The sequence below is a fragment of the Argentina anserina genome, chromosome 2 (genome assembly GCF_933775445.1).
Source record: "Argentina anserina chromosome 2, drPotAnse1.1, whole genome shotgun sequence".
NCBI classification, from domain to species: domain Eukaryota; kingdom Viridiplantae; phylum Streptophyta; class Magnoliopsida; order Rosales; family Rosaceae; genus Argentina; species Argentina anserina.
The window spans coordinates 1,466,322-1,527,269 of NC_065873.1; the positions used below are offsets into that span (position 1 = coordinate 1,466,322).

The following is a 60,948-nucleotide window of genomic DNA, read 5'->3' on the forward strand; positions in this document are numbered from 1 at the left end:
ACATACTAGCGTCGAATTAATCTTGAGCCTGAAAACATAATGGTTTAAGTTAATGTGGGAATCATATATTTAACTAAGCCATAATAATGGTAGCAACAAAATGAACTTTCAGAAGACAGAAACTATATCATCCTCGTGTCATACTCATTATTAGAAACTTTCAGAATTAAAATAGCACCACCTTAGCAGAGGTTAGGGTTATGGAATGTAAGAATTCCTCATTATTCTGCCCATACTCAAATACTTAATAAGCAGCCTCCAGTAGATCAAACAGAAAATAGTTGGTTCATACATGAATCTTCTAGCTTAACTGATACTAAATACTAAAGTACAGCAGCTAGTTGAGGATATCCCCCACTCATTGTTGGTTCATACTTACCAATTACTGCGATATAAACCACTAATAAACTCAACACAGTAGCTGAGTAGGCACCGATAAACTTTGTGTTGACAACTAATCCTCTTAACAACCTTTTTAGTAAGTAAAATTGTTGACTTCATCAGATCTGAGGATTTTCTACACTCTAGAGAAATTTAATATGTTTTCGTCAGTGCATAATATAACTAGTTGCTGAAGAATTTCAAAGACCAAAGTATTTGACAGAAGTCAGAAAAAGGAGAAGGCATTTTAGATACCTGAATTGTCCAGGGTGGTAATCTTCCTGTTTTTCAAATTTTCGGCGGCTGCTGTCATGCCTAATGCATTGCAGGCTTGGATCATGGTAGCAAAGGTTATATGATCAGGAGCACATTTTTTCTCTTCCATGGTCAAAAATAATTCACCCATCTTATTTATATCACCAGCCCGACCATAAGCACTAATAATACAGTTGAAAAACGCAGTATCTAGTATAACATCTGAATTCTCTACTTGCCTCAAAATGGAATCAACTTGATTGATATTCCCAGTTTTGCTGTACGCACTAACAAGGGAACAATAAGTGACAGAGTTCGGCTTCATTCCTTGTTGCTTCATCTTTCTGAAATATTCCTCCATCTTCACAATATTTCCAGCTTTCCCAAATACCTCGATTACAATGTTATAAGTAACAATAGTTGGGGTAAAATACCTTCTCTTCATAAACTCCATAACAGATCCCATCTTTTCAAACATTCTTGCTTTCCCATAAGATTTTATCAGGATGTTAAATGTCTTGAGGTCTGGCTTTATTCCCATTAGCTGAAATTCATCGTACCACTTCTCCATCTTGTCTATCTGCCCACTTCTCCCATAAGCACCAAGAAAAGAATTCAATGTGAAAACATCAGGAATACAGCTGCCACTTTCAACCATATCTGTCAATGACTCCTCCATCAGTTCAAACATTTCATATTTACCATATCCATCGATAAGAGTATTGTATATGACCGTGTTACACCCGATTCCCAGATATGACATCTCAGCCAATACTTGTTCAATCAGATCATAACGACGAAATCTTGTGCAGCAACTTATAAGAATTGAGTATGTATATACATCTGGTATGCAGTCAGAAGTTGACTTCATGTCATCAACAGTAGAAAATGTCTTGTCAAAGAGGCCACTTTTCCCATAAACACTAACAAGAGCTGTGTAGACATCAACAGTTGGTTTGAGCCCATCAGTCAACATGAGCTCGAAAAGTAAGCCAGCCTCCTCAGGTTGCTTGCATGTTCCAAGCATCATGAACAATTTAGCGTAAGTCTGGCATCTTGGCTCATACCAATGTTGCTTACGCAGTAGTCCAAATATCTAAAGAGATAAACATTTCAAATCCTGAACAAAATGCACAAATGAAGACGCAGAATGCAAGATAACAAATCATAATCCAAAACAACGGTATATCAGTAACTTTACATGACAAAATAATCAACATAAATTAGTGGACTGAGTCATTATGTTTGGACTCCAAAGAATATTATGCATGAAACCAACACCCTAGACCTGTCTGGTCAGTCAAAAAACTACAATTGCAGCCAATCACTTTAATAATCACAAATGCTTGTCTTTAAAAGTTTCTTTAGCAAACTTAAATATTCATAGATCATCAACCCTTTTCCCTAATGTCTTTGAGATGTCATTGGGATTCACATTTAAAACAACCTAGCCAACTAGCACTTTAGATTTCTTTTTTTCTTCAGGAAGCACAGAGGCACCCATACTTATTTTGTTTTTCTTGATACCTTTTGGTTTTTCAGCCTTACCCAATAATTATCTAAGATCTCTGGAGTTGGGTTCTTCGAGAACTGAAGTCATGGAGGAGGGAAAGCTTGATGATTTGATCAGCAGCTTACCGAATGAAATACAGAAAAAAGAGTTGATAAAGTTGGCTTTCATCAAACTACAAACCCACAAGCCTCAATTCACAAACAATATACTTCCCAAGCCGAAAGATCATTACTTCCCCCTCCCAAACCACCTGAACTTACTTCCCTGAATCAAAGTTAACAACTTTCCATTTCCAAACTGTTATCCTCCTCGAGAACATTGAACATTATAACAGACCCACAAGCCTTATTAATTATTTATACTCCACAAGGCTAAAAATCATTGCTTTTCACCACAGAGCCTACTCCCCTGAATTGAAGTAAACAACTTTCTATATTGCTAATATAACAATTCACCAACCAACAAATGAAGAAGAACATATACAAGAGAAAACAATGCAAGCAACGCAGAAAACCCAAAGAAAAAATGAGGATGAAACAAAAGAGAAGAGACCTTAAGAGCAGTCTGCCAGTGATTGTTTGCAATGGCGTGATCAAGGGCCTCCAAGACAGGCTTAGGCCAGAGGTTGTTGTACTTTTTCTGGGAGTTTGATTTCCTCTCAATGTTTTTAACAGCAGCCTCCGTTCTCAGAATCCGAGAAAGCTCCTTCTGGGTAGTTGGGCCGGAGCTCCGTTTGGATGAACGAACACACTGAATTGGTGGGTTTGGCTTTGGGTATAGACTTGGGGTCGAAACAGGGGACCGGAGCAAGTGTAGCTCCATCTCCATTGGGCAGTGATAATATGATGATGGCGCTGTTGTCTCGAGCTGATTCTCGCTGGTGGAAAGACAACTCAGTATCTTTGCGCAGATAAAGAAGAAGAATAAGCGACTCTGAGTTGAGACTTGAGAGAAAGGGGAAGAGGGCCAAGAGGGTGAGGTGGCAGGTGATATCTATATATTTTTGGAAAGAAAACAATTTTTTAAAACAAAAAAAAACAAAAAAAAATCATTAAATCGTAAAAATAAAACCGATGATCTTAAAAAAAATATACTGTAAATATATCCTGGAGATGTGGCGACCGGGTGACGAATAGTTTAACAATAAAATATTTAATTATTGACCGGAAAATTCTAACGTAGAGCATGTAGAATCAACAAATACATAAGAAATTAAATTAAACACTTAATATATTTATCAGGGTTATTTGATGGTATATTAAACGTTTTGTTGTTATCAAGGCTATACTATACGTCGCCAGTCAGTAATTATACTATGTGTAGCATTCATATAGTTATCGGGGTTATTTGATGGGTGTTGTTTCAAGAGGCTTTGCTAATATTGGACTCTCTTGAGTGATTGGAATAAGGAATATAAGCTTGTTGTAAATTGCCTCTTGCAGTGTAATTATTTTGTGTACCCGCCACATCACGTGGCACTGTCATATGATGTGTAGTCAATCATATTGCGTCATGGTATAATTAACATGCACTCGGTGAAAATGACAAAAATTTATTTACATATAAGAACCAATTAGAAACAATCACAGTAAAAAATGAACCAATAACATTAAAAATATACGTCACGTGAAATCTGTGACGGGTATATATCCCATTTTGCTTGAGGTATATGTTTGCACCACTTTTGCATAAAGAGTTTCCAAATTTATCTTTTATATTCAATGAAAGGAGTGGCGAATTTGTAGAAACTCAAATGGTCAAGCTAATTGAACTAGATTGTGAAAGAATAATGAAGAATCAAGATTCAAAGAAGAGCATCAGTACCAACTTTCTTAGACGATAGACAAATAATATTGCAATCCCATATATCACTTTCGTTTTAAAAACCGAACTCGAACTGTGTAGTCGGATAAAGATCAGGTAACTCGAACTGTTGCCACCAATTAAACGTCTGCCAAATTTAAGCTTCCTCAACAGTCGATGTCCAAGACCATTCTCATATCTCTCACTATTAACCCCGGATAAAATTTGCCATTCACCTTAAAACAGATGAAGTCGGGTGACATACTAGAGTACTAACAGATGCAACATCAGTTCGGTATCGAACCTGATTACCTATATTAGAACCTAGGCGCAAACAAATTCAACGAATATTTGGTGATCATGTGTACTACAAGACACTGGTTCCTATAAACACTGGTGTTATGAGTCCTCATACTGATGATCAGTCTCATCAAATATCTCCTCCTGCAAAATAATGTATAATTGGTGTCCATGTATCAAGAAGAAAAGGGCCTGTATAACAAAGTCTTGACGAAAACTTGAAACGTATATTGAAATATAGCTTGAGCTGATTGTTGGTACCTGTAAAAGCTCCTCGATAACGTCTTCCATTGTTATAATGCCGACAGCTACTTCCTCTTCAGGGAGCTTTGGGAGTGCTTCATCATCTATCTGCAGGATGTCTGAGTACATCTCCTTTGACCATTTCTTGCTTCTGGACCCACTCTTGAATGAATGATCCCCAGTGTTGGAGAAACTCTTCCATTTATTTAGTGATCTTTTGCTCTTCAAACCCTTCTCCTGGATAGGCTTTTCACCATCAATGTGCACTCTCACTTCTTTCACTGATTTGTTGAACAGACAAAGACTGGTTAAAGGGGCAGAAGCAGCAGATGGCGGTACCTTTTGTATGAAACTATTTATTGCAATAGGAAAGAGGGACTTACTATCAGCTGTATTGCTGTTGGGCGGCTCCACGGAATTGCACCGTCTTACAACAATAGCCATGTGACTATGACCTTTCTGAAATTCATTCAGTATGTCATACAAGGGCAATGTATCTTGAACCCTATCAAACAAATAAGGGTGAAAAATCAGATCTCGGTAATGTTATAGATACTAAATTGACAAACAATACAACCTCCAAACTAACATAGCCTCTTTTATAAATAATAGTACCTTGGGATCTTGCGTATAGTGACATTCTTAACAGGTGTTTCTTCTTCTGGATGTACTGTCAACAAATTTTTTACCTACATTTGAACTCAAGAAGTCAAGAAGTAATGACAGCAATTAAAATATATTTACTATTCAAAAAGTGAAAAAACAAATACTACTACCCTTCTATTCAACAATACATAGGTCACAAACAGTATTTTCTCACATCTTTACAATCCAGACTCGATCAAGACATTCTTTTGTAGGCAATTAAAGTTGTTTAGAATTTTTAAAGGCAGTCAAAGTTGTTAAGCAATTACCAGGACAAGTCCAATTATGTTAGTAGGCTCCTCATAGTAAACTGGTACTCTACTATGCCCTTTCTCCATTATCAAATTCATTAGATCCCTGCGTCAATGTGTGATGAGAAGCATTTAGGATTCTAGATCAAAAACATCAGTTATACAAAAAGAGGTGAGTTTTATGTTCATATATTGAAAAGCATTAAACCTGTCAAGCTTGGCATTAATATCGATTGCAAAAGTTTCAGCTATAGGCGTCATGGCATCACTAGCAATTTTCTCACTGAGTTCAAGTGCTCCAGCAATAATTGTTGTCTCATCATGTGTCAATTCTCCACCTTTTCCAGCCTAAAAAAGATAACACATCATCATAGAGCAGATGATAGAATAAAACGTCAACAAGAAAGAAGTTGAAAGTAAAGGAGATAAAAGTTGGATTGATAATGAAATGGTACAAGAGCTTGTAGATATACCTCATTGCCATGCATATCTACAAGTGTTTTCAACTCAGCTCTGCGAAACAGAGCTACATGTCCATGGCCGAGAAGATAATCTAATAACTGGAGAGCACACAGAAACATAAAGTAGTCAGAGAATATATTTCAATATCAGGCAATTGAGTTTCCCTCCTACCACTGGCATTTAATTGCAAAGAAACAACTGTTAATAACCATCGTCACACCTTGCTAATTGGGTATGCAATAGGAAAGCAGACCCACAGAAGAACACGGACAAATGGAGTCACTGTAGCACCTATCGCCAAACCATATCGGGTACAAATAGATTGAGGTATAATCTGCTCAAAGAATTAAACACAATTAAGTCACACACCATAAAATCACAATTTGAAGAATAAAAGTGACGGTACATAATATCAAAATAATCAGACTGTAAGTAATTCTGGGGTCTACAAGTTGTTTTTCCTGGAACATCAAGGGACACCAACTTAAGGCCCTGGATCTATCAATTCAAACATATCCATATCTGAAAGCTGCTTACTTAACGGAGATCAACTAGTTTCTTATAATCATTTACACATAACCCAAACATACAAATTCCAACACTGAATGTGTATCCTGCTCTAAGACAACTTACCTCTCCAAACAGAAGAATCAGCGTCACCGAGATAAGGATTGCTCCCCAAGCTGTCACCAGACCATCCAGAAAAATCGGAAGTGCCTGGCACAAAGCACAAACTTATCAGTATCAACTTTCGATCACAAGTACAGAAATGTTTCTCTTTTTCCCAATAAACATCAACAAAAGTCACCTCCATTGCAGCAGCATTGCAGATTAGTAGGGTGCAAAGCAACAGGTGCTGCTTCCTGACAACAGGCAAAATCTTCTCTGCAATCACCACCGAAAACACACACAAAACCTATGATCAGTTAACCAGAACGGCGCAAATCAACATCACGCAACACTAGCGAAACCATAACCCCCTAATCTCAAAGCTCAAGTCCCTTGCAATTCCAAGCACCATGTAAACTCTACATACTCAGTCTCAAAAACTCCAAAAAAATTAAATAAAACCTCATCATCGAAATTTCGCCACATCACTTATCATCCAAATTAAGAAAGCCTAATTACAATTCAACCAAAACATAACCACCAACCACAACTCTTACCTACACAAAAACACAACAAACCTGGAAATTTCTTTATTAAAAACCCTGAATAAACTCGAATTAAACACAATTACACCTCAATTTTGAATAATCCACACAATTTTAAGGTCCCACACTTTTCCCTCTGATCATCTTCCACTACTAATTAGGTCACATTTTCCATAACAAACCAGAATTCACATATAAATATCACAATTCCGAAACCGAAAACATCGAAGAGAATCGAAACCGTACCGGCGTGCTTCCGATCCTTGGGCTTGCCGGACTTGGCCAAGACCTCAAGATCGACGATGCTGAGCGACATGAGGCCCAAGGTGAGCCCGGACATTAGCCCCGCGAACAAAACCAGCAGAACAATCACCACTATGTGAATGAAGAAGCCGCTACTGCAGCACTCATACTCCACCGCCATTAATAAACCTTCACAAGCTTCAAAAGCTTAAAGCTCTCTCTCTCTCTCTCTCTCTCTCTCTTCCTGCTCGCAGCTCCCGGAATCCAATCGCAAACCGAACGCGCTCTCTTCAACGAAGCCGCGGCTCAGAGCAGCACCTCCATTGATGATCAATCAAGCTTTTTCACTTCACCGACTTAGGAGTTTTAGAGAGAGAAAACGAGGAGAGGGGGGGAGAGAGAATGGTGGGAAGTCTGGGAATTTATATCAGAGTGGCCTCTGGCATCACCTTTTTATTTGTTTCAGATTGAGATATTGACAGGGAGGTAAATCACAGGGGACGGTAAAACATTGACAGCAGTAAAAACTCCAGCTTTCTTTGTTTTTTTAACTTTTTTTTGTCTTTTTTTTTTACTTTCCAGTTTTTACCGTTTTATCTTTCTGTATCTTCTTCTTCTGAGACAAAGAAATTTTTACCCAGCTGATTTTTTGTTGTAACCAGAAAATTACGGTTGGGGTCAAAACGAGGGGGAAAAACTTGGTTGTTGCTTTGGTCTTTTTTTCTTTTTTCTAATTGAGTGAGGAAAGAGTAACTCCGAGAATAGTTATGATCGAGAAGAAGAAAAGACCCGACTAGAAGGAAAATAAATACTTGGAGTTGAGTGAGTGACGCAGTGAAAATCTAACACGAGTACTTGGTTGATGGAGTAACACAATGAATATAATGTTACGTTAAAATGGTAGATTGTGTCAAATTAAGTTAACACAAAAGGCACATGAGCTTATATGGTAATATTTATGGTAAGAAATTAGATTGTGTCAAACTTCACACAAAAATACATGATAAATGTGTGAAATATGATAATTATGGTAAGAAGTTAGATCGAGTCAAGCATAACAAAATAATGTTAATGAACTGACGCGATGAAAGCTCATTAAAATCTACTTATTATATCATTTTATTTTTAAGTAGTCGGGCTGTTGTTACTCAATAATTAGTCATGTAGCAAAGTTTTTTGTAGCCTTCTTACTTTTAAGTGCTTTATTTAATCTTGTTTTATTAATTTTCAAAAACTTTGTACTGAAGTTCTATTTACAAGTGTCACTTTAAAATCCGTAAAAACGTTCGTCTTTTTCTTTGGTTTCATATAAGTGAAAGATTCACATAACGAAAAGTAAAAGGTAAACTTAATTTGTTCTCTAATCCACCAAATAGAATAATGAGAGTGAAAAGGCCTAATCTTACAGAATCCAATAATATAAGAATGTTACGAGAGGGACAAAGATAGTATCAAAAAACAAGGATATGGTAACATAGAATAATAGTGCTACGTACAACAATCAGAAGCAGATCTTTAATTTTATATAGTTAATTTTATGCTAATGTTGTTGTGTGCGGAGGTGACGTGTGTTCAGATTGCCAGTGGGTCAAATTGGAGCAGCCGAAATATGCGGGTTTGGCTAGCTGTGTCGACCTTCAATCATCTTCTTCAAATTGGAGAAGTGTTCGAGCTGGGAAAACGGATCATTTTCAGAGAACAATCAGCATGTCCCGGCGCCGAACTCTGGACAGTTCAACCCCTTCGTTCTCTGTTGTTGCTGGTGTGCCAGTACATTTGAGTTAGGTACAACTATTGTTTTGTTGACAATGATCGCGCTCCACGTACTGTCTTTCTCTCAGACGATTGCTCCGCAGTTGCTGATAAACCGCTGAAGTTCGAATGATTTATACACAACCGGAGTTGCTAGGTACCTTTCACTCCACCTCAAGTAGATGGCCGATCTTACTTTTGACCGCTTGGGGAAAAGCAGAGCTTATACTGTGTCGTTAATAGCAGGACTCTCTCGCGAATGAAATTTGCTGACTAGTGCAGGCTTTGGGTTTGCTAGAAGCTAGGCTAGCGACTCGATGGACTTGACTCGAATTTCCGAAGTTAATCGGACTTGTTGCTACATGCAGCGCGAGGCGTACATCTGGGTAGCTCCGCTCCGATGGGAGACTTGGTTGCCGAAGTTAATCGGACTTTTAATCCGTTGGGATATTTTGACTATGCGGTTGCGCGATAGTTTGTTTGACGTTGTGTGTGTTATTTTGTGCCTTCAACCTCTTTATATAGAGAACACAACTTGTTCTTTCTTGCGAATCAAGTCTTGAGAATCTCTTAGTTGATTTCGATTCACCTTCCTTAATCAACTCCGATTCTATACGGCGATAGTCCCCTAAATCTATTCTAATTCGGCAAATAATCTTGCTTTGTGATATATTTTCCCCAAATATCCGGTCCACGAGCCTAAGTAGTCTAGATAATACCGGAATATCATTTTAGGCCCAAATAAGAAAGATGCTGGTTTTATATGCTGGTCATACTCGTACATCATATGTATGTAATAATGGCTTAGGTTATATAAATGCATAGGATGCTATATGTTAAATGATCGATGGAGGCAAGACGTATGATATAACGTTGAGATTGATCGATCACATCGCACATGGCGTGGCCTGTTTGGGACATCCTTAGGGGTTCGATTCTATATCTAAATGCATATATAATTTTACATATTAGGAAAAGAAACTATATCAGAATATGATCGATATATATTAATCTCACGTCTTCTTAAAAGGGCCGGTGTGGAATACATTGTTGATGACAGGGTTAGGGCTAACGAAAGGAGGTAGGTACGGCGGAGGTGGTGAACACATGTCAAGATACGCCAAACCTTAATCCTAATTGTAACGTCGATCATTACTAACAATGGAATAATGTAACGATGACCCTAATGGTTACAAAGTTCGTTTCTCTATGAATATACATAAAGGTAATACAATCAAAATGAGAAGCTAAAATCAAAACCACTTGTTGTAGATGTTACTTTCCTATAGATTAATAGAAGGCGACAATGCGCTAGTCATGACTAGGATATGCTATTAGGTTTTGTCAATGCAATTACGTGTATCATTAGCTTATAATCATAAGCTACTTGTAATTAACCTAGCTGTCTTCTATTTCATTGATTAATTAAGACAGAGGGTTTAATTCATTATTATATATATATATATATATACGGTATATGTTATAATGCTTTGCGTATCAGATTAATTCATAATCTGTCGATTACATGCAACACATGTACAGTGAGACACAAAAGCCAATTATGTTTTGAATATTAAGATCATGGGTGCTTTCAGTTAGGTAACAAAATCCAGGTTAATTAGGTATTTGTTAACGCTAATTAGGTTGGATAATTGGATATACAAAAACCCAGTTCCATTTATGGTTCAAACAAGTACCTCAATTAATAACAAAAAATAATATATAGAAGTCTCAAGAGGGCGTGATAAGATGCATAAGCTATTTGAGTGAAAAATACTTAAAATCTCTAAATTCTCACTTTTACTCTAAAATATATAATTTATTGGAGATGTTATAATTTTAGCGGACATATATGACTAAACTTAGGTGGTTATATGACGCACTCACGACCGATTTGACATCGATTAGCATTCTCGTTTTTTCATCTGTCATTTCTTATCAACTATCAAGTTTAATAAAACTCTATTAATATATGGAGCGCATTTCTTTTCTCATTTATTATCAACTATCAAGTTTAATAAAACTGTATTAATAAGAGCTTACTCAGAGCACAAATATGCACTTATGCTAATTAAAATGAGTTATTAAATTTCATTAATTATATATTTTTATTATTAACAAATATAATTAAATATTAATTATTGAGATGTAAATGGTCCACTTACTCCTTAGTGCATTGAATAATTTTCCCTCTATTAATATATGAAGCGAACACATGTGAAAACGGTGTGCACAAATGAAAGCCATTATGTTTTGGAACAAACCAAAAAAAATTACTATGATTGTTTGTGGGTTCTTTCAGTTAAGGATCCAATTGATCCATCTGAATTCGACCACCATTAAACTGATTAGAAGTGCTGCCAACTATTTGAATTTACAAAAGAGACAGAGTGGAAATAGTGGAACCTCCGCCATTCATTCAATTCTTTTGCTTAGGTCCCCTACCATACTTGGTCCATCCGCTTGTTGTTTATTTATTTGTTGTGTTTTGTTTCTTTATCTTTGTCACGAGTTACGCCAGCCATAAGTATGAAGTCCGTTAGTACTTAGTAATGTAGTGTAGCACTAGTCAGACTTTGTGTATGTATTTGCACTTAAAAGTCTCTAGGTGGATAGAGAGTTCTTTATTTTGTTAAATGGTCTTTTTCGCATGGTGATAAGGTGAACATAAATGCCATTATATATCTCTTTTGAAGTGAACACCGGTAGGGTAACTATCTTGTCGATGTGAGCCCTTATGGAACACATACATCATTATACATTGAAATATGTAATCGTGCTACTTATCTACTGATCTATCTATTATGTCACTAATAAAACAAATAAAATCGTCATTAAAATAAGATTTTTTGTTAGTTGGTGCTTGTTCGAATACATATATTTTGTCGAAATTCTTTAGTATATTTCAATAACTCTTCTAGATGTTGAATGTAATCATGAGTTCATGCTTAATAGTGTCAATTTGGTTAACACCATATTTGGTGCAACTAGGTACGAAAATAAATGAGCTTATATATGCAACATCTTGTTGCCCCCGCTTAAATAGTGTTACGGTTGATGCAACTTACTTCTAAAAAAGCAAAAGGCTATGTAAAATTTAGGTCCCCTTTATATTCTACAATTCCAACAATAAAGTGTGACTTAGATCTATTCTGATTGCTTCGTACTTTTGCGTGGAATCATTTTTTTATTTTGAAATGTCCCCGGAATCATTTCAATTTGTTTATATATGTAAGTAAATGCATAAAATTTAACTTGTAATCGTTCCACACATTCTTTCTTTACTAGCTCGACCACATATGTGGTAATCTCTATAGGTGAAATATGATTTAAAATTACTAATATGGCTGGAATCCATTAATAAATTATTTAATGAATAGTTGAAGACTTGCAGATGTAGATGTAGGTGTCAAACCTTCCAAGTTACTGAAGTTAGAACACTGTCAAAGCTCCAAAGAGTAAGACCAGCAGTTCATCACAGATCTGAATAGCGCCGTCTCCCTAGATCTCACAGTCCATCAAGGTTACTCTCTGCTTCTTCTTTACACTATTACTTTCTTCTCTGCGTTATTCAGTCCATATTCACGCTTCCAATGCCTGAGAATCCAGCTTTGCTCACCCACTTAGTTTCTTACTGCTTAATGGATCTGAAATTGTTGTCTTCTGTTGGCAACTGGCTTTTCATGCATGTTTTGGTTACTTAATCAAGTTCGGTTATTTCTTTATCGTGTTTGGTCCCTTAATATAGTCTTTGAAAATGGTGAACTGAAATGGGTTATGGCCTTATGGGTATTGCTGATCTATGTGATAAACAGTAATGCATACTCAAATTGAATTAGGGAGTTGGCAGTGTCATGTGCTTGAGTTGATGCTAGGAAAGATTGAATCTTTTGTAAGATGCATAATATTAGAGGGTTTGGGATAAAAATTGGAGCCAAATTGGATGTATTGGGGAGCCTTTAATATAAATACTGAAGCTTGAAGTATGCTGACTTTAATTTTGTTGATGCTTGATCCCAATTTAGTTGGATCTATCTGGAAAACTTGACTTTATTGAGTAGTGAACTGTTTGGAAAATGTTTCAGCTAGGCAATTGGAAATACTGTGAGTTCTGATTTAAGTTATTTAACACATTTTGGTTTTTGCAGGCTCACTACTATTTAATAAGCATGTCCAGGAGGCCAGTAAATCCTTCCAGGCGCATTGGTGATGGTGGAAGCATCCCTTTTGTGGGTGCAGTGCAAGCTAAAGCACGCTCATCACCTGTACTATCTGTAGCGCTTGTGCTTCTGGTACTTTATTTTCCCATCTATTGCTATTACTGTTCATCATCCTTATACCATACACAATTGATAATCCTAGATTCCTTTAAATAGAAAACCGTCCTAACATGGTGCACAAGTTTAGTTATCTAATGTCTTTCCATCTTTCTAAATCACGATTATAATCTTTATTTTTTCAGGGTACAGTTCTTCTTGTCTTCTATGCATTTAGCGGATCAGGTTTGTAATTGTTTTGGCATCTCTAATTCTAGTGCACAGAGAAGGATTATAATAATTTGTATTTCCTTTTTCTTCTATTGAAAAAGCTAGCAGCTCTTTTTTTACAGTAATTACTTCTCTGTATGATAGGTGGAGCGAGCAGTAAAGAGGCTGTGATTAAACTTGAAGGTAATGTTCATGATCCATTCGTTTTCTAGTTTCCATGCCTCAAGTTGTTTTGGTTATTAAGAGCAATTTGGAAGTACATATTTCACAAAAAGGAGGGCCATCAGTGAATTGGACCATGCTTTAAATAAACTTTCCACTAACATTTGTAGAAAAAGGCTTAATAGCCAATTTGCTACTTTAGCTTTCACTTTAGTGTCAATTTGCTACCCTAGCTTGTATTTCTGCTAATTTGCTACTCTAGCTTTCCAAAACTTGCCAAATTGCTACCCTAAGCATTAATCTTGCCAATTTGCCACCTTTTTATCTTCAAAAGTAGTATATTTGATACCCCAATATGACATCAATTTGTCAATTTTCTGTAGCAAACAATTAAGTTTGAAAATTCAATTAACTAAATTACTTAATTTTGAAACCCTAGAGTATTAATTCAACTTAAGGTTAGAAAAATGACCAACATAAATTATCAAGGTAGCAAATTGGCAGGTTTTGGAAAGCTAGGGTAGCAAATTAGCAGAATTTAAAACTAGGATAGCAAATTGACACGAAGGCGAAAGCTAAGGTAGCAAAATTGGCAATTATGCCTTGTAGATATCGTAACCCCGTCTTTACATAATACTGTACATGGTAGTAGTTTTAACATATATGTCAGATTCTTTTTTGTGTATGTTAAGTAACTTTTGAAGTCAACCCCAGACTTTGTGGTGGAAGGTAGTATGTTTTAAATTCTGTTATGGGATTTTTATACTGTATGGTCATGGAGTCACAAGGTTTGTAGAGTTATTCCTGAACAGCTAAGGCTCACTGAGTTCACATGTTCAGTTGATTTAGAATGAATATTGTGCAAATTCCAGGCCTTTAAGACACTACCCATCCAATCCCTTGGCTGTTTGAGATGAACTGTTAGCATGCAGGGTTTACAGTCAGATAATCTAATTACAATTTGCAATGTAAATGCAGGTGGTGTTTCATGTACGTATGAAGTTCATCGAACAATACCTATACTGAAGAAGGCATATGGTGATAGCATGCATAAGGTGTTGCATGTAGGCCCTGAAACGTGTTCAGTGGTATCTAAATTATTAAAAGAAGAGGATACTGAAGCCTGGGGTGTGGAACCATATGACTTGGAAGATGCTGATGCACATTGCAAAAGTCTTGTGAGCAAAGGCATCGTGAGGGCTGCTGATATAAAGTTTCCTCTTCCATACCGGGCAAAATCATTCTCTCTGGTAATAGTATCAGATGCATTAGATTATTTGTCTCCAAAGTACCTCAACGGAACTCTTCCAGAGTTAGCAAGGGTGTCTTCTGATGGAGTTATTATATTCTCTGGTGACATTTCTTATTCAACTTGGCATTTTTTACTTAAATATTAACGTACCCAAAGGTGACATAATTTATTTTACGACAATCAGAAACCAAGGTTGCCTAACCTGTATCTGTGGAAATTGTTCAAATTTGTTATCGAACCCTATCTAAATCTGCTTTTCCATAAGCTCACTAATTGAAGGATCTCAGGTGAACGGCTGAAATATGATTTGAGAAAACCTTATATTGATAGCTGTTTGATTTGCATATAGACTGTGAGGGGAAATAAAAATTCTGATGCCTGTGCTAATAAAGCATTATTAATTATCTTTTCCCCTTTTCATTTGTAGGCTATCCAGGTCAACAAAGAGCTAAAGTTGCAGAGCTATCTAAATTTGGCCGTCCAGTAAGTTACTCACTTTCAATATTAATAACGAATTTCATTGCTAAGGAAATGCTATACTTTGGTTATTGGGTTTTACTGGCTTGCCTTTTCTGTTATGTTTGTGTGAACTTTCTCTTATAAATCTGAAAGATTAAATTTGATATTGACAATGGTTTTCTTAGGCCAAATTGCGAAGCTCATCATGGTGGATAAGATATTTTGTTCAAACAAGCTTCGAAGAGAACGAAGCAGCATCGAAGAAGTTTGAACAGGTGGCATTAAAGAGATCTTATAAGCCTGAATGCCAAGTTTTCCACCTAAAGTCATACCATTGAGAATCTCAACATCGTATCTTTTACTGTATCGGCCTGTAGGTGAAAACAAATACTAGTGTCTTCAATACAAATTAAAAGGGTAACTTCAATTATATTTTGTGAAATACGGAGCCTCATCATCTGCTGCTTCATGAGATGAGATCTTCTGAGTTATGATAGATGTGTATTGAGGAATGATTTTCCATAAACTGGGTACCGTCATCACTTTGTATTCTTTATTAAGATGTATGTTATGCCCATTACCGCTGCTTCTTGTCCGCAATGAGCCAATGATAGATTTTTAGAATGTTCAAGTCAGTTCAGATATACTTCGGTTTGATTATATGTAAACAAACTTATATTGCTTTAGTGATCCATTCAATTATATCATCGATGCTTGTCAATCTTGTGCCTCTCAGTCTCATAATTGGATTGGAGGAGCAGTTCTTGGCTCAAGGGAAGGAGGACAATGACATCTGCTCGGTACTCCCTGCTAGATGCATTTCATAGTCATATAGCAATTACCTCAGTTCAGGTCTTATCGTCTTAAAATCTCATCTATGGCAATTGCTACATAACCTGAAAGGTAAGCTAACATTCAATCAGTATATTCCTCTTAACCCCCAGAGAAAGAAGTATTAGATATGTTCCAAGTTCAGACTAGGAAATTAAACAAAGCTAAAGGGTAAAGCTCAGACCAAGGCTAAGAAAAACTACGGTTCATACACGCTTCGGACATAAACTGTTAAACTATTCTACGTACTCGTTCTCTACTCCTCCACAGCCTTCGTTAGTTTAGCCATCTTTGTTGGATACATTGTTAGATTAGCCCTCTTTTAAGTTCTATTATATCAAAGACTTTGTCCTGCATCTTATACCTGTCGGAGATGCCTAACTTGCACATTCCGCCACGATGATGAATCAATTCCCTTATGTCTTTCTCTAAGAAATCGCCTGATTTGGAAAACGATAACATATCATTCAGACTTTCTTTCATCAACTAGTGTTCGTCTGGTCGCCAAGTAAATAAGATCGTTTGCTAAATACTAGTAGTAGTAAGGGAGTTGTGAAGGCGCCAGTTGTGAACCATTATCTTCTTCAATAAGACCAAACTATGGAATTTTCAGGTAGATGTGTTGCCTATATCTATGGAAAAACGTAGACAAATATCCTTAACAAAGACACTTCACAAACAGCCATGGACTAGAAGTCTATAAGATTTGTAATTTGTAAATATATGAATTATGGTCAGAAGGTTCTTATCGGCCAAAGGCTGCGCCTCCCCGGGGTGGCTACTGGCAGTGATGGCATCAAGATAAAGAGAAGCTAAATGCGTTGGAATATTCTTTAAGCAAGTGCATGCATAATGATGCATTTCCCATGCCCAAAAGATAAGTGACAAACCACAGCATCATTTTCCCTCTCCTCTGCTTGCCTTCTTGTTCTATAAATGGTCTTATTCCTAGGCCTTTCTCCACTGCTTCACCTCAGAAATCTTCTAATCTCTCTTCCAAAGTCCAAACTAGTCTATCATTCAGAAGATGGCTTCCGGCTACGAAGTAGAGGTGGCGATTTCTTCGGCCAAAGGCCTCAAAAATGTGAACTGGCGACATGGTGAGCTGAAGCCCTACGCCGTGGTTTGGGCAGACCCAAACAACAAATGCTCTACCCATGTGGATGAATACGGCGACGACTCACCCACGTGGGACGAGACACTCTCTATCCCACTACGAGGGCCGGTTGAGGACTCAACCCTATTTGTGGACATCATCCACGTCAAGGGGGATGAGGACGTCAAGCCGTTGATCGGATCCGCAAAACTCCCGCTTAGGGAGGCCCTCGAGGACGTGGGGCTCGGGGTGCCGTCTGATCACATATTGAAACTAAAACGCCCCTCAGGTAGGCCTCAAGGAAAGTTAGAAGTTAAAGTTACAATCCGGTTGCCCCGTTACCAAGCACCCGACCTGTACCGCTCCCCTATGCCTTACGGGTATGGGGTCCCACCGCCGCAGACGAGAGAATACGGCGCACCTCAGCAGTACAATTACGCATATGCCCCTCCCACCCAACCCCAATATTACCAAAGCAGTGGTGCAGGGTATGGTTACAATCAGCCGTCTTATGATCAAACTCAGTATGGGAGTGGCGGGTCGTACGGGTACGGGTCGTCGGAGAAGCCAAAGGAGAAGAGCAAGTTTGGGGTTGGGACCGGAGTGGCTGTCGGCGCTGTAGCCGGAGTTTTGGGTGGTCTTGCGATTGTTGAAGGAGTGGATTACTTGGAGGACAAGGTAGCTGATGACGCGGCGGAGAAAGCGGAGGAGGATCTTGGCTATGGCGATTTCGGCGATGATGATTGAAATTGACATCAATGATCGGACAAAAGATTCATAGGCTTCTGTCTCTAGTCTCTACTCAATACCGGTTACTATAATCCTCGTGTTTACTTAAGCTTATTTTCTTTTATTTGCTTGTGATATTGGAATGACGGAAAATGCAACAACAACTTGCAATTACAGTGGTTTTTAGAGAATCTGCTTCTATTTGTTGATTTGGAAAGTGATTAGACTCCATAGAAAATGGTACATTTTGATACTTCCATCCAACCTCGATTGGAGCATAGTCATAAACTACGCATATGTGACATGAATATGTGCAGATTCGTATACTTTCATAGCTGGCATTGTACTCAACACAAAAGCATTGAAGATAAATTTGACAGAAACATAAGGTCTTCTTCCCATTCCATCCCAGCTCTTACTTTCCTTTGTCAGCTACAACTGACAAAGCCCCGCTTCTATCTGAATCGGAGATGGGTCACACACATGCAGGTCGCAATTCCCAAGCTCAAGCCATGATCACACTGAGATGGCAAAGACGAGAATATGATCCATGACATTTACGAATGATCAATGTAACTACTTGTTACAGACTTACAGGTACTTATTAGTGTCACAAGTTACTGCGTCTATATGGTTTGACAGTCACGTACAAAAAGCTTCAAAAGCTGCAAGCAAAGCCTCCATGTCGAGGAGAAAAGATGTTCACCTGGTAATCTTCAAATATGCTCTTACGAGTTACTTTGGGAAGAACTGTTCCATGTAGTAAATTCTGGAGTGGAAATTGCATTACCCTGCGACAAATCAAAGTGCATTTCTGTTGTCTGAAGATTCACAATAGCTGGACTATTATGGTAACAAATATAATCTACTACTTTGTATGTCACTAATTGTTACTCCTTACCAGCCTTGCCTACTAGAGTGACTCCACCAAATTCCTTAGTTCTGTAATTTATTTTTCAACTATGATAAGTATTGATTTCTTAGTTCGAGTTTTTTAGTTCTTTTACTTTTTAATCGTAAGTATTTATTTTTGTAAACGGTACAGATACCGCAACTAATTAGTAGTGAATTGTTTTTATTTCCTACCTTTCATATTAGGTTGTGGACTGTCATTTTTTGACTTCTCAATACTTGTATCATGTATTAGTATCTAAATTGCTTACACATTTTCTCAATGTTATTTCTTCTAAAAAATACTATGGTAATTTTTTTTTAAACTCACTCAAAAAAAAAAATATATATATATATAGTTTGGGCTAAAATAAATCATCACTTGCAGGCAATGGCATCGAGAGACCACTCTCACTCCTCAAACCAAACCAAAAAAGTCCCTCTCTTCCTCCCTCTCCTCTCTCTCCTCCTCTTCATCTCCATCTTCGCCGTCCTCTCCTCCATCCGAACCACCACCTCCTCCGCCCCTTCCCTACCTCACCACTCCCTCCAATTCCGCCGATCCGACCCGCCCCGGTCCTGCGACTACTCCCATGGATCCTGGATCCACGAACCCAGCGCCTCCCCCAACTACGACCACACCTGCAAGGAGATCTTCAGAGGCTGGAATTGCATCTCCAGCAACAAATCCAACGGCCTCCAGCTCACCAAGTGGCGCTGGAAGCCGAAGGGCTGCGATCTCCCGCCGTTCGATCCCGTTAGCTTCCTCCACACTCACAGAGACACCAGCATTGGTAATACTACCACTCTCTTTCCTAATCGAACTTTTTGACATCAAATTGAAATCAATTTATGGATGTTTTAGTGTTCTTAGAGAACCTAATATAAGTAGCAGTAGGTGCCAGCGTTAGTGTTGATTGTTGTCGAAGTTGTTTAGAGTCGGAATCGAATGTGGTGCATTTTGATTGGGAGGACTTGTTATAGTGTTGAATTGAGTGTAAGAGCTTGTGACTATTGTACCGTGCAGGTTTGATTGGTGATTCCTTGAACCGGAATATGTTTGTTTCGCTCTTCTGCTCGCTGAAGAGCGTGTCGAGTGAGGTGAAGAAGTGGCGGCCGGTTGGCGCTGACCGGGGGTTTACATTTCTCGAGTACAATGTTACGCTGGCGTATCACCGGACGAATCTTTTGGCTCGTTACGGTAGGTAAGCTGCGTGGACATTTTGTGGTGGTGGTTTATGTGTTTTGGATGTTCAGTTTTGAGAGTTTCTTGTGGTTGAGGTTGTTATGGTTGTGTTTTGATGCAGGTGGTCGGCTAATGCTAATGGTGGGGTGCTGGAATCTCTTGGATATAAAGAGGGTTATAGAGTTGATGTTGACATTCCGGCAGAGACATGGGCAGAGTCTCTAAGCTTTCATGACATTCTGATTTTCAACACAGGACACTGGTAATTAGCTTTCTTCTAATATTCCATTGCTCTTGATGTTGCAAATGCTTATAGAATCTAGTAGTTATTGTTTTTATACCATCTCCTTATATCTGCATTACAAGTCTCTTTGGCATACCAGCCTTCTTTAGTAGTTTTCTTACAACATTATTTGTATCAAAGTCAGAGATTAGTTATCTGTGTTATGGTCAGGGAACCCATGACTAGCTTTCTATCAACAATCATGAATTACTTTTCTTCAAGTCATTCACGAGCGAGAATGTTATTGATGCAGAATGGCGTGTAATACATAAAACAAAAACATTAAAAAAAATTGCTATCTACTTGGAGCTAGTTGGTCTTTCCATGAAGTGGACCAGGGACATAAATACACTTATAAACCAATGTGTCTTTGGAAGGCTATAAATATGTTATTTAAATAGGAACAAATATGTTTGAAATTGAAAATGAAAAAAATAGGATCTTTTACTTGTGCCTCTCTGATATGACCGAATTGTTCATAAGAACTTGGGTTTTTTGTCCACAGGTGGTGGGCTCCTGCAAAGTTCGACCCCATAATGTCGCCTTTGCTTATGTTTGAAAATGGTCAACCCGTGGATCCTCCTGTACTTCCTGATGTTGGCCTTGATATGGTTTTAAAACACATGGTATGGCAACTTTTTAGATGATAGCTTAGATCATTTATCATTTGGAAGTATTCTAGTGGCCACGTTCTTAATACCAATTATCAAGTGTATAGTACTAGAATCCAACAAATTGAATTTCCTAATACCAATCACCATGTTGCTTGTAGGTAACGTTTGTGGAGAAGAGACTGAAGCCTGGTGCAATCAAATTCTTTCGTACTCAATCACCTAGGCATTTTGAAGGAGGTGACTGGAACCAAGGTGGTTCTTGTAACCGTCAAAACCCTTTATTGCCAGAGCAGGTGAGTCACATGACACTATCATGAACTGATTTAAAGCGTCATTTACTTGATGCTTACGAGTTATAATTGAGCACAAACCCTTTCTATGTTGTCTGTTTAGTTGTTATTTTATGCAGCATAAGTTCAATCTTAGAGCCATGGTTCTATTTTCCAGGTTGAAGAACTCTTCTCATTGAAGAATAATGGAACAAATGTGGAGGCACGACTCGTAAATCAACACCTTTCCAAGATTCTTGAGGGGTCAGGTTTCCATATTTTGGACATAACCCACCTGAGTGAGTTCAGAGCAGATGCCCATCCATCCACAGCTGGTGGGAAGAAGCACGATGATTGTATGCACTGGTGTTTACCAGGAATAACAGATACTTGGAATGACTTGTTCATAGCACAACTAAATAATGTCAAATTGAGAACAAAGTAAGTCTTTTGTTTTGAGATTTTTTCAGCTCCATTTTATTGCACTAATGCATTCCAGGGTAAAATCTCTTGCACAAAACCTCTTAGTTCCACTGGAAGCCTCAAACGCTCAGATTAACACTGATCAGAACCTTTTTTTTTCCCATCTTTTTTATAACAAAGTAAATGTTCAGAAAGTTGCTAAACGGCTGAAGCTGTTTTTGTGTCACCACCTGATAAGTTCCGGCACCAATAGGGTTGAATAAGTTGTCATTCATTATACCCATAGGCAAGGTTCCAATTTTCTCATATAAGGTAGTTATCCAGATGTCGGAGAACTGCCTAATTCTTAAGATGATGCGGTTTCTATTTTTTATGCTCATGTTTTCTTGTCACGTAATCTGTAGGTTGATAAACAAATAAGATGAGAAACACAAATATCTCTCGTGTATTAGCACAATGTGCTGTGTGTTAGCGTCCAGCAAAAATGAAATATCAACATATGACGAACATAACTTACATAATCTAGAAAACCCAGAAAACTTGAGAATTTCGTTGATGACTCATTTGTTCAAGCCAAAAACAAACTCCATGTTCAGTAAATAAATCTTTACTATCAACTATATACGTAACCAAAAGAAAAGAGTTCAGAATTCGGAAGAAAAATTGCGGTTTGTGTTCTTATTTTAATCCATTTGGAGCAAAAGCAAAATGAAGGCACATGAGAAATTCAAACAGGGAGCTATCTAGTACTTCTAATCTTCGTGAAAAGATGACATTTCGGGGGTTTACTTGACCTCTACCGTCCACCCCTTCTTGTCCTCAAGCCGACCTGTTTGGATTCCCGTAAGCATTTCATACAATTGTTATTCAGTTTCGGGTGAAACTGGAGTTCGATAAAACAATCTTATTCCTAGCTAGCTAGTGTTTAAAATACATGACCAATAGAGAAAAGCTCAAAGCAGCTCAATTTGATTATCAAGCAGACGTTATTCAGCCGAAGTTTGAAATTCCAATAGGGAACTAGTAGACTTTCAATTTTAGTGTAAACTTGCATTGACGAGCTTCCGGGGGTTCAATTGACCTCTAGTGTCCATCCCTTCTTATCCTCAAGACGACCTGTTTGGATTCCTGTTAGCATTTCATACACTTTCTGACATAGTGATCCTTCTCCTGTTCTGTATTCCACCCTGCAATATAAATAGGCATGTTACAAACAAAATCATGCATGCATGTCAAGGAAAATGAGGATTGGATAGTAGTCTTGCTATTTGACATATAAGTTACTTCAATTATTAGGAACTGGGTGTTGCACTTACCTCTTATCTTGATAAGTTACTGAACCAACTGGGTTGACAACCACGGCTGTTCCTGTGCAGAAAGCTTCATCAGCTTCAAGTAAATCCTCTATTGGGATCACACGCTCCTCCACCTATTTAGTAATTAGTTAAAGTGCACAATGTGAAACTTAATTCCTTCTAAAAAAAGTTGTATCTGATATATTAAATGTCAGTTCATTCCAAAATCGAAACTTAGTTTACCTGGTAACCAAGATCACATGCAATTTCAATGACGCTTTTTCGGGTTATTCCAGGGAGGACAGTTCCAAGTTTCAATGTCGGAGTTGATAGAACATTGCCCTACAAGTGCATCAAAAATTTATATATTTATAAAGATGTTCAGCAAACATTACATGAATTTTAAAACATTACAACCAATTGGCAATACCTTCAGAACGAAGATGTTAGCTGCTGCAATCTCCTCAATGTTTTTACCAGTTTCCGAATCTAGGAATAGGATATCAGAGAAACCCTTGGCCCTTGCTTGCTTTAGTGGCTGGTAAACCTTTAAAGAAAAATAAGTACAGCAACTGTATCAGTTAGTTCCTAAATGTCATACGGTTAGTTAGTTCTATATATGTGCATGCTTACAGGTGAGTAATTGGTGACAGACTTGACACCTCCAGTTCCACCCGGAGCAGCTCTGTGGAAAATATGTTCAACATACAAATTGAGGGCTGTTCTTCCCTGTACAGAATAAACGCACGATTGTAGCTATCAAAGATTGTAATGAGTTGGGTTGACATTTGACAATATATATATCAAACTATCACCTCGTTTCCTTGCATGTCTCATCTAATGAGATCGATTTATAATGTTTAACAACCGGCTATGTAGCACCGACACCGACACCAATACCGACACAGATACAACGCCACATGTTAAATCTTAAAAACTTAAATCCCGATACGGCGTCGACACGTGGTAATTTATATATAATTTAATATATATATATATATATATATATATATTAATGTGTAAAAATATATATATAGGAGGAGCCGCAACTTTCCTTCATCGCTCCCCTTCCACTGCCTCCTTAGTAACATACTTCCAAAGGGGTGCACTTAGAGTTTCCAGTTGAGCTGACTCAACACTTGATTCTGTCTCAACTGCACTTGAGCTCATCCTAATCAAATAAACACATCCTATTTATCATACACTAGCACGATATCAGTAAACCGACAAACCCAAAGTCCTAAACTAATCCTATGACATTCCAAAGAATCCAAACAAACAATCCATAGTTCCTAAACTAATCTTATGAGCCTATGACCTTCCAAAGAATCCAAACAAACAATAGTACAATACAACCAGAATAAGGTATAAATCTCAAACCTGTAATCGACTAATTGCTGATGGAGGAAGAGATTAGAGACAGAGGAAGAGGGAATCGCTGGCGCGATAGAGGTGCAACGGAGGAATGGGGTGTGATGGAGGAAAGTTGCGGCTTCTTTCTGCTTTGAAATGCTTCAATTTTCGTCATCCTCTACTTTGAAGCAAAACGAAAGGAAAGTTGCGAAGTGGGAATTGAGGGTTGCGGCTTAGGGCTTAGGTTTTGTTTTTTCACTTTTATTTTTTGTTATTAATTCAAAATGATGACGTGACGTGTCGGATACATTAGTTGGCATATCAGTCAATGTGTCGTGCCGTGTAAAAAAAAGTCAACATTTCGGACACGTCACGTGGCGTGTTGGACACCGTATCGGACACTCCAACACTTCAGAGGCTGGAAGTGTCGGGATCACATCAATCAGAGCCTAGATACTTGAATCATTTAGCAGTGTGGGCAATGTATACCATATTAATAACATTTCTTCAGTACACAGTCGCGCTTTACGTACAAAAACGGAGAGACAAAGGTGCGCATGATTTTCAAATGGTTCAGAACAAGATCCTTAATTAAACCACATCTGATAACATTTTAATGAAAATTGAATTCCACAAGCCACAAGCTTGTTACTACTGAGGGATATATAAGCAAGCTAGCTAGCTTACAAGTAAACACCAAACAGGCATGCATGCCATAGCTAATAGTTAACTTCCATTTTGCATATAAATTCCAGCAAGTTGAAATGGGTTACTGTTACCTTGATATAGCTTCCAACTGGAGAAGCATATACTACGAATGTATACTCCTTTCCTGGCCCTAAACCCAGATTAGGTCCAGTCGCCATGAGCAAAGGCCTAACATACATTGATCCTTTTCCTGGAGGTGGTACCTATACAATGACATTTTAACATTTCAATATTAATACAATTGATGCAAAATACAGTGCAGTCTTCCCTTATTTAATCGATATGCAAAAACAGGAGTCCATTTGAATGATATGATGATGTAGCAATTTTCGTTTTGCTTCATAATTTGTAAATAATAATGTAAGTTGGAATATACAGATTACCCAACGATTGTTCGCTTGGACTGTTTGCATCACAGCCTCGACAAACTGTTCAACGGATGGAGATGGCATGCACATTCTGTCTGCACCCATCTTCATTCTAAGAGCATTCTCTTTAGTCCGAAACAGCAGAATACGACCATCTTCTGTTCTAGTTGCCTTAAGACCTTCGTATAGTCCCTGCAGAGAACAAATAAGTAGGATCTCCAATGTTTCTAATTTTGAAACTAAATTCAGTACCGTATTAGACAAATTCTACTGGACATTGCTGACCTACCTGTGCATAATTTAAAATTCCAGCGGATGGACAAAGCTCAATCTTTCCGAAGGGAGAAAGTTGTTCTTGTGAGAAGTTGTCTCCGTCGGAGCATTTCATGGTGTACATGTAATCGATTGGAATAAGTCCAAACCCAAGATCATCCCAGTTGATGCCATCAGCATACTGTTCACCGTTTTTTAGACTGCAGCTCCAGATAGAAATAAATATATATGGTAATTGAAAATCTGATATACAAGAAAGTGTGAGGCCACCATATTGGCTATATATGCTAGCTTGTTTATCAGAATACCTGTGACGATGAGACTCAGTGGTTGTTTGCAAGGGTGAAGAAGGCATAGCTGGAATTCTTCTTGTGTCGAGCTGCAATTCATTAGAAATTTGGAATCAGGTTGATCAGATCGTAAACATTAATTAGTGAAAACAGGTTCGATATTGAAATTCTTTAAATAAAATGTTGTTTGGACCTGTGCCACGAGGTATCTTAACCCTTGAATTTATTCAAGTAAAACGAAAAAACAAAGAACGAACTTGAAAACAAGTTATACACACCATTTTGATATACTAGTCGATTCAACCTATTGAACAAAGATAGATGAGGTCTTAATTATTGTTGAAGTTCACACTCCTCGAAGAAAATAAAGTTTAGTATGACTGCACCAATCATGCACTCACCTGGAACATTTGGCCAAGAGAAAACATCCAATATATAGCCAGGCAATTTAGATCAGTAACTGGTAACAAAGATTGTGGTCAATTCTAGATCCAGAAAACTTGAGTTGTTTTGGTTTCCACTGTTATATCTAGATTTAAGGGGGTAGAAATAATTTCTTTGGTCAATAATTTTTCCTTTTTATGGAAATTTTTGTCTAAGAATTGACCGAGTACACATCACTATGCATTTGGGTAAGTATGGTATAAACCATTACAAGTACAAATCAAATGTCTTTCTGAATCTAAAATAATTGGATGCTGCACGCGGGTGAAACTGAGAGGATTAAAGAGGAACACGATAAACCCTAATTCACATCCACTTCCCATTAAACCCTAATTCAAAATAACATGTTAGAAAGTCGTATTTCATACTCAGGAAAAAGAACACTAACCACGTTTAAAATGGGGAGAGCTCTCTTAAGTGAGTTGTAACAAAGCTTCTGACGATATCGGTACATTGATCAAACTGAAGAGGATGTGATCGAGAGGGTTGAGAGGAGAGTCAGGAGACGTGAGAGGAGGATAAAAATGATTAATTAAATGAACAACGTCTATCTGTTGTAAAGACGTCGAGGCAAACGCAGATCCATTCGAAAATGACAGCAAAATAGGGTTTACAAGATAAAAGCAAGAAGATAAAGAAAATATATATAATCTTGGATTTAAAAAAGAAATAAAAATATAACGAAATTTAAACTTTCACTTTAATGATAGGGGTTTTGACCGAATGCACAAAATTAGCAAAAAAGAAAAAGAAAAGTCCAATTCAGCTTAATCTGCCCATTTCAATGTTTTCCCGGACAATTACATTAATTACTACACTGCTCTTTTCTTTTTAACCGTCTCCTCTCTCTTAACTCCGATCTCTCTCCGCCGCTGACAGGATCTAAAAGGACGATGAAGACCACCAGATCTCTCTCTTTCTCTCGATCTGCGTCGACGCCGCCCCTTACCTCGACGACGTCGCCTTTGCCTCGACGCCACAACCTCTGCTTCGTGCCGTAGTCTCTGCCTCCGTGCCGCCCCACTGCCTCGACGACGCTAGCGCCATCTGCCTCGACGCTGATCTACGTTGACGACAACGCCTCTGCCACACCGTCTATCTCAGCTCGTTGACCACCGTCTGCTTCCAAATCTTCCACAGCCTCGCACTGTCGTTGCTTTGGTAATATCATTCATATTCATATATACGTGTGGTTCAATTTGTGTATGAAGGAATTGGATTTGATAGTATTGGAGGTTGAAATTTGGTTTGGCTTGTGCAAAATAGTTAAGTTCAATTGGTGAGGATACAAGTGAGGGTGCCGGAGTACGGCTGGACCACATAGAAGGTCTTCCACTTTCTCAGTTTCATTTGTAGATTTTCCGACTTTTTCAATTATGAGGCTCTGAAAATGACTCATTGTTTCTGTTGTTTTGTTGTTGTAGTCCAAGCCGCAGTGTTCGTTTTCCGCTAGGAAGTGCAGAACTGCATAAGCTGCATCCATTCTACACACTGCTGATGGGTAGATTGCATCCATTCTACACACTGCTGATGGGTAGATTGTGTTGGTTTTGATTGCTAGATTGTCCAACATGTACTGCTTGATTGGTAGAATGGAGTTAATGGTTTTCGAAGTGTGAATGTGTTTTAAGTAGAATTGATGTGGTTCATTACTGTTCACATCTAGAGCTTAATAATAGCTTAATATTGTTTCTTTCAGAATCAACATGTTTCCTTGTCTAGTTCGAGGGATATATATAAATATTGAGGGGTAGTAATTATTTTTATGAGGATCATTAATATGATTATTGTGGTTAATAACAAGATTACTGGGGTCAATAATTTATTATTAGGGGTTACTGGGTGTCAGTAGCTCTAAACGTTAAACATTGTTATGCGCTGCTTTTTTGGGGGTTAGTAATTTGTTATTAGGATTACATAGTGTCAGTAATTTTATTATTTGATGTATTAGATGTTACTAAGTGTCAGTAATTTATTATTAGAGGTTACTGAGTGTCAGTAATTTGTTATTAGAGTTACTGAGTGTTAGTAATTTGTCATTTAGAAATTACTGAGTATCAATAATTTGTTATTGAAGCTTATAGTGTTAGAAATTTTTTCTGGCAACCAGAATACGGAATCCGATGACCAAAGTCAGGCGACCGGAGTCCGGTGATCTGAGCTTGGAGTCCGGCAAGGTTCCAACAAAGTGATATCTCTTATTAACTCTTTCTCTCTATAGGTGTTTAGATATATAAGGGTAAAATAGTTTTAAAATTATGATTTTGTACTAATCGGGTAAATGTTAATATATCTTATGTTGAAATTGTCACATTTTGAATTTTGTCATTTAAATAGACAATGAAGGGTGAAAATTTGTATGAAATAATCATTTTTCCTTAATGATATAGTTGTGCCACCTCAGCTGCCACAAGATGAACTCAAGTGACTCAACGAAGTAATTAGCTTTATTTGATAGCATTTAGGAATTTGTACTCTGGTGTCTAAATCTGCTGAGAATTGTTCCACTTTGTATGAGCAAAAATTGGTCTCTGATACCTATCTATATACGCATGCATACTAATTCGGTCACCAAGACCCGGACGCTACCGATGTTTAGATGTACATTTATTTATTTATTTTGGCCAAAACTAAAACTACAGTATCTTTGGCTAAAACAGGCTACATAGTAGTGAGTAGTGACTAGTAAGTTTACATTATTTTCTAGAGTAGGTGGTGGGCTAAGTAACATGGGCACAGACACGAGTATCCGTATTTGACACGATTCGATACGTAGACACGACATATAGAAATTTTTTTGGACACGGACACGTAGTGGACACGTTAATTAAATATTATTTTTAATATATATATATATATTCAAAAATTAATTTATAAATTTGAAAGTATTTAGAATTTTAGATGTATATATATATATATATGTTAAAGTGTGCATAAAAATGATGAAAACATAACTTGTTAGAATAGCTAAGGACTTGATAAGTACATTGGATAACCAATGTTCGAATCCCACCACAAACATTCTTATTTTTATCACGAGTTTCTCTCATTATATATATATATATATATATATATATATATCAAAGTGTGCACATATATAACAAAAACTGAACTTGTTGGAATGATTGAGGAGTTGTTGAGTGTCTTGAATGACTAAAGTTCGAATCTCACCACCCTAAACACTTTCACTTTTATTATGAGTTAATACGTGTCCGCGTGTCCGTGACGGACACGGAATACGTTGCCCATAACTAGTGTCCGTGCTTCATAGGCGGTGGGTATTCAACGGTGTGGCTCTGGTCTCAATTGATCTCTTAAATATAAATCGAATGGCTTTGTTTAGCTTTTACCTTATCAACATCTATCATAAGATCTCTTCGCATTAGTCTTCTGTAACATGCAGAGCCATCATGATGGATATAAAAAATTTAAAAGGCTTAAAATTACCGGCCGGTTTTGCGGTCAATCCTCTCCGCGCAAAATTGCCCGCTGTTAACGTACATTGCTTTCCAATTTACATCATGACTGGTATCATCTTTTATTTCAACTCCACATTTGATTATTTAAAAAAGGAAGAGAAATCCAGGTCAACCAATGGCCTAGATTAGATATCACGTCCCAACTTTGTTCTACTTTCAAAGTAAGCTACCGTTTGAAATATACCCGGTATAATGCATCGATTGTTTGAGCATGTACGTTATGAAAGAAGGAAAATAGAAAATTAAAAACGTCAAATTGATGTTTTAATTATTCCATTATAAAAGTTGAGATACAATTCAACTTTTCATTGTAAGAATATACAGTATATATGTTACATATGTAATTGATAATGAACGAGATATCAGTGGATGCATGCAGTAGTGATAACAAGTTGCTATGGCTTAAGTAAATTCTCAAGTTCGAAACATTGTGGATGTGCTGAGAGAGTCAACTCCTCTATGTTAAATACTCATAAGAGATGTCTTGTAAAAAGCTACGACCCGATATGCCAAAACCCTTTAAAAAAAAGATAATGAACGAGATGAAAATTTGTGTTAGGTTCGCTACATCTGAGCTGATTATTTTATAATAAACCATGCGTGCTTTAATAAGATGTATTTGATTTGGGGAGCATTCTGCTATGCGCCGTACCTCCGAGAGCCCAAAAGTCATTTTGATGACGTGGCCACGCGGGATTGGTCCGTGCGGGGTGTCCCGCAGACGTCCGCTAAACGCTCAGACGTTTCAGAATTTTTTTTTTCTGCACGGGTTAAGCACGTGGGGGTGGGTAAGTTTGAGTAAGTCTGACTTTGACCTTGAGTCTTTTTTTTTTGGTAATGAGACCTTGAGTAATCGGGTTTGAGACAAATCGAATTAATGAAGGATTCCGGGGATTCCATGAGTTCCCTCGTGTTCAGTAAGCCTAACCTCCTTTCTTCAATCCAAACTTGCTTTTCCTTTAAATTTTATCAGTCTGACCCAGGATTTATTTGTCTGTTCTTCAACACCATCGTCGGGCTTTGGAATTCCGGCAAGACCTTTGAGTTTTAGTAATTCCAATCTCCGATTTTGGGTAAGGCCCGACCTTTCTTTCCATTACGTGTTCAATTTCTTTTTCGATTAGCTGAAGATGGGTATGTGTCCTTATCAATTCAACCCGGGTGTATTTAGAGATTACATGCTACACAAATGGGCAATCTGGGTGTGGCAAAAAGCTAGTTCCATTCAATTCACAGTCTCGTTGGGGATTGTAGTATATGCCGACTTCCCAAGGTTCCGACGATTTTCTAGACCACGTTTTGGTGAGCCCAATCCGATTCTATCATCAACTTCTCGGATTGGTGTCTAACTAGCTCTAAGCTTCTTCTTTTTCTGGGTTTAACACCGTCGTTTCTTCTTCTTTTGGGTTTAACTCCGGAAAGCTTGTTCAATATAGAAAATGGGGTTTCATGGCCTTCTGCAATCTTACTTGTTGGATCTATTGCAGTTTTGAAGATAATTTGATTGCATGTATCAATCCGAAAGTACCCAAGAGACTTACGATGGTGGGATGCACGGTTTCAAGTTTTTGGTTTCTCGGATAATTAACATAGTGGGAGCATCAGGGAAGTGATTGGATGGTGTCAAAGATGCAGAGGGGTAGTTGGATATAGGGGAGATTGAGGTGGAGGATGGGCGAAAGAGAGGAGAGGGAGATGGAGAACCCCTGGGTTTTCATCAAGTTTTTGATTCGAATAAAGATGAATGGGTTTTTGATCCCAACTCATGTTCAGGTGCGACATAACATGTGTTTTGGTGCAAGACAGTGAAACTCACAGTAGAACTTTTACGTAGAATTTAACCGTGACGGATAAACTGACGTCATTTGTCCAAAAGGGTTGGGCTCTTGGAGGTCGGGCTCATTCCAGAACGCACCTTGATTTGGTAATCCATCGGCCAAAATCATCCTCTTCAATGTTGTTTAATCTCTTGCCAAATTTTGCGGTTGATTATTTAATGAATTTCAATCTTAAAATAATAATAATGTTGCATTCATTCAATTATTCGGTGGTGGATAGTGACATGAACTCACATGACTTTGTACTATTGGAATCGTGACTTATAAGGATCCATATATATCACAGTGAATTGTTTAAACTGTTGTTTGAAAGTTTGGCATTGCTTTTGTTTGCTAAATTGCACAAGTGATGTTTTGGACGGCCGTTATTCCCGTGATTGTAGAAATACAAACTCGGAGTGGTACCTATTATTATCTTAATCTTTTGTTCTTTACAATGCTGCATTATTAATTACTGGACTTTTTCGATACATACATCAGTACTGGGTTTGATTCCCTAATTAAGCATTGAAACAAGGAAAGAACGTCATAGACAAATGAAATCGACTAATGCATGGAGCATAAAACATGTGGCAACCACACTATAGTCTGCAGCAATCATCCAATCAGGATGGGGCATTTTAAACTCGGAAGTACTAATTCTTTATTACCCGGACATTCCAAATCGATATAGATTACGATCGACTAGATCCCAAAAACTAGAGTTTGGAGGTAAGTTGTAAGTTAACATCTTATCATGAAATGTGTGGCATTTTCTCCAAATGGACATAAAAGTCCAACAATCCCCTTACATCATGCATATTATTGCTTCCGTGGGACATTTGTTTTAAAAATATTTCTAAAACCATCATAACGAACAACTGCTTAGAACTTATCTCTATAAATACCACATTCCTCATGTGTAATCTGCATCAAGCTCAACCTCTCAACCAATCTATCTGGCTAGTTTTTCAGAAAGATAAACAATGGGGCTTATCACCAAACTCTTATTAGTAGCCACATGCTCCCTAGCTTTCATTTTAGCATCTCATCCTGCCCTAGCTCGTAAGGTAAGCAAGAGGATCCCCTACGACCCAACTGGTCACCAGGGATTTGTCGACGAGCACAATGCTGCTCGAGCTGAAGTCGGTGTTGGTCCGATCACTTGGAACTACACCCTAGCTGCCTATGCTCAACGATACGCCAACACTCGAATCCACGGCTGCGACATGGAGCACTCTGAAGGGCCGTTCGGCGAGAACCTGGCCGAGGGCTACGAAGAGATGACCGGCGCTCAAGCAGTGAAGTTTTGGGTGACTGAGAAGCCAAACTACGACTACACCTCCAACAGGTGCGTTGGAGATGAATGTGGGCATTATACTCAGGTGGTTTGGCGCAACTCGGTTCATCTTGGGTGTGCAAGAGCCAAGTGCACCAATGGGTGGGTGTTTGTGATCTGCAGCTACGATCCTCCTGGGAATTATGAGGATGAACGTCCCTACTAGACAGTGAACTATAATGATGGTGTGGAATATAATTCAGTAGCGGTAGATCGACTATGGAGGAGTGGGTGTCTGTAGTTGGATCCAAACAGATAGGGGTTGGAGAGTTAAAGCTATGCACTCAATAATAAAGGCAGAATTTCACGTGTTGGTGGGTCTTGTTTTATATATAAAGATGATGTAGTGAACTATTGTTTGTCTAGTCAGTAAGAATGTAGGGTTATTATCGGATATGGTCCGTAAGTTTGACATTTGTGTCTTTCCTACGTTTTATCCCTCGAATTATTTCATCTAGTATTTGTGTCCTGTCTTAGAAAGTACACATAATTTAAAAGTAGAAAATGTAATGTTTGATTATGATAGCTGAAGTTTGCAAACACTTCAATCTGTTAATATGAAGTTGAATATGGAAGCGGTCTCCGGATATGACAAGTTATATGCTTGAGTAGATACGTCAATATAAATGAAATTCAATGAATTTTTTACTAATCTTATATCAATTTGCTCTAAATTTCATTTTTCTTTTACCAATATATTGCCAGGATTCCAAAGAGAAATCCATAATTAGTATGTAAAATTTTCAATTGATGTAGTCCACTAGCTCAAACTCGTGAAACGTATTATCCGTTTTCTTTGTCCTAATATGAGTAAAACTTAGGAGGGATGACCGCATTCCTAGCATAAATGCTGACAAACCGTTAATTTCAAACGATCTATCTAACAATCCAAACTATATATATATGTCTCTCATCCAACTGTTATTCTCACATACTGGAAAAATGGGGTTCAACAGCCAAAACGTATTAGCCATATGCTCTGTAGCATTGATCTTAATCAATTGTGTCCCTCTGGCAAGCAGCGTCGCAGACGATAGTGGGTTCCTTAAAGCACATAACGATATCCGCGCAGAGCATGGTCTCCCGCCACTACATTGGAATGAAACAATAGCAGAGTTCGCCCAAAACTATGCCAACGAGAGAGCTGCGGACTGTGCAATGGAGCATTCGATGGGTCCTTATGCCGAGAACATTGCCAGCGGTTTGGATATGACCGGTGAAGCAGCTACAAAGTACTGGTGCACCGAGAAAGACGAGTACGACTACAACTCGAACAAATGTACTGGTCCGGAAGAAGATGGTTGCCGCCACTATACTCAGGTGGTTACAAGGGACACAACCCAACTCGGTTGTGCGAGGGCCAAGTGCAAAAATGGCGATATGTTTGTTACCTGTAACTATGATCCATCTAGCGACTGGGACAAACAACCATACTGATCATATTACATATGGAGTAAAAAATCTCTTGAAAGTTTTGCTCCCAACAAAACATATCAAAACGGCTCACAGTAATTATGTAGATGCAAATAAGATGCTGAGAGATGCGGCCTGATGTTTTTCAGTAGAGATTGACATTCATCATCTGAACTCTCCAATAATTTCTTGGCACTGAGCTTTTTAATGGATACTTGATATTATTTTTAGAGGTTATAAGTTTTTGTAATGCGAGGTCTTTTGCATTGCTTGAATCGATGAACTTATATTTTCCTAGCAAAAGATTATGCCATTTTTATTAGATGAATGGTTCATTTTCCTTTCTCGTTTATCCACAATTCGAGGTACCCGGGGTTATGTAAAGGAATAGTATAAAAAATATCTTCACTACTATGCCCGGACACTCTCATTTAGTGTTCTAATTTAGAACAATAATGGTTAATACGGTAAAAATGAATAAGTGAAAATAAATAAAATAAAATTAAGAGGTAATAATTGTGGAAAAGAAACCATTACCTGAATAGTAAAAAGTTAGGAATTCTAAAATAATTGTGTAAATTCTGTGGAAATATACATAGGTACATGTTAATAAATATAATCAAGAGAAGTTACTCGGGAGACGTTTCAATTAGTAGGAATGAGATTGAGAACTGAATGAATGATTCCGCGATGAGGGAATTCTTTCGTTTACTTACACATGATGACAGGCCTTATCAAATAGCCCTTGGGTCCTAGCCCGCCCAAAAGCCCGTCTTACCCGGTAGGACCGAAGCTCGGTCTGACCCTCCATTAGGGCGGGCCGGCCCGAGCCTCTTTCCAATATGGTAAGGTAAGAGTTGAGCAAATGAAACCCGACCCTACCCTCCGGTCTGGTCCTATTAAGTCCTATAAGGCCAAGCCCGGCCCGGCCCTAAAAACCAGCCCTATCCAGCCTTTTTAGGCCTCTTAATAATTACGTTTTTAAATATATTTCTCATATTTTATATACAATACACCTAATTATGTTTTGTAATTGATTTTATATGCTTTATTTCTTCTATTTCTTTTTGTTGTGAAAAACATTAATTGATTTTAAGTGATTTATATAGTTAATATATAAATACAACTAATTAAACATATATTTATAAAAGTATAAAGTTGAATTTAATGTCTATATATATGAAAAATATAAACATATAAATAAAAAAAAGTCTTGTACTACATGTTTCAACCAATATAAACTAAATCATGAAGTAACAATCATATTAATTTGAATTTTGTAAAATAAAAAAAATGTCATGTTCAGCCCGTTTCGGCCCTATTTAGCTCTATTCGGAGGGCCGGCCCGACCCTCTCTCTTAGTCCTAAAGAAATGGGCCTTTAGGGCGGATAAAAGTTTGAAAATCAGAGCCCTAGCCCGGCCAATCTTATTTTTTATTGACTTAATCAAAACCCATCCCGACCCTACCATAAGCCCTAAAATGTATGGTAGGACTTGGCCCTGCCCGACCCATGACGAGGCCTACATGATGGAATCCGAATATGTGCGGGTCTCACTTTCTAATCAGGATTCAATTCCTTGACAACCCAGATTTCAAATACAAAGTGAGGAGGTGGGTTTATGAATGAAAGTCATGGAATCAAAATTTTATGCCCAAAATATTCTCAGATAATTTTAATAACCCAAAATTACCCAATCTTAAAATAATAAAAATTGGCTATCAAAAATATGTTAAATAATAATAAAAAATCAGTTTCTAGAGATCAATGAATTTCATTCCATAAATAAATAAATAAACTAGAAATCCCTCAAATGTTTACATATATATATATATATATATCATAACTAAGAATGATGTGATATTTTAATTAAAACCATTGTTAGTGATGTGTTATCTCCCTCTCTCTAATTATAATTTCGTTCACATAACTAAAAATGTAGAAATGAAGCTTATATACATTGTCAAAATTCAAAGACATTACAAATGAGCAAGAATAAATCGTTTTACTCGGTCATCTTTTACCATAATATTGAGGGGTATTTTGATAATCAATCCAGTATTAATTTTGATTCCTTATTGTAAATAAACAACATCAATCATAATAATAAACATCTCAATGGAATTGAAATCTCTACATATTATTCAATTCCGTCTCTCATTCCTCCAAACTCTTATTCTTCATCATTTCAATCCATGTAAGTAAATGTTGTAATACCCGAGATTTTTACTTTCGTTTAACCGACACATTAGAACTAACTAATCAACATTTGTCGAAAAATGTAGTTTAATACATTAATATTAAACTACATGTCGTCATGAGCGTTCTTGACGCTCGAATTTTTATTTTATTAACTTTACAAATATTTTCTTGTGTTTTAATTGTTTTCACTAACTTAAGATTGTAGCCGTCGATCTTTCATCATCAAATTTCTACCGTTGGATTAGATCCTATGAACTAATATTTACCTTTGAGGGTTTGAGAAAACAACCCTTTTCAATTTCTTTCAATCAGCCCAAAATTCGGGCCCGAACTCATTTTCCCCATTCTGTTTGACAAAACACAGAGAGAAATTCATTTTCTCTCCCTCCACCGAACAACACAGACCGCCTCTCTCCTCCGCCTCGTATCGCCGCCGTCTTGGCGAGATTCACACATGCAGAATCATCATCATCATCTACTCCTTCTCCCCTTCACGGCCATACCAACAGATGGCTCATATATCAAATTTTCTCCAAAACGAATTAAGAGCAGTGAAATTCAATCGGAGCATTTCCGATGAAGCTTGGAGCTCCGGTCATTCTTTCAATCTCTCAGCACCCAGTTCGATTTACTTCTAAAATTTCCTGACTTGAAGCCTAATTGATGTATTTTTCTTCTGCTTTCTCGCCACCGTGTTCCGTCGCACCTCCACCATTGAATTCTCCATCTCTAGGTGACGACAAGGGCTCTAGTGGCCTAATTTGGTATATGCGGTAATCTCTGGTCATTTTCTTTGATTATGTGTTTGATTTCCAACCCAATTGCTCGGATACGAACTCCTAATCTAAATCCCTTTTAATTTCTCCTTTGTTGATCTAGTCATGCCTTTATCCTCCACCGCCAACGTCCTCTTTCACTTTCTGATGACAAAAGTGAGATAAAGTCTTGGAGGAGTCGATTTGTTGAAGTAGTAGCAGCTTAGGGATGATGACGAGAAGTGTTGCAAGCTTTGGTCCCATTTTTGGGGTTGAACAGAGGTAGCAAACTCATCTAATTCAGCTTATGTGATGTAGTTTTGTTGTTTGTTGGATTGATTGAGAAGCATTAAAAGTCTTCTATGTTAGTTTGGAGTTGATCAGATTAGGGTAAAATTTGGGTTTTTACTATTACAGAGTTACCCTTTTACTATTTTACTGACTGTGTGAAATTACCTTTCTGCCCATGGCAGGAATTTACTATTTGACTATTTATCTTTACTATTTTACAGTTTTATCTAAATTACTTTTACTATTTACTTTTAATCTTTTACGGTTTTATAAAAAGGTTTTACTTTTACTGGCCAGTAACTTAGTAAACCTAAATTTAACTTGGCGAGGAAAACTAAATGATAGTTCTGATTTCCGCCTAGTTCAGAAAATCGAGAACTCTTTAACTTAGAAATGTGTCGGTACATAAATAAATCGTCGATATGGTTATAAGTGTCTTTAATAATCTTAGAGTACGCTTATTATCGTTCGACGACTAAAATTAGACTATTTTTGGGTTATCTGAGAAACAATTGATAAAAAGTCAAACAAGGTCAACATAGTCGATTCCAGGTCAAAACATGAAATACTTAGTCAACAGAAAGTCAAACTTTGACTCTCCTGGTTAATTAGGAAAGAAGGTTGAGTCATTAATCTACGAGTCTTGGATTAGAGATTGACTCTTCTACATTTCGTTGGAATTCAGAAAAGGTTTTACAAGAGTTGTTCGATCCTTGGAGTAGTAGCAAGATTGGAGCGGGAGTTTATATTTTGGACTCGGGATTTCTGCATGTCATTCCAAGTAGGGGAACTAACCCTCTCATGTTGCTTTGGCCAATTATATGAAATTTATAGTCTATGACTCGAGATCGAATTGTTATTTGAATTACCATTGATGCATTAAATGTTTGCGAAAATCCGAGACTAGACAACTTTTAAAATATGATTGTCTAGAGTGTTATAGACCTGAGAGTAATGGGGTTCTGAGATACTGGTCTAAGACCTCTCGGGGTCGAAACCGTAAAACCTCCAAAAGGGCAATTCCTGTTACCATTCCACCTTGCGCGCTATTCATTTATTTTAGGGTATTGTCTTAAATGAACACTCTCTCCCTTATTGTTTTTAGCAATAAGGGCGGTTGGTCTCGACTTAAGAGGTAACTCGTTCGCCTCCTAGTCGTTAGGTTCGGTCATGCATTCCTATTATATCTATTACAATCTTATGAAAATGGTCCTATTGTTTTAACATGATATTTGTAAAATGTGCATTGTTTTATTAAATAATTTTACTGGCGGCCAAACAACTTACCCTCAACGTTTTCTCAAAATTATTTTCTATCCTTACCCGATTTTGGTTTTCAAACTCATGGGTGGGTTGGCCCCTACTGGACAAGCGAGGACGACGCTCACCCCAACTATAGTATTCTTGTAGGTTAGGATCTTATTATGGAGCTAGAAGCATCTTTAGAGAGTCATCATTCACTTATCTTATGTTTTTTAGTAAAGTTTTCCCAAGGTTGTTCAGAATATTCAGTCACCTTGTACTTGTTATTTTTACTTGGCTTGTTGTATTTTGTTAAAATTAGGTCGGTGACATTTCACCATCTTCCGCATTTCGTTTGTAAACTCTGTAATTTGTAGAATTTGCAAAAATGATTATAGTTGTTAGTTTCGTTTATCCTCTTTGTCAAAAAAATTTATTCACAAGTTTTATTCATCATCTTAGTGTGTGTAATACTTGTATTACGCCTGCTGATCGTTAAATTAACTCAAATATACTGCTTGCATTCCTTTTCGGGATGTGACAAATGTGCCCTCAAGATACATCCCTAAAAGCTGAATAAAAACCGTGTCTGACCTGAAGCTATGTGTGGTAACTGGGCTAGAGGTCATTGTTCCCCATCGAGGTGCAGCTGAACAAGCTGTACCAAACTAAGTTTACGCAACATTGCTTATTCATGAGTGATTTCGCAAAGAGTTGAGTCTATGTAGGAAATTTTGTTCATTATCCCACAACTAAGTTTGATGCTCACTGCTAACGCCATACATCACATAAACTGACCCAAAAGGCTAGCAGATTTGGATCTTGACGCGGATCCTCCGCCGAGTGCCGACACCAGCCGCCCTCCAAAACGTAGACCGATCTTATCAACCACTAAGGAAGCACCGCTTAAGAGATATATACCAATGTTACGGAAAGTGATCCGACCTGGATAAAACAATGGATCTGAGCAGTCTATCACAGGCACACTTCCCTTTCACCGTACACCGCTAATCTAGGCCTTCTTATCGCCAACAGAATAGACCCCAACGCGGGCCAAACTGGCCCGAGGTGATTATCCTAAAATATGTGTTTGTATATTATGTTAGCAGTTGTTTTAAAAAGCTCAATTTTGTAACTTTTATAATGTCTCAAAAACGTACACTGCTAATCCAAGCCTCCTTATCACCAACACAATAGACCCCAACGCCGGAGCAACACTACTATACGACCACACAAATATCTGCCACTTCTCAAATTGCGCAAGAGCAACTACCATCTATGTCCCACAACTATATATATATATATATATATATATATATATATATATATGTGTGTGTCTCTAATTCAACTGTTATATTCAAATACTAGAAGGATGAAGTTTATCGGGGAGAATTCTGCTATACACTGCTGCATGGCAGCAACATTTTTATCCACAAACAATCCTCCCACACCCACTGTGCATTTTATCAAACCTCTCCTTCACCACACACAAGTGTGTGTATATCATACCTTGCTGCATAGCAGACAAACCCGTTTATCAGCAACCAAACCATACTAGCCATATGCTCTTTAGCATTGATCTTCATCACCTGTGTCCCTTTGGCAAGCTCTGTTAAGGATGATAGTGGGTTCCTTAAAGCGCATAACGATATCCGCGCAGAGCATGGTCTCCGGCCACTACATTGGAATGAAACAATAGCAAAATTTGCCCAAAACTATGCCAACAAAGAGAGCTGCGGACCGTGCAAATGGAGCATTCGACCGGACCTTATGCCGAGAACATTGCGAGTGGTAAGGGTATGACCGGTGAAGCAGCTACAAAGTACTGGTGCACTGAGAAAGACGAGTACGACTACAAATCGAACAAATGTACATGTCCGGAAGAAGATGGTTGCCGCCACTATACTCAGGTGGTTACAAGGGTCACAACCCAACTCGGTTGTGCGAGGGCCAAGTGCAAAAATGGTGACATGTTTGTTATCTGCGACTATGATCCATCTGGAGATTGGGACAAACAACCGTACTGATCATATTACATATTGAGTAAAAAATCTCCGAGTGTTTTGCTCTAACAACATATCAAAACGGCTCTTAGTAATTATGTAGATGTAAATAAGATGCTGAGAGATGTTGGCCTGATGTTTGCCTTTATAGATTGACATTCGACCATCTCCTAAACACTTCTTGATTTTTGTTATCGTAATGAATGACCTAATTTGCATCGCAGTACTAATTTTCCGAAAGAAATTTACAGTGCAGAGATTGTTTTATTTGGGTTCTTTTAATGAAATTCTCGCGTTGACCAAAAAAAAAAGATTGTTTTATTTGATGTTAGATGGATCGAGTTTGTAATTTGGAACCAAATCTTTAACGGATTGTATTTACAATTCATTTTTGGTAAGTTATTTTCCTTTCATTGTATGAATCAAATAATTGAAATACGTAACAACAAGTACCAACAAAATATTCACATACTTCAATTTTATTAGTCGTGAATGAGGTAGCTAGCAACCCACACAGATTTACGTTTTTCAAGTCATTGATAGAGTAGCATAAACTGTAAGTCGGTCAGTATTTGGACGCATTCAAACATAACCAGATCGATCAATCTCCATTTTCCAACTTCAGGCACACGAACATAATGACTCCTATAATTTGGAAACAAAATATCTCAATTTTTTTTATTTGACGTAGAAAATTACATGTTTATTTGTAATTCGGACGGAATACAAACTATGGAACTAGACTCTTACTTTCTGCATATTATTGATCAGTCACAGCAAGAATCTCCTCTTTTCCGTTTTACCTTTTAAACATAGAAACCCTGCATGTGAAATTGGAATAATATTAATTATAGATATGAAGTTTTAATCATAAGAGATATCATTGAGCTTTGAGAGAGAAGATAATTATTCGTATGTAATTTTAAGGAAAATTATCGATCACGTAATTAGGAAAGGCATCACATAGTTTTATATTGCCAATAACAGAATTATAGCTAGTAATTTGAAGAGAGAAAAATCGTTTACTTGCTGCAGTCGGCATTGGGATCAAGAGGTACAGGAATTGTGACTTTGCAATACAGAGGAATGATGTCTCTTAGCTTTCCGACCTCAATTGGGAAGCCATTTATAAGTTGTTTCATACATTCACACAGATCTCTACGTACTTGGGTGGATGTAACTCTAGAAACCACAGTTCTCATAGCGCTACAGCAAGAATCACTCGGAGTTGGAGGACCATTACCGATTAAAAAACTAGTGCAGGGCTCCAAAATGCCTCTCGTCTCATCGCATGTGAGGCCATTTGCAGGACATGGACATATCATAAACACCATGATCACAACCCCAAAAGACAACAGAAACCAACAATTCATCATTTTGTGAAAAATCAAAACCGGCCAGATGAAACAATGGATGCACAACTCTTTTATAGGGTCACTAGTAGACGATGGATATGTAATTTATTGTATGCCTTGAAATTTATTAATTTCAATTGAGGAAATTACCATGTCAAAAGGAAATTACACTACAGTAGAGCAAAATTATCCGGGATCCAGGCCCAAAAATTATTGAAATTTATATCCCCCATGTCTGACATGGTATGAAATCTAACATTGCTTGTCCATAAATGAAGTTTATCTCTGAAATTACAGAGTGAAGTTCTAATTTTGACATATTTTTCGGTCAAATGTTTTCAACATAAGCGATTCAATATTTAAGTATGTTATTCAAGATAATCTCTACAAAAGTTTCATCCAATTTGATAATGGTTTGAGCTTTCAAAATTGAGATTTACACAAACGGTTCACGTTGAACAGTTTTAATTCATTCATTGATTTAATCTAATTTCAATACCTTAACGATGTCTGAATTAGATGAAATTTTATAAAAATGATCTTGAATAGCATACCTAAATATTGAATCGCTTATGATGTAAAAATTTGACTGAAAAATGTACTAAAATTGGAACTTCACTCTGTAATTTCAGAGTGAAACTTCACTCTGAATATGGACTGAATATATATATATATATACCTTCCAATTAGTAGTTAAGAAATCAAGTAACTAATAAAAATAATATTCTTATAGGTGATACTCTTAACTTATGATTGGTTTAAATAATTTATATGAGTCAGAGTAGTATGATACATGATTCAGAGTAAGGAGCATAAAATAATGTTCATGCATCTAGTAAATGAATCAGAGTATTGGGATTCAGAATATTAGCGTTGATAAATGATTTCTTTCTCATTTACATACTTAGTAGTCAATTCTTAATTTATCAACAACCGCTTTGCTTTTTCTGTGTCTCAGAAAATTTGTGCCTCCGTCCGACAATGCATCTATGACACTACTGTCGGACGAGAGTTGTGGCCGGTCAGCTGGTGGCTTGGCATGGTGGTTTGTTGGCCGGGCTCATGAGTGGGAGGTGGTCAGTTTGCGTCAGAGATGCTTGGGTTTTGGGTGTAGTGATCGGGTTTGGGTGTTGTTGCTTTAGAGGATTTCAAGTGGTGTTGGTTAGGTCCTTGTGGTGGCGAGGGATTTCTAGTGTGGTGGTACGAGATGGGGAAGCAGTGGCGCTGCTGGTTTACTTGGTAATTGGGGTCGGATCTTAGTATTACTGTTTGGGAGTAGTCTTGTTAGGTGGTGTTGTCCGTCTGACACAGACTTGAGCGGTAGTGGTGTGGTGGCTACATGCGGCGGAGTCAAGGCTTTGGTGCTGTGATAAGAAGTGGAAGCACGATGATTGGATATTTGGCTAACTGTTCTTTTGCGCTCATTGGAGGCGGGCCATGGCCTTTGGGCATGGGTTGGGTCATTTTGTTGGGCTTGGTTCTATTTGGGCTCATGCTCGTTTTAGACCCTGAGGTGTAATGTCTATATTTATTTATTTTTTTCCAGATTTTATCTAGGTCTACTATTGGGCTTAGAGCATTTGTCTTAGTTTTAGACATTAGTCTCTAATTAAGATTTTTAGTGTCCTTGGGGTAGCCTCCTCTGTGTAAGTTGATCCCAGTAATGGCAAATAAGTGGGTTATGTTTGTCCTACCAAGTCTTGAATCTGAGTACTGAGCGATTTTTTATGGCTTACAATTTAGAGATTTCTTTTGCTTAGGGTTTCCTTTGTTTATGGGGGGTTTTGCATAGTTCATTTCTACCGTGCCCATGAGAGTGTTCTATGTTCAAGATGTATTCCTACTTGATGTTATTAATGATATATGACACTATCAACTTCCTTTTTTAAAAAAACTCTTAATTTATCAAAGTAAATATAGATGATTTATCTAAGTCAATATTAACTGAATCATTAATCAAAATGCATGTTCAGAGAATTTGTTACTTGGATGTAAAAACGCCGAACCACTTCTTGTTATAAGTTATAACCACTCTTCTTATATATAAGTACTCCGAAGCATGACTTCCTTTTTTAGAGTTTCAGACAACCTTGAGTACTATCAAGAAAGTAAAAAATGGAGTTAATCAAGTCATTATTGCTGTAATAACCCGATTTTTTGGATACCAATTATTAAATTTTTAAAATTCGATAAGTTTGTAAAAGTGATTAAAACGCGTTTGTTTCACTTTGCGACGTTATAAAATCGAAAACGGAAACGTTATCGGAACTTTTAATTAGAAAAACGTTACGTTTCCGCGACGCGAGAATCGACTTTTACTCCGTGGCTCGTTTGTGAAAACTTCCTTCACGAAAGTTTAGAGCTCGTCGATACGAGTTCGTTGACACGTACGTGAAAGTTATTAACGACGGAAGTTAGTTTCTGATTTTGGAAGTGGGTATAAAAAGGGAATTTTGGAGATTTGGGGTTTCCATTTTCGGAAACCCTTTCTCTCTCTTCACCCGCCTCCCTCTTCTCTCTCTCTCTCTCTCTCCCTCAGAAAATTCACCGCTGGCAATCTCCTCCCCTGGGCCGCCATGGCTCTCACCGCCGGCCTCCAGAGCATCACACGACCCTTCGCATCAAACCCCGAGGTCGACACGCCTTCCCTTGCCGCCGTGAGTCCTCACGCTCCAACCCGAGGCCTGTAATTCCTCCGCCGTTGTTCGAGATCCACCTCCGGCGATCTTCCGGTGGTTCTCAAGCCCTATTGAGGTAAGGGTTTGTGTGATTGGTTGTATTGTGTGGACTTGGGGGTGAATCAGAGGAGGAGGAGGATAGGGAGTACCGCCGCCTTAGGCGGCGCGTGAGGGGAGGTGAGGTGGCCAAGAGACGGCCTGAGGCCGTAGGAGGGTAGACGGGAAAGAAAGAAAGAGTTTGGGGGCGGCGGTGGCGGTCACGGGCCGGTTTTGAAGTCGGCGCGTGGGCCCTACGCGCTGTCATTGTGGGCGGCGCGTGAGCGCCACGTGCGGTCGCCGGAGGTGGCGCGTGAACATTGATTTCAAACCGTAATTTTTGTAAACAATTATTTTTACGTACGGTGAATGTAAAAAGTAATTTTCGTACAGTAAATGTGAATATATTTTATATACGGTAAATTACGTACAGTAATTGTAAAAGTGAATTATGAAGGATAAATCGGTAATTATTATTTACTGAGATAATATTTATGATTGAATAGTACATGGATGTATATGAATACGTAAAGAGTATGTACTCATACAAGAATACGTAATTAATATATATTTGTACAGTAATACGTGAATAGTAATTACATGAACATTAATTTCATAAAAACTAGAAATTGTTGAATAGTAAAACATTATTACTGTTTCGGCATTTAAGGTTTTACGTAACGCTTCTAAATTTACTTATTATCTATTCTAGGTGATCGACACAACAAGTAAATGATTCGACTTTGGAATCGTGGAAATTACGCTCAGGAGTATAAGGTGAGTAAAATCTCACAATTGATGAATCTACCCTTGTGGAGATTCAAGAATACGGTAAATTTAAAAGAATGAACTATGATATGTATGTGATATAGTGGATTGTGTATGTGTATAATTGGTAAATTAGGTACATATATATGGTTTACTATATTATATACTGTCATAATTTCCGTTGCGAATAAGTTCATTATAGTGTTGATGTTTATTTATTGAGCATGTCGATTTATTTGTACAAGATCATGTGATGATTGTTTGTACGTGGTTTTAACGTGAGTGATGTTAAAATGTTTTTGTGGTCTGTGGACCTGTCTTCGGACATGTTGGCATGTCGGAACCTAGCCTTGGTCAGGCGATAGTTACGATTCAGTTAGAGCTCTAGTCTGTCTGCCGAGGTACTAACATGAGGGGTAACATAGGTGTGTCAGCGCTCATGAGTACCCATATTTTTGGATATTAGGTGGCGAGAGGTTGCCCAATATCGGGCGGTGTACTAACATGAGGGGTAACAGAGATGTATCAGCGCTCATGAGTACCCGTATTATAAATGCATTTGGGTAAACAGAGGGGTTGCCCGATTTCTCATGAGCATATATATTTATGTCAATATTGGACAACCAGATGGGTCGTCCAATGACTCATGAGTGCATTTATGATTGATGTTTTGTGGATTTTCGTATATATATTTTTATGCGAGTTATATTGTTGTTTTACTCATACGAGCTGCAAAGCTTACCAAGTTTGTGTTTACAATCCCGGTGCACCTATTCGATGGTGTAAGGGATAATTCTGCAGGTGTGGATTAGCGGAAATCGACGGACAACTCCGAAGACTTGAAGTTGTTTTATTCTATCTTTTAGTGAGAATTTGAGAGGATTTTTACATTTCCATTTGATATAATGTTGAATTATAAATTTGGTTTGTAATAATCAATTTGACTGAGTTGTATAATGAACTTAGTAATGATCCGCTGTGACATTAAAATGATTTCGATTTATTGAGATGATTTTAGAGTTTTTCATGACTTCGAAATTTGAGTTTCATACTTGAAATTTTGGGGTCGTGACAGTTGGTATCAGAGCCTAAGTTGTGTATTTGGCGATTTATCAATATCATCCAAGAGCGATGACCTGACTGCAGCGGTCCCCCATCACATGCTCTTCGGTATTGATACGTCGCTAGGTACGCAAGAGTGTTAGGAGCCACACTTTAAGGTTTGGTCCTCTAGTAAGTATTGTGACAATACTTCGATGATTTACCTTCTTCTGAAATCTTGAGTTAATATATGTTGGATCTATTTTGTTCAGATTCAAGACTTCACATGTATTGACTAAGTGTTTAAATGTTTCAAGGTGATGAATTTGGAGAAGGGCCGAGCACAGGGCCGAGGACGGGCGAGAGGTCGAGGCCGAGGTAGGGGTGGAGGCCGAGTCCGCAATGTGAAGAACCTCTATGAGGAGGCGGCACCACATGAAGAATAGGTTGACCCAGCGGCTGTTGTTAGAGACGATGGTCGAGTGCTGAAGCTGATCAAGGACATCAGTAGTCTGTCAGCGCCTTCATTTCATGGGGGCTTGGATCATATGACAGCAGACCATTGGATTGAGAGTATGGAAACCTACTTTGAGATGGTGGTGTGCACATATATAGAGAAGAGGATGATATCCACATTCTTCTTAAAGGATAAAGCTCTGGATTGGTGGAAGAGCACGAGGTGGACTGTGGATGTGTCTACCTTGACCGGGGATGGATTCACGACACTTTTTAGAGAAAAGTACTTTCTAGCTATAGTGCAGGAGGATCTAGAACTTCAGTTCCTTGAGCTAGTATAAGGAGATATGATTGTCAGGGAGTATGAGGCCCGTTTTGCACAGTTGTATCGGTTTGTCATATCAATGGGTGTAACCTCCTTAGCCCAGAAGTTTCTATGGGGACTTAAGCAAGAATACAAGACCATCATATCAACACTTTGTTTGTCTACCAAGTAGTTGATATATGAGAGTGCCCTGAACTTAGAACAGACGAATAAGACTCGCAGGGGAGATGTGGAAAATAGAGATGCTAGAGGAAAAGGCAAGGCAATCAGTTCAGACAACGGGCCTTTAGGACCGAAGGGTGGATCTTGGAAGAGGCCGAGACCCTATTATCAGATTCCGGCAAAGGTAGCGTCTCCATCTGTTAAGACTGCACCTGTTAGACCGCTGACATCAGTAAGGTGTTTCGTTTGCAACGAAATGGGGCACTACGCCACAACTTGCCCGAAGTCAAGGAGAACAAGCTGCTTTAAGTGTGGACAAGTGGGACATATCGCCAAAGATTGTACCCGACCTCCGCAGGGTAGACATGAACATCATCAGAGACATTTACCAGCGGGCCAAGCAAGAGTGTTTGCAGTGGGTCAGCGAGACACAGGAGTGGAAGGTACTTTATCTATTTTTGACTATCTTGCTAGAGTACTGTTTGATATAGGAGCATCTCATTCTTTTATTGCTAGTTCGGTAGTGGAGATGTTAGGATTGAATCCTACATCTCTTGGAAACTCTTTATATGTCACTTCACCCATTAGAGTGTCCCTTGAATTGGAGACAATATGCAAGGGTTGTCCTATTGTGATTGGAGGTAGAGAATTCTATACTTCTTTGATAGTGATTCCGGACCACACCTACGATGTGATCCTAGGAGTTGATTGATTGAGGCCGCAGCACGCAGTGATTGATTGCTTTGACATGGTGGTGTTCCATAGGCCCAGAGAACTAGTGTTTCGTTATCGTTGCCTCAAGTCAGATAATGTCATGAGAACATGAGCTTTGGCATATGTGGAATCAGTAGATCAAAAAGTAACTATTGCAGACATTGTGGCAGTATCTGAGTATAGTGAGGTGTTCCAAGAGATACCAGGGTTACCTCCTCGAAGAGTTGTAGATTTCTGTATTGATGTGGTAATTGGTACGACACCAATGTCAAAGGCTCCTTATAGAATGAGACAAAACGAACTGAAGGAGTTGAAAGTGCGGATAGATGAACTATTAGACCAAGGGTTCATTAGACCTAGTGTCTCACCTTGGGGAGCACTGGTTTTGTTCGTGAAAAAGAAAGATGGCTATCTGAGGTTATGTGTGGACTATAGAGAACTGAACAAGGTGACCATCAAGAATAGGTATCCCTTGCCTAGGATTGATGATTTGTTCGATTAGCTCAAAGGAGCTACAATGTTCTCTAAGATTGATCTGAGATCCGATTACCATCAACTCAGGATGAAGGAAGAAAATATATCGAAGATAGCTTTTAGGACCCGGTATGGACAATATGAGTTTGTGGTCATGCCCTTTGGTCTGACAAATACACCAGCTGCCTTTATGAGTTTGATGAACCAAATCTTTAGCCCGTACTTGGATGAGTTTGTTGTGGTGTTTGTGGATGACATTCTGATATACTCCAAGTCTCAGGAAAAACATGTGGTGCATTTGAGAACAGTGTTGCAGACCTTGAAGGAAGCAAGATTGTACGTCAAACTCGAGAAGTGCGAGTTCTGGAAAGAAGAGGTCAAGTTCCTCGGTCATGTCGTCTCAAAAGATGGAGTACTAGTAGACCCGTCAAAAGTGGAGGCAGTAGAGAGTTGGAATCGTCCAAAGAACCCTACAGAGATTCGTAGTTTCCTTGGTTTGGCAGGTTACTACATGAGGTTTATCGAATGGTTTTCTAGTATTGCTTCGGTATTGACCAAGTTGACCAAGAAAGATGTTCCGTTTGTGTGGACAGAAGTATGTGAGGAGGCATTCAACAAACTAAAGACCAGTTTGACCACAGCTCCAGTGTTGACAATTCCCTCTAGTGGGGGTGGTTATGTCATTTATAGTGATGCTTTGCTCCAAGGCTTGGGTTGTGTGTTGATGCAGCATGGAGGATTTATTGCGTATGGCTCTAGACAGTTAAAGATCCATGAGAAGAACTACCCCACTCATGATCTAGAGCTCGCGACAGTTGTTTTTGCCCTGAAGATTTGGAGACATTACTTTTATGGTGAGAAGTTTTAACTCTCTTCTGATCATAAGAGTCTGAAGTATCTATTCTCACAGAAAGAATTGAATATGAGGCCGAGGAGATGGATGGAACTCCTCAAGCATTATTACTTCACCTTGGAGTATCACTCTGGGAAAGCAAATGTGGTGGCCGATGCCTTGAGCTGGAAACCGAGGGGCGTAATAGCTTCTATTATGGTTCAAGAATGGTTTATGCTCGAAACTGCATCGAAATTTGACTTGGTACCATCGGGAGGAGAACCAAAGGTTTTTCTTGGAAGTGTCTATGTGCAACCTACATTAATCTCAAGGATCATACAAGGTCAGGCACAAGATAAATTCTCACAAGATAAGTTGGCAGACCTTGTAGTAGATACGCTTGATGAATGTCCTTCCGAGGTGGAGAGTTGGACCCGATGGAGGGTTGAGGTTTGGGACAAGATTGTGTGTTCCAGATTGTACTGATCTCAAGAAGGAGGTCCTTCGCACGGCACATCGATCTCATTATACCGTTCATCCAGGGAACACCAAGATGTACAATGACCTATGCAGGCAATTTTTGTGGAACGGGATGAAGAAAGATGTAGCTGAATTTGTATCGAAGTATTTGACGTGTCAGTAAGTGAAAGCAGAACATCAACGACCAGCTGGCATGTTGAAGCCATTGACTATTCCTCTTTAGAAGTGGGAACATATATCTATGGATTTTGTGACTGGACTACCTAAGTCAAAGAAGGGTCACGATGCGATATGGGTGATTGTCGATCGGTTGACGAAGTCAACACATTTTCTTCCAGTGTCAATGAAGTATTCTATGGAAGTGCTAGGGAAACTATATGTGGATGAGATAGTGAGACTTCATAGAGCTCCAGTTTCTATTGTTTCTGATCGTGATGCACGTTTCACGTCGAAGTTATGGGGTGGTTTGTAAAAGGCTATGGGTACTACCTTGGATTTGAGTACTGCTTTTCATCCTCAAACTGATGGACAAACAGAAATGGTGAATCAGGTGATGGAAGATATGTTGAGAGCTTGTATGTTGGATTTTAAAGATAGCTGGGAGGATCATTTGAGGTTGATTGAGTTTGCCTACAACAACAGTTACCATTCTAGCATCGGTATGGCACTTTATGAGGCTCTTTATGGTAGACCATGTCGATCACCTATCTGTTGGGCCGAAGTTGGTGATGAAGCACTGATGGGCCCAGAGGTGGTTCAAGAAACCACAGAGAAGATCTTGATCATTCGAGATAGGATCTGGACCGCACAGAGTAGACAGAAGAGCTATGCAGACCTAAAGAGGAGACATGTAGAATTCGAGATTGGTGACCATGTGTTCTTAAAAGTCTCACCTATGAGGGGTGTAGTGAGATTTGCCAAGAAAGGAAAGTTGGCTCCGAGGTACGTTGGGCCCTTTGAGATTCTCGAGAAGGTAGGAGAACTAGCATATCGACTAGCCTTGCATATTAGCATGTCGGGCGTGCACAACGTCTTTCACATTTCCATGTTGAGGAGGTATATACCAGATCAGTCGCATGCGATTGATCATAGCACCATAGAGGTGAAGGAAAATGCCACATTTGTCATTGGGCCGGTTCGTATTCTAGATAGATCCACAAAAAAGCTTCGGAGGAAATAAATAGAGCTAGTCAAGGTGTTATGGAGCTATCATGATGAGGGCGATGCATCTTGAGAACTAGAGTCGGATATGAAGACGAGATATCCACAATTGTTTGTTGAGTGAAGAACTCGAATTTCGGGACGAAATTCCTTTAAGGGGGATAAATTGTAATAACCCGATTTTTCGGATACCAATTATTAAATTTTTAGAATTTAATAAGTTTGTAAAAGTGATTAAAACGCGTTTGTTTCGCTTTGCGACGTTGTAAAATCGAAAACGGAAATGTTATAGGAACTTTTAATTAGAAAAACGTTACGTTTCTGCGATGCGAGAATCGACTTTCACTCTGTCACTCGTTTGTGAAAACTTCCTTCACGAACGTTGTAGAGCTCGTCGATACGAGTTCGTGGACACGTCACGCGTTCTAATCGGACGTCGTACGTAAAAGTTATTAATGACGGAAGTTAGTTTCTGATTTTGGAAGTGGGTATAAAAAGAGAATTTTGGAGATTAGGGTTTCCATTTCCGGAAACCCTTTCTCTCTCTTCACCCGCCTCCCTCTTCTCTCTCTCTCTCCCCGATCTCTCTCTCTCTCACTCAGAAAATTCACCGCTGGCGATCTCCTCCCCTGGGCAGCCATGGCTCTCACCACCGGCCTCCAGAGCATCGCACGGCCCTTTGCATCAAACACCGAGGTCGACACGCCTTCCCTTGCCGCCGTGAGTCCTCGCGCTCCAACCCGAGGCCTGCGATTCCTCCGCCGCTGTTCGAGCTCGCGTGAGCGCCACGTGTGGTCGCCGTAGGTGGGCGTGAACAGTGATTTCAAACAGTAATCTTTATAAAAAATTATTTTTACGTACGGTGAATGTAAAAATTAATTTACGTACAGTAAATCTGAATTTATTTTACATACGGTAAATGTAAATTACGTACAATAATTGTAAAAGTAAATTCTGAAGGGTAAATCGGTAATTATGATTTAATGAGATAATATTTACGATTGAATCGTGGAAATTACGCTCAGGAGTATAAGGTGAGTAAAATCTCACAGTTGACAAATGTACCCTTGCGGAGATTCAAGAATACGCCAAATTTAAAAGAATGAACTATGATATGTATGTGATATAGTGGATTGTGTATGTGTATAATTGGTAAAATATGTATATATATATATGGTTTTCATTATCTTCATTATGTCCTTGAGTAACACCCCAAATATATTATGAAGAATAGTCATTAAATGATACCTATTACCTCCCTTTTATAATTTTGCATATACCAACTATAGGGGCTGTGAGTGATTGACTATGGGTTGTGGTACTGTACTTCCCGTTCGGATCAAGTATTTTTCAACTTTGACCATAACCATAGCTTTGTGAAGATTATACATCAGATTGTGTCCATATGTTTTCACTTGATTGAATCTCATTGGAGAATAAATATAGTGTGGATAATGCATGTTGAATTCCCCCCATAAGGGTAAGGTCCATCATTACTTCCTCCTAGACCAAAGAGGTTTGATTCCCCTCAACACCTAGTTAGGTTTTATTTCAATTTTAGGTGAATGTTGAGACATATAATGCAACATATAATAAAAAAGCCGTATATAACAATAAACTTGTGTAGTAGTGTTAACTATAACTTTGTGCTTGCAAAAAAATGGATTAGAGGTTCGCTTATCCTAATTAGTGATTTTTTTATTTTATTTAAAGTTGGCTTGACACGTGGCGATATTATGAAAATATCGGAAAATTTCGAAAGATTCTGAATATATCGGGAAATATCGAAAATTTCCATCGAAAAATACTTGATATGTAACATGGGATGCCGAAAAAATGTAAACTTTCGCGGGAATATCGAGAAAATTTTGGATATTTCAATCCTTGGTTTGGCGAGATTCCGTTCAGGTTGGATTAGCTAGGGTTAAGTGTAACAGTGGGTGGTGGTTCGTCACCAGCAACTACAACCCTCTTGGTAACTTTGTTGGGGAACGACCGTACTAGACGAAGTATTGTTCTAACTACCTGCAAGTCTGCAACTGTTACATGAAGTTGGTCATGAAGCTATTATAATATGATATATATATACAAACATAGGAAATTATGATTTTATGCAAGATTTTTATTTTTAATTTTTTTCTGCTAATCCATTAATAGTGCACACATAGCATATTGGTAACACACTTGAATTTATTACTGAAAAAAAAGCTCTGAGGGAGAGAATTTTAGGGTTTTTGTTCTTGTCCGGCGGCGTGCCCATTGCCGTCGTCGGGCGAGGCTGGTCGATCAAATCTTTTGTTCGTATCGGAGAGTTTCCGGTGGAGGTTTGCGGGTTGAGGAAGGGTGACGATGTGATGGCGGCTTGGCCATGGTTTGCTCGGAGTTGGTTGGGTCGGCGATGGGCATCAAGTTCATAGATCTGGGGGCTGCTAGGTGGTGATGGTTTCATGGTGGCCTAACATACCTCTAATCGGGTGACTTCAATCTAGATCATGGCACTTAGATCATATTGGGAAAAGACGCCGATTGGCAGCAGTGTTGCTAAGGGAGATTGTGTGTTGAGGGTAGGGGATCGGCGCTGCAGTTTTGACGGAGTTGGTGGCGAATCGGCGACAAAGGTCGGTGATGGGTTATGCCAGACTTGGCTGGCGGCGTGTGCCTCCCTTTCGTCCCGGGTTGAAATCTGGGCTTGGGCTATGTTTGTTTTCAGTTTACTTTTTTGCGTTTTAATTTTTGTTAAAATAATGCCATGTTATAGTTTGACTAGGAGAAGTGGGTTTTATCCTAGGTGGTGCACTTATCGTGCCATGTTTACCCTAATGAGGTTGCGAGTTCCTTGTGTTAAATGGTCGCAGCCTCCTAATAGTAGGATGAAACTTGGTGTTACTGGTATTAGTTTCCAGTGACAACATAGTGGAAAAATTGATAGACATAGTATTTTATGGCTCTACATGAGCATTATCATTCTGGTATGTCGCCAAAATTTTAAAGCAAACGGAGTTGCCAATGTTGTACTCCTTGCTAATTGGTGCTTATTAGAATGCATAGGTTATGTGAAGACACCTGATATTATTTCAGGATGTTCTTGAAGCATGAGGTTTCATTAATGGATATGGTATGAGGGCAGCCGCCCAGTTAAAAAAATAGTGCACACATAGCAGACGCCGAATGATGTGAATTCATATAGGCTGGGATAACACATTAACACACAATTAAAGAGTAGGAGATTTAATAAAACTAGAGTTGCTTGACAATTCATACATTTGGAAGACAACTTGTGAAGCTGAAAAATCCTCTCCACATAGATTAAAACCACTAAGGAAAGAAGTTAAAAATGCAAATAGCTGGTCTGCCTAGCAGCCTGGTCAGTGGTCAAAATGCATGCATGGTAGTGTCCGCTAGTGTGGTACATAATTTGTTTTCAACTACTGGATTTTACCAAACTTCACAGCTGAATAATTGGCTATAGGAATTCGATCTGATCATGTTTTCCTCCGAAACTGACGGTCCTTCAACTTCTAGATGATGCATCCATCTTAAGAAAAGTAAACAAATAAAAAAAAATCAACCAAACAGAAACTACTTGTAGTAGATATCCTAGGACAAAACGTCAGGAGCGAGCTTCAGTAAGCACAAACACTTTTACTAGCTACATAATTAACGATAAAATGTTGATAGCGATAAACATTCCCTGTGCTTAATTTGGGCGAACAAAATTAATTTCTAAGCTAAAAACGATACACAGATAGATAAGCTAACATTTTTTTTCTAAGAAAGGTAACATTGTTATAATTCTTTCTGTTTTATCACATCATAGTACATGTGTTAACTTATAATTACATGTGTATTCGATAGTTCATGTAAACTGGAAAGCTATGCTTATCTTTCGATAAGTCTTGTATTTTTCCGATCCAAATTTGATTGTATAAATCTGTAATACCCCGAATTTCCGGGTTCAAATTGTATGAATTCTTAGAAATTATTAAACATAGAAAATTGAATAAATCACATTTTTTCGCTTTCTCGACAATGTCAAAACGAAACGGAACCGCCTTCGGAAATTTAAATTAGAAAACGTTACTTTTGTGATTTGGGAGTTGACTTCTATTTTCGTCGTTCGTTTCCAAAAAACTTCCTTCACGGAAGTTGTAGAGCTCATCGATACGAGTTCGTGGACACGTCACGCGATCTAATCGAACGTCGTATGTAAAAGTTATATCGACGGAAGTTAGTTTTCAAAATTGGAAAAAAGTATAAAAGGGAAGTTTGGGAAACCCTAGTTTCCAAAATTGGAAACCGGGTCATTTTGTCTCTCTCTCTCTCCCCGCAGCCCTCTCTCCCTCTCGACCCCGACCCCTCCGCTCTCAAAAAACTTTGCCTCGGCGATCTCACCTCACCGGGAACCGTAGCCCTCACCGCCGATCCCAAAGGCACCGCACGGCCTCCAGCTCCCACCCCTGGACGTTACACGCCGTTGTTCGCCGCACCGAAGCTCCTCCGACGATTCAAGCTCATGCAACTCGTCGCCGTCCAAGCTTCCTCTCTGGGGACAAGCGCTCGAGCAATAGCATCTCGCCGCCGATCCTCACCCCCGGTGCCATCTGCAAACGATTTGGGGCCGAATCACGTCACGCTTCAAATCCACCATGAAACCAATCACCGCGGCGTCTCGAGCTCCTCGAACGACTTCTCGGCGGTCCTAGGGCCTGGTTTAGGTACGAAAACGTTCCTCTCCCCACCTTCTACAATTTTGATGTTGGATTCATTGTGATTGGAGGTTGTTTCAGAGGAGGAGCTATATGAGCGCGTGTCACCTTCTGTGGCGGCCTGTGGGAGGTTGCGGAGTGGCAAGTAGACGGCATTAGGCCATGGAAGGGAGGAAGAGAGGAGAGGAGAGAGTTTTAAGCGGTGGTGGGCAAGCCACGCACGGGTTTTGACGTGGCGCATGAGCACCACTTGCACCGATTGTGGGTAGTGCGTGAGCGCCACGCGCAACTGCCATAAGCGGTGTGTGAACCCCACGCGCCGCCACGTGCGGCGGCGCGTGATCAGTGATTCCGAACAATAATTTTTTTGTAAAAATAATTTCTGTACAGCAAATGGTAAAAGTAATTATGTACAGTAAATATAAAAAAATTATAATTTCTGTACAGTAAATAGTAAAAGTATTTATGTACACTAAATGTAAAAACTTTAATTTCTATACAGTAAAAATATTAAAAGTAATTTCTGTACAGTAAAATGTAAAAGTAATTTATGTACAGTAAATTATAAAAGTAATTTCTGAGCATTAATTATATAAGTAAATTTCTTAATAGTAATTTGGTGATTAGTATTTACATGAACAGTAATATGCGAGCATTAATGAGTGAATAGTAATTACGTAAAAACTGTAATTTGTTGAACAATAAATAGTAGTACTGATTCGGCATCTGAGGTTTTACTTAAGGTTTCTAACCACTTTATTATACAACTAAGTGAACGACAAAACAAGTGAAGGATTCACTTTCAGTATTGTAGAAATTACGCTCTGGAAAATAAGGTGAGTAAAACTCAGTATGACGAGTCTACCCTTGGCGGTGATACATATTTACGTTTTATTTAAAAGACCGAACAATGACATGTATATAATATAGTGGGTTGTGTATGTGTACAAATTGTAAATACGATACATATATATGGGTTGCTATATTATATACTGTCACATTCGTATTTCCAAATGAGTTTTATTATAGTACCAATATTTATTTTATTTGAGCATGAGTCGCTTGTTTGTTGTACAAATACATGTGAGAATTGTATTGTACATGGTTTTAGCTTTAACTCATGTTAAAATATTTTGTTTCTGTCTTCGAACATGTTGGAAGTAATCGGAACCAAGCCTTGGCCGGGTGACAGTTACGTTTCAGTTAAACCTCTAGTCTGTATGCGGATGTACTGCATGAGGGGTAACAAATGGGTTACCTTGGTCTCATTAGTACCCATATTTTTGGGATATTGGGTAACAGATGGGTTGCCCAGTGTCTGACGGCGTACTGCATGAGGAGTAACAGATGAGTACTTGGGTCTCATGAGTACCCGTATTATAAATGTAATTTGGGTAAACAGATGGGTTGCCCAATGTCTCATGAACACTCATATTTTCAGATATTATTAGACATCCAGATAGGTCGTCTTGTGACTCATGAGTGCATTTATAATTAAATGTTTTCAGTATTTGTCTTGTATATTATGCGTGTTATACTGTTGATTTACTCATACGAGCTGCAAAGCTTACCGGGTTTGTGTTTACAATCCCGGTGTACCTATTCGATGGTGTAGGAAATAGTTCTGCATGTGTGGATTAGCAGAATTAGAGGGCCATTCTGAAGATTTCGAAGTTTGTTATTTTATTTGTGGTGAGGATTAAAAGGATTTTATATTTCCATTTGTTATAATGCTTCAATTATAAACTGGTTTTGTAATAATCAAATCGACTGAGATGTACTATGAACTCAGTTACGATACGATGTGACTATAAGATGCTTCAATTATCTCCATCAGTATTGATTGTTTTTATTTTTATAATTTACTGGCAAGGAACAAAAATTCACTCACGCACAACCCCAGAAGTCTCAAGTTTATGGATAGTCATGCTGTAGTCTTCTTCTTGTTTTTTTTTCTTTGCCTATTTTACAAGTTTACTACATATATTGTGGACCACATATGGAAAGTTGGAAACAGTTCCGATCGACACTGATGGAGAATTATGTTAAATTAGATATAGCCCTAGCTAGTTCCTACCTGACTGAAGGTATACGTTTTCTCGAAGTATCTAATTTTTGCAAGAAAAGTAACCAAATGGGACCAAAACAACTTGCTTTGATTTCATACAATTCTCAGTTAGAATGATTAATCGCGACTTGAGAAGATCTATGCTTTCAATCTCAATATTATCAAACGCCGTGAAATCTCTTATCTGTATACTATTTTCTCAATTCAAAGGGCATGATTTTGAATATATATTAGACTACAAGCAGCACATGGTATTATTTTTAACCAGTAGATTTCTACAACGGTATAACATACGGGTTAATCTACTATACATCAATGTATGTTATATATCTTACATCCAACGATTGACAACTGATATTATTTTTCTAACCTCACTCACAAAACAATATCGACCGTCAGATGTGAGATGTATATCATACATTTATGTATATTAGAATTTTCCACAACATACACCAGAGATGTCAATTTTAAATACTTATCTAAAATTAAACTAGATTGGCGACAGTAGCCTACACTCATCTTTTAAACCTGGGATGACCACCATTCTAAAAACATAAAAACCTGGGATGACCAAGTAGCATGCTCGTTTTGCACAGAACTATATATGCCAATACTCGCGGTCGACGGCCGATCGACTCGTTCATTCGGACGAATCGAATCCTATCATTAACAGCTCGACTATAGATTAAAACTTGAACTCTATTGCACCGCCGGCAACGTGTGTGGACATTATACACGAATAACACGATCAAATAGTCAACTTATCTGGCCCAACTCAAAACGTTAGCAAAGTGAGGTGCATGCAACTAGGATAAACCTTACTGTGCTATGACCCTCCAGGAATGGAAATACCATCCATTGGGTACAACTGTACAAGTAGCTATGACCTCCATGAAACTAGAGAAACCCTCCTGAGCTATTTTGAAATGCATACGCCATGGAATATATGGACTTTGCAGCAGTGCCGAAAGGGATGATGGTGTTTTGGTTAGTCAATATTTTGGTGAAGGTTGAATTCTCTTGATCGAATTACCGTGCGCTTGATCTTGAATTCTTGATGGAGATCAACATCACTCTATTTTTCTTGTGAAGGCGGGCGTTCTTTAACCTTGTTTATTCTTCTTCGTCTTAATTTCCACAAAGAATATTTCACATTTTCCACAGAATATTTCGCATTTTCCACAGAGACAAGGAAATTGTGATATTTTCCATTACGTACAGTAACCATGCACATTGCATATCTAACTGTAACATTTATTAACGGAACATTTCCCCTTATAAATACACCATCCATGCCGGACACATATCTCATTGCATTGTCTCATAAAAAGGTATGGATTCGTCTAAGATTTCATTATTACTCATTTCCCTCGTTGCAGCCCTATCCCTGCTCCATTTCACTCATGCACAAAACTCACCCCAGGACTACCTCAATGCCCACAACAGTGCTCGAGCCGCAGTGGGCGTGGCTGGCTTGAAATGGGACAACAACCTAGCAGGTTATGCGCAAAGATATGCTAATTCACATATTCGTGATTGCAATATGGTGCATTCTGGTGGCCCTTATGGCGAAAATCTTGCGAAGAGCACCGGCGACTTGTCAGGCACAGATGCTGTGAAGATGTGGGTGGGAGAGAAGGCGTACTATTCTTACAACTCTAACACATGTGCTCCTGGCAAGGTTTGTGGGCATTACACGCAGGTGGTCTGGCGCAACTCAGTACGTGTGGGTTGTGCCAAAGTGAGGTGCAACAATGGAGGTACCTTCATTTCGTGCAACTATGATCCCCGTGGTAACTATGTTGGTCAAAAGCCTTACTAATCAGGGTACTCGATCAGAAAACCACTATATAATAAAGCTAATTCTAAGAATAAAGTACGTGAAATATGGTATGTTTCTTGTAAGATCATTTGCGTACAAGCATGTTTAAGCTGCTTAGAAGACGAATACAATATATATGGTATGTAGAGACAATCAAGAATGACTTGATCGTTGGAATAAATATATGGCTGCTATATATTTAATTATGAATTTTGAACACAAGTTATCTGCTTCACTGCTTGTATTGTTTGGAATCGAAAGCGGTTAATTTACATATAAACTACATTTGTTAGTGTTAATTACTTCCCTCATGTAGTCGCAGTAATCGCAATTTTGTTTATATGAGCGGATTGGATCAGGCTAGAACGTACATATGACTAACAGACTAAGGAAAATGAACCGTACGTGTTAAAGGAATCTAATTACTCTAAACATTGCAAGTGTATATCTCGTTACTAAAATACGGAAGCAAATTTACCGACCACATTTTATTTGAAAATTTTGTGTCCACCATTTTAAACTCATGTCATGTATCTTTTCTCAATTTAAAGTTAGATAATAATTGAGTAATTTAACACATAACATGAGTTTAAAAGGGTGTGCACCAGATGAGCAAATGAAAATTGGTCGTCAAATTTATTTCCACCAAAATACTATCTAGTCCAGGAGATCAATCATAATTATGACTTTCTCTCAATTAACCAGAGTAAAACATATAACAAAGATATCAACTTCATTAATTCATTCTCAACCTCACCAATCGGAAACAAAACTGATCGATCATTCCATTAGCATCGTCAAAAGGAAAGATCAATGTTGACAGCAATCTGGCAACCCTTTGTTTCAATATGTATGTCTATTCAACTTAATAACCTGAGCTACAGTGAATCACCTTCACTAGGTATTGTTATTGG

At 38.3% G+C, this 60,948-nt stretch overlaps 9 protein-coding genes and 1 long non-coding RNA gene across 12 annotated transcripts in view; 7 read left to right on the top strand and 3 right to left on the bottom strand.

Moving 5' to 3' along the window:
- Positions 1-3,045, bottom strand: part of LOC126785492 (pentatricopeptide repeat-containing protein At3g53170) — a 4,149-nt gene extending 1,104 nt beyond the window's left edge. For both annotated transcript variants that reach the window (XR_007671050.1, XM_050511205.1), the window contains exons 1-3: positions 2,702-3,045; positions 637-1,732; positions 1-28 (exon numbers count right to left, since the gene is read on the bottom strand). The exon at positions 1-28 is cut by the window's left edge. Coding sequence is in view for 1 of the 2 variants with exons in the window: in XM_050511205.1 (XP_050367162.1) it covers positions 6-28; positions 637-1,732; positions 2,702-2,977 (1,395 nt within the window). In the remaining variant the exon portion in view is untranslated. The remainder of the gene's footprint in view (positions 29-636; positions 1,733-2,701) is intronic.
- Positions 3,046-3,952: 907 nt separating this feature from the next.
- Positions 3,953-7,652, bottom strand: LOC126785495 (DUF21 domain-containing protein At2g14520). Of its 2 annotated transcripts, XM_050511209.1 has the most exons (11): positions 7,254-7,652; positions 6,662-6,738; positions 6,487-6,570; positions 6,074-6,187; positions 5,865-5,951; positions 5,600-5,739; positions 5,410-5,497; positions 5,111-5,184; positions 4,879-5,000; positions 4,514-4,776; positions 3,953-4,396 (listed from the first exon to the last, which is right to left on the bottom strand). In XM_050511209.1, the coding sequence occupies exons 1-11, from the start codon at positions 7,429-7,431 to the stop codon at positions 4,352-4,354; spliced, it is 1,272 nt and encodes a 423-aa protein (XP_050367166.1). In that variant the 5' UTR covers positions 7,432-7,652; the 3' UTR covers positions 3,953-4,351. The 2 variants fall into 2 exon arrangements, with proteins under 2 accessions (XP_050367166.1, XP_050367165.1); XM_050511208.1 differs by having other exon boundaries at positions 4,514-5,000.
- Positions 7,653-12,386: 4,734 nt separating this feature from the next.
- Positions 12,387-15,950, top strand: LOC126782622 (probable pectin methylesterase CGR2). The gene is made up of 7 exons (XM_050507904.1): positions 12,387-12,525; positions 13,151-13,294; positions 13,465-13,504; positions 13,634-13,672; positions 14,630-15,004; positions 15,331-15,386; positions 15,548-15,950. The coding sequence occupies exons 2-7, from the start codon at positions 13,172-13,174 to the stop codon at positions 15,698-15,700; spliced, it is 786 nt and encodes a 261-aa protein (XP_050363861.1). The 5' UTR covers positions 12,387-12,525; positions 13,151-13,171; the 3' UTR covers positions 15,701-15,950.
- A 1,232-nt stretch (positions 15,951-17,182) lies between these two features.
- Positions 17,183-19,353, top strand: LOC126782866 (protein SRC2). Its single transcript, XM_050508203.1, has 3 exons — positions 17,183-18,100; positions 18,336-18,869; positions 19,298-19,353. Exon 1 carries the CDS (start codon positions 17,221-17,223, stop codon positions 18,034-18,036), a length of 816 nt encoding a protein of 271 aa, XP_050364160.1. The 5' UTR covers positions 17,183-17,220; the 3' UTR covers positions 18,037-18,100; positions 18,336-18,869; positions 19,298-19,353.
- LOC126782865 (protein trichome birefringence-like 13) lies at positions 19,298-21,720 on the top strand. Its single transcript, XM_050508202.1, has 6 exons — positions 19,298-19,703; positions 19,937-20,114; positions 20,217-20,357; positions 20,884-21,004; positions 21,151-21,285; positions 21,440-21,720. Exons 1-6 carry the CDS (start codon positions 19,301-19,303, stop codon positions 21,704-21,706), a joined length of 1,245 nt encoding a protein of 414 aa, XP_050364159.1. The 5' UTR covers positions 19,298-19,300; the 3' UTR covers positions 21,707-21,720.
- Positions 21,721-22,756: 1,036 nt separating this feature from the next.
- Positions 22,757-26,054, bottom strand: LOC126782613 (branched-chain-amino-acid aminotransferase 2, chloroplastic-like). Its single transcript, XM_050507890.1, has 9 exons — positions 25,990-26,054; positions 25,698-25,881; positions 25,424-25,600; positions 25,112-25,243; positions 23,613-23,708; positions 23,410-23,526; positions 23,223-23,321; positions 23,001-23,113; positions 22,757-22,871 (listed from the first exon to the last, which is right to left on the bottom strand). Exons 1-9 carry the CDS (start codon positions 26,034-26,036, stop codon positions 22,757-22,759), a joined length of 1,080 nt encoding a protein of 359 aa, XP_050363847.1. The 5' UTR covers positions 26,037-26,054.
- Positions 26,055-27,248: 1,194 nt separating this feature from the next.
- On the top strand, positions 27,249-28,787 carry LOC126784536 (uncharacterized). Its single transcript, XR_007670945.1, has 3 exons — positions 27,249-27,576; positions 27,682-27,742; positions 27,840-28,787. It is a non-coding gene; the product is annotated as an uncharacterized LOC126784536 (long non-coding RNA).
- A 3,875-nt stretch (positions 28,788-32,662) lies between these two features.
- LOC126782925 (basic form of pathogenesis-related protein 1-like) lies at positions 32,663-33,635 on the top strand. The gene has a single exon (XM_050508280.1). The coding sequence runs from the start codon at positions 32,698-32,700 to the stop codon at positions 33,214-33,216; it is 519 nt and encodes a 172-aa protein (XP_050364237.1). The 5' UTR covers positions 32,663-32,697; the 3' UTR covers positions 33,217-33,635.
- Positions 33,636-33,992: 357 nt separating this feature from the next.
- Positions 33,993-34,494, top strand: LOC126783777 (pathogenesis-related protein 1-like). Its single transcript, XM_050509309.1, has one exon. It carries the CDS (start codon positions 33,993-33,995, stop codon positions 34,485-34,487), a length of 495 nt encoding a protein of 164 aa, XP_050365266.1. The 3' UTR covers positions 34,488-34,494.
- Positions 34,495-59,536: 25,042 nt separating this feature from the next.
- LOC126782483 (pathogenesis-related protein 1-like) lies at positions 59,537-60,269 on the top strand. Its single transcript, XM_050507742.1, has one exon. It carries the CDS (start codon positions 59,546-59,548, stop codon positions 60,032-60,034), a length of 489 nt encoding a protein of 162 aa, XP_050363699.1. The 5' UTR covers positions 59,537-59,545; the 3' UTR covers positions 60,035-60,269.
- Positions 60,270-60,948: the final 679 nt, after the last annotated feature.

What these genes read in the sequence shown, in the direction of transcription:
- LOC126782483 (XM_050507742.1), top strand. Translation starts at nt 59,546, where the DNA reads ATGGATTCGTCTAAGATTTCATTATTACTCATTTCCCTCGTTGCAGCC.
- LOC126782613 (XM_050507890.1), bottom strand. Translation starts at nt 26,036, where the DNA reads ATGCCTTCTTCACCCTTGCAAACAACCACTGAGTCTCATCGTCACAG. An exon ending in CTGTCACCAATTACTCACCT is followed by an intron (nt 23,527 to 23,612) that starts GTAAGCATGCAC and finishes TTTTCTTTAAAG; the next exon opens with GTTTACCAGCCACTAAAGCA. An exon ending in CATGTGATCTTGGTTACCAG is followed by an intron (nt 23,114 to 23,222) that starts GTAAACTAAGTT and finishes ATTACTAAATAG; the next exon opens with GTGGAGGAGCGTGTGATCCC.
- LOC126782865 (XM_050508202.1), top strand. Translation starts at nt 19,301, where the DNA reads ATGGCATCGAGAGACCACTCTCACTCCTCAAACCAAACCAAAAAAGTC. An exon ending in ATTTTCAACACAGGACACTG is followed by an intron (nt 20,358 to 20,883) that starts GTAATTAGCTTT and finishes TTTTGTCCACAG; the next exon opens with GTGGTGGGCTCCTGCAAAGT. An exon ending in ATATGGTTTTAAAACACATG is followed by an intron (nt 21,005 to 21,150) that starts GTATGGCAACTT and finishes TGTTGCTTGTAG; the next exon opens with GTAACGTTTGTGGAGAAGAG.
- LOC126782866 (XM_050508203.1), top strand. Translation starts at nt 17,221, where the DNA reads ATGGCTTCCGGCTACGAAGTAGAGGTGGCGATTTCTTCGGCCAAAGGC.
- LOC126783777 (XM_050509309.1), top strand. Translation starts at nt 33,993, where the DNA reads ATGGGGTTCAACAGCCAAAACGTATTAGCCATATGCTCTGTAGCATTG.
- LOC126782622 (XM_050507904.1), top strand. Translation starts at nt 13,172, where the DNA reads ATGTCCAGGAGGCCAGTAAATCCTTCCAGGCGCATTGGTGATGGTGGA. An exon ending in GGCTGTGATTAAACTTGAAG is followed by an intron (nt 13,673 to 14,629) that starts GTAATGTTCATG and finishes ATGTAAATGCAG; the next exon opens with GTGGTGTTTCATGTACGTAT. An exon ending in TATCTAAATTTGGCCGTCCA is followed by an intron (nt 15,387 to 15,547) that starts GTAAGTTACTCA and finishes TGGTTTTCTTAG; the next exon opens with GCCAAATTGCGAAGCTCATC.
- LOC126782925 (XM_050508280.1), top strand. Translation starts at nt 32,698, where the DNA reads ATGGGGCTTATCACCAAACTCTTATTAGTAGCCACATGCTCCCTAGCT.
- LOC126785495 (XM_050511208.1), bottom strand. Translation starts at nt 7,431, where the DNA reads ATGGCGGTGGAGTATGAGTGCTGCAGTAGCGGCTTCTTCATTCACATA. An exon ending in CAAGGATCGGAAGCACGCCG is followed by an intron (nt 6,739 to 7,253) that starts GTACGGTTTCGA and finishes TGGTGATTGCAG; the next exon opens with AGAAGATTTTGCCTGTTGTC. An exon ending in TAGATATGCATGGCAATGAG is followed by an intron (nt 5,740 to 5,864) that starts GTATATCTACAA and finishes TATCTTTTTTAG; the next exon opens with GCTGGAAAAGGTGGAGAATT.